Source organism: Pinus tabuliformis, chromosome 4_2 (genome assembly GCF_031772625.1).
Source record: "Pinus tabuliformis cultivar Carrire ecotype Pingquan chromosome 4_2, CPIR1, whole genome shotgun sequence".
Lineage (NCBI taxonomy): Eukaryota > Viridiplantae > Streptophyta > Pinopsida > Pinales > Pinaceae > Pinus > Pinus tabuliformis.
The window spans coordinates 612,329,428-612,401,516 of record NC_142304.1 but is presented as its reverse complement, the minus strand read 5'-3'; the positions used below and the strand labels follow the sequence as shown (position 1 = coordinate 612,401,516).

General features: G+C 37.2%; 1 pseudogene; it reads right to left on the bottom strand.

Moving 5' to 3' along the window:
• Positions 1 to 47,550: 47,550 nt before the first annotated feature.
• Positions 47,551 to 50,159, bottom strand: LOC149170794 (uncharacterized; annotated as a pseudogene).
• Between the last annotated feature and the right edge of the window lie 21,930 nt (positions 50,160 to 72,089).

Sequence of the window (72,089 nt, the reverse complement as noted above, 5' to 3'; positions counted from 1 at the left end):
ACAACAACAGAAATACAAACACAATCGGATGGCTTAACCTCCTACTTCAACAAAAGAAACAAATTTCACATCTTGTGAACACTTGCATGTCTTACATCTGCATACAAATGATGCACTAGATAGCAAACCCACAAAACATGCCTTTAAACAAATGACCCTTCAAGTCAAGCATGTAGAAAAAGACCTTTACGACTCTTTTCAAAAGATGAACCACTTCATCATCATCTCCATCTTGGAGACCAAGTTAACTTTTCCCAAGTCAACATTGCATCACATGCATGTCAAAGAAACAAACCCTACAAGTTAATTACACATACATGTTCAAATACAAGGAAATCATCAACATCCCTACGTTCATGCACATCATGCTCATGCATGCATTTCATATTTCAACTTTCGCTTAAGCACACTATAGTTTCGAAGCTGAAATGAAATATAATGTTGCAGCAACAAAGTGAGTCTCCTACTCAACTTCTCCATTCACCTTCTTGGTAAAATCCTACAAATTTAATTCCATTAACAAATAAATGCATCGATAGACATGTAATATTAATTGGATAAGAAATCTAACCATTTCTCACCAATCCCTTTCAAAGGTACTACCTTTGTTTGCACATAAGCATCAACATGTGAATCATCCTGAAACACATCAATCATGGAAACTTCCTTTCCATTTTTGCCATATTCTCTTTCCATGTTCTCCAGCTTTTGTGGAAGCATTGTTGCATTCAGAGTCCAACACCTTTCATCAAGATGCCCTTGCTTATGGCAATAAGTGCAACACATGTGTATCCTCTTGACAGCATGATTTGCCTTGTCTAATGGACCTTTGGCTTCTTTCTTCCTTTCCTTCAAAAGTTTCCTGCATGTGGCTATCCTCTTCCAACATCTAGAAACGTTATGGTTATCCAAACCACAAAAGGAACATGCAATTATTTTCCCATATGTATGTGGACATTTATCTTGCTTAACATGATCAAAAGAAATATGATAAGAACCATATTTATACCTTTCTCTTTCACCTTTATTTCCTTCATGAGGAGGTGAAGCAAATGAAGAAGTGGCTCCCTTTGGAACACAATCAATATCTTCAAGGCTGTTAGAGTTTCCACAACTCTCAGGTTCAAGTGTGTGCTTCTAAACACCTGCATCCTGCAAATGATTTTTCAATCTATTGCATTCCTCATGAATACAATCTTCACACTCTTGAGGTAGAGGACCTTAAATGAAACTCCTTCTTGGAACTATTTCAATGGCCTTCATGGTAGCTTTGGAACTTCCTCCATAAGACTGTCCATAGCCAAGACCCAAATACTTAGGCCTTTCCTCAACCATTATTGGTTCAGTAATACCTTGTGCATGTTTACCCAAGCCTTTTCCCTCATAACCCATCTTGGACATTAGCTTGGAACCTATGCCTCTGGTAAGCCTTTCAAAATAACTGATATAAGCATTCTTAGAAGAATTTGAAGACAAACAGGAATGGTTCACCTCTTCTTCAAGTTGATACTTGACTAAGGCTTCTTTGGCAACAAAGAGCTATGACTCCAATTCATGCATCCTTTTTAGGTTCATATTTGCAATATGAAGTTGCCTCTCCATTTGCTGCAATTTGTCAAAAATCAACTCCTTCTCTTCCTCCACGGAATTCAACTACTTTCTATGTATGGTTCTCTTCCTTCCATCCTCATACATTTCTCTCACCATATCTATCATGGTGGACAAGTCTTGATTCATGTCTTCATCAAAGACTCTTGTGAAGAAAGAAGAATTTGAGGACACACTTGTAGAAGTTGTCATTATTCCACTGAGCAAAATAACTTCAAACAAGATTAATAAAGAGCTTATTCAACAACCTTTTGCAACAAACCTCTTGTGCTTCAAGGATTGCCTTGAGGTCCCTTGGGATAGAAGAATTCCTTTAGCCATTCTTCCTTCTTGTCCTTCCTGGACTGAGGTATCAGTAGCTTTCCCTTCACCTCTGCAAACTCAAACAATAGTCAGTTTGCAAATAAGCATACAATTAATCATAAAATCAATCCTTGACCGCCCAAACACCTTTCAGACAAACAATATTCTCTCTGTCAATCAATCATTCTGATTTGATACCACTTGCTCTAGTATAACCAACTTTGATACCACCTTCCTAAAGGTGGCGTTAATTAATCTCAGGCTCCGATACCACCTAATCTAAAAATCGGGAACTAAAGGCTTCTTGTCGGGCTTACAAGAACCTCTCCCACTTCCAAAGCTTATATATTCCCAAGACCTTATGATTACTAATTGCGGAATTAAAAAATTCTTGAAAATTGGTGTATGTTTGTGTTTGTCATTAAACTGTTTATGTGCCTTAAGTTTATTTGCCTGAACTGATATAAAACATATAATAGAAAATAAAGCAGCAAATACAATGCAGCAACAAGCAATCACACATAATAGCAATATAATATGGAGTTCACCCAAAACTCTTGGGCTATGTCACCTTCAGCTCTAGTCAACTCGACTAGGCTCTCTATGATTATGGCAAAGTCCTTTTCCAAGCTCCATGCTCAACTCCACTGATTTACATTGAACACAATGGGCTTAGAACACCATCTTATCCCTGGCTCTAAAGCTCTCCAGATTTTTGGACCTGGTTCTCACTCTGGCTCTCGGCTCTCACTCTGGCTCTCGCTCTGGTTCTGGCTCACGACTCTGGCTCTGGCTCTGGGTCTAGCTCTAGCTCTGGCTCTTTGGCTCTAGCTTCTCTAAGCTCTCTCTCGGCCTCTCCTCGCCTCTGCAGTCCACCTGAACTCCAAGCAACTCTCAGCAACCTTCCAGTGACCTTTTTCAGTCCCTAAGCTCCCTCGATAACCTTCAACTACCTTTAGCACTTGTGCTCTCTGTGTTTTTATCATGCCTTGGTTACAGTCCTCCATCATTGAAGAACCCGACTGTTTCATCACAAGAATCTGTTTATAAATGGAAAAGAATAGGTGGGCAGGAAAACCCAGTCATTTTACCTTCCTCTGGCCATGTCAGCCAAATAACAGAAATACACAGGAAATGCATGCAAAACACATCATGGGCCTTTAGCCCGAGCTTCAAATATTATGGAATCGGCCCTATAAACCTATCGGGTCCATCCAAATATCACTTATCATTGTCGCTTAGGCGGAGGTATAAAAACCTCAATACACGGGAATACATAGAAATCATGAATTCCTAGATTTCAAAATATATGAAATCGGGTCTATAATCCCTTTCAAGTCCACCATCCATCGGAATATTGCAATCGCATCGTCGCATGGCCAAATGGCCAAAAACCTATTTACACAGGAAATACATTGAAAATTTGAATTTTTGGATTTCAATTATTATGGAATTAGGCTTATAATTCCCATTGGGTCCGGCCCTTAATCACTTATCACAATTGCAATCGTATTGGCTTTGGAATCGGGGATCATTGATCGTCGATTTTCGATTAAATCTGGACCGTCCATTCCTTTCTCGATCTTACGGCTGATATTGCACATCGCATATCGCTATCACATTGGCCGGGGGGTCTTCCCTTTGGTCATGCCGATCATCGATCCGCCGATTAGATCATGACTGTTGATCCACAGCCACTAATCCGATGGCTGACAGTCCATTTCGGGTGCATAACTTACACGAGGTTTAACCACCCAAAAGAGCGGTTTCCTCTCTCCTCTGTCGTGCCACACATTAGTTAATGTATGAAATCAAGCGGAGCCTATCCAATACCACTTATCATCTAAGGGCCGCACGAAATACTTCTTACTGTCCCTTCCTTTCGGAACTCAAAGGGTTTTTCTGTTTGGTTTATAAATCCGTCGGGTCCGCTGAAGGCCTTTGCGCTTGTCTTAAGTCCTTTCCCTTTGTTTATTATGATGTGATGGGTTCTAAAGGTTTTTCTATGTTAAAAAACACATTTTCCCTTAAGTCCCATTTATATAAGAATTTGCCTCCTTTTCAAAGGACAAAGACAAACTTCTTTTTGCGATAACTTCTTCATCTGAAGTCCATTTTAGCCCATTCAATTTGTAGTAGATTCAGAATGAAAAGATATATGCAATGGGTCTATTTCCAAGAGAATCCTTGGACTTTCATTTTCCTTTGTGAGGAACACTTTTAGACTTAGAAGTCTATTCAAGATCCATTTTGGACCAAACAATGAGAGCTACATTGCATCCATAAAGAAGGAATTGAGGAAAGGTTTTGAAATAACTAATTTGGGCTATGTTAATTACTATCTTGGTATTGAAGTAACTCAACATCCAAATTCCATATTCCTTTCTCAAAAGAAGTACATTGGAGCATCGTTGAACTGGTTTGGCATGGCTAAATGCAATCCTCTGACTACTCCAATGGAACAAAACTTAAAGCTCACATCCATTGAAGGAAAAGAATTTGAGGATGCAACAAAGTATAGACAACTTGTAGGAAGTCTCAACTACCTCACTACTACCAGACCATACATTTCCTTAACCATTGGAATCCTCTCCAGGTTTATGCAAAAGCCTTGTGAGGGACATTGGTCTACTGCAAAAAGAGTTATAAAGTACTTGAAGGGAACTCAATACTTTGGACTCAAATATGCACAAGTGAGTGACTTTAGCTTGATTGAATACTCTGATTTAGACTTCGATGGAGACAAAGAAACTGGGGTATCTACTTTTGGTTATGCTATGATTCTTGGATTAGGAGTTGTCTCCTGGAGATCACGCAGAAAATCAGTTCTAGCAGACTCCACAACAAAGGAAGAATATGTGGCAGCAACTGACGCAAAAAAAGAAATTGTGTGGCTCAGGAAAATTCTGGAAGATTTGCATGTAAAACAAGTACATTCTACTCCACTCATGATTGACAATACCTTGGTAATAAAGTTGGCCAAGAACCCAAAGTTCCATGATCAAACAAAGCACATCAATACAAAATATCATTTGATTCGACATCATGTTGAGGCCAAAACAATCCATCTACACCATTGTTCCACTAATGAGTAGATTGCAGACATCTTCACCAAAGCACTTGGAAGAGAAAGGCTTGAAATATTCAGAACGATACTTGGACTCACCAACATCCCTTCAGATTAAGGGGGGAATGTTGACACCTAATCATAGGGATTGGGTGAACAACTATAAATAGTGTAAATAAATAATAGAGAAAATGGAGAGTCATCGGGAGATGAAACTCAATAGTCACTCCCTCATGTATATAATAATGAACAACCTAAATGAATAACATAATCTCATTTGAGGAGTTACCTCCTAGACTGACAAAGGTTATAGAGAAAGAGCATCATTAGTGTTTGACATGAACTTCATTTAAAAGTATTTATAGGATTTGTTTATTTCTTTGATGTTAAAAGTAATTGTGATTCAATAAAACTTGAACTTATTTTTCATTAAAGTAAATAATGAATTTAGTTCAAAGTGGAGGATTTATTTTGTAAAATTTAAAAATATTTTGTAAAGGAATAAATAAGGACATTGGATTAAAAGAAGGAAAAGATGAAAATAATTTATATTTTCTAAAAGAAAGAAACCTTTAAATCCAAATTTAAAGGGGAACATGTTAATTAATTTATTCAAGGTAAGAATATTTTATACATTCCTATGATAAAATTGACAAAGGGAGAAGTTAATGGCATCCAAGTCCCAACATTAATTAGTATGAATTATGAGCTCTAGTTAATCAAAATGAAAAATTACTTGCGTTGTAAAGAATGTTGTGATATTGGAGTAAGTTGACTCATTAAAAAAAATCAAGAAACCTTATAGCAAATTTCTAATGCACAAAGGAAAGTTGTTTTTTGAAACTATGAGCACGATGCGAAGTTATTATGGCTTATCTAACAAGGGATAGAAGGTTCAATATTTCCTATAGTTGCAGTAGTTGATCATGCCAAGAAGGCATCAGATATTCTTAAGACATTCTATAAGGCACCAATAAAGTAATAAATGTTGAATTGCAAATAATTACGAAGAATTTTTAAACTCTCCATATGAATACTTTAGACTTTATAAATAATTTATTGTACTAGTCAACAACATTGTTAATTTGGTTTAAGTATATGGAGAAGACATTTTGAATCAAAAGGTTGATTGGAAAAGTACTTAGGGTATTCTTAACAATTTTTTTATCGTTGTAGTAGCTATAGCGAAGTATAAATATCTATCACAATTGTTTGTAAAATAAGTCATAGCGTCTTTATTGAGACGTGAGACAAAAATCAAGAGAAGTAGTGACACTTCGAAAGTTCATTTTATTCTTAGGCATTCATTACAAGAGGAAGAGGTCAAGGAAATAAAAGAAAAGGTAGATGAGAAAGGGTATATCTCAAGAAGGAGACAAGTGAACATAAGAACAAATGGGGCATTCACACAATTTCCCTCAAAACTAAAGAGGTAGAGGTAGAATGTACAATTAGGTAAAGAGGATTGAAAAGTAAAAAATCCAACGCTAGTATTGTAAGAGGTTTGGCATTATGAAAGCGAATAAAAGACATAGAAAATAGACTTAAAAAGAGATAGATGTAATGTAGCAAGCATTGATAAAGATGCATGTAAATACATGTTGTGTCAATATCAAGAAATTGAAGAATAAAATAATAATGAGCTATGGTTTATGGATAATAGATCCATCTTATAATATAACCCATATGGAGGAAATCATCCTTCGTATGATAGAAACTCTCAAAGGAACAAATATGGGGCATAGTCATTATCCCAAAACATGATAGGGTCATCACCTTCCTTCATTCCCATTATAGGGGACACTATGTTATCCCACTTGCCACATATGGCTCCACATGGTTCAATATTGATCCTCTCATATAGGGTCCCTTATATATAACCATGTATAATAATGATGAGATTTATACATCATACAATACCTATGGGAATACCCTAAACAACAAGTGGTGTTCAAATTTGGTCAACCTTTTCTCATGCAATAGCAATAGGTATTTGAGCAACTCAATATGATCAGTCATCCTTCCCAACATAAGAATGGGGGAAAGAAAAAGGGAAGAAAGGGATAAGGGGAAAACCACCAACACTAGAATTCAAAAGATGGGGCCAATACCCCTAATTAAAGCCAATCTCCAAATCCTAATAGAATTGATCCACCAAAATGAGGGAAAAACAACGAAATTCGTACAAAGTTCCCTTTTTCATTATGTGGAGAGAATGGACACTATGTTGTAAGATTGCAAACTTCATAATTTTTAATGGATCTAGCACACTTCAGTGTTCTAATAAAAAAACTTTTAGCAAGAAACAAGAACACGAATAAGATCTGGATATGCTACTTTTTATTTGCATTATTAACTGAAGAAAATAGTACATGCCCATACAATAATATTAGAGCCCTTGTAATGGCATGCATGATTACTCATCAAATGAGAAAAAATATAGATTGAAGCACAATCGTGGACCCCAAATGGACCCACAAAAGTATATTACACTCATGGGGTTTTCATCCTGGGGATCAAACTAGAACTCGCCTTGCCAAGTTCTCAACAAGATATATTAGGATACACAAACTCAATATGATCCAAATTCCTAGCTCCTATCCCCCTTTATAGGTTTGATGGACTCTCTAGAAACTTTATTTATTATTTTACCTCAAAAACTGAAGGCAAATACAATGGGAAGAGAGCATGGGAAAATAACATGGTAAATACCATGGGAAAATTCCATCCATTTTGACCATGTCATGAAAATGGAATATTACAAATCCCAGCACCCCAATATTGTGTGTCCTCAAGTAATCCACATCTATCCATATCAGACACATTTATATACTGATATGATGATCCCATACAAATCATTTTGCTACCCTATGCTTCCCTACTAAATGGACATGAATGGATCCTTTGATATTTGGATCCCAAACAATCCTCTAACAAATCCTGCCATCAATAGATCAATCTGGATCCCAATTACACCTAAGTCCTAGGACTTCTGGGTTATGATACAACCTTATCCCCCCATCACTGTCTCTATCTAAGGGCCCATGTTGTGATATACCCTAGGTTGAGTATCCTCCTAAGAATCATCCCATCAATAGAGTATCAACTCATAATCTCTCACCAATCCATATTGTGGGAAGGATGTGTTAGCGCTCAAAATTAACCTCAGGTTGAAGGGAGGCAATCCTAGGATAACCACAAACCAAGCTTAACTTGGTAGCTAGCCCTACGAGGTCTGGAGAGGGCTCTATCCTTGTCAATCTTAAATGATATGACTGAATCAAATATGGATTTTAGGCTAGGTATAGTATCTCTAGGGTTTTTGGTTAATTTTGAAGGTTTTGTTGCTGGATCAAATGGAGCAGGCAGCTTTGGGACCGAGAAATGATGTCAGGATGTAGGGTGTTCTATGGGGCAAGGTAAGTAAGTGTTTTGTCACTTGTAATTGATTGAAATGATAGTTCTAAGACTGATGAGGAGCTGAGGAGGGCATGCAGAGATCATGTATCCTCTTCAAACTATAGAAAACATCAAAAACTAAATGGATTCCCAAGGCAGAGCATTGTAACCAATGTATTCTACCTATCTATCTTGATTTCATTTAGTTTAGAAGAATGAATTAGATTTTGGCACACATACCACATGAAAAAAACTAATGACAAAAGGAGAAATTATGCAAAAACACATTACCACAAGAATCCCACAAAAATAGCTACAAATACTGGTTTATTTCCTTGCCAAACTGTTGTAGACTTGTAAAATGTAGCTCAGAGCATCCAATAGAGTCCAACCTTTTCTAATGATTGAAAAAATACATAATCTAGACATCAAATCCACCTATTCTAGCCATCAGGGGTCGAATCCAAGAGATAAGGGATTGTTTCAACCATATCTAAACTACGAACATGAATATAGGCAGTGGAACAGCTTGCCTCTAAAACCATGGAAACTGATTCGTTGACCCCCAAACCACCTCAAAATGATGATTCTACCCTCTAAGGTCATTTTACAATTACATTTACATACAATAGAATCATTTACAATCATAAATTCATCCAAGATGAGAGAAAAAGTCAACTTGCAGAAAAACTAGGCGAAATTTGGATTTTTAGGTAAATTGGCTCTATGCGTAGCGCCACTGGCCAGGTGCATAATGCCACTTATTAGCTGATTTTGGAGGCCTTACCCTTATCCAAATTGAGCCCAAGATAGCTCATTGGAAAGGTCTTCCTGTCTCGTTTCTTGAACATCTTGAATTTTTTCATCTAGATGTCATTTGCCCCCTCAAAAATGGAATCTCCCAAGGCTGCTTCTGTGTGTCCAAAAAGAGGCAAAGAGGTCATTTTTTTATGGTTGTTTTACCTTTAGGTGTCCAAGTTTTTCTCCAATATTGCTGAAAATTTTAGGGATTGATGCTATCATCATGCTGAATCCAAATATGCAAACCATTTCTCCAAAGACTCTCCCAGTCAAAAGTGTGCGCCAGTGGCATTATGCACCTAGGACAAATTTCTGTGTTGCAAAATTCCAAAAATTGAAAATGACCAAAATTTGTCAAAACTTGCCCAAATTTGGCACAAGGCTCCGTCATTAGTTGCTTTGATGGGCTAGTGAGGCTTCAGCCAAGATTTTTAGCTTTTCTTGCTCCTTTTTTCTCCTTAAGGCCTTCCTCAACCTTGCTTTAAGCTTCCTCGTCCTTATATTGCATATTTTGTTCTAGGTCATATATTGATAGGCCATGTGGCAAAGCATCTTCTTGTCTCTATTGGCCTTCTCAAGCAACCTTTCAAGGTTTATGTTGACCCTTTCAAGCCAAGTTTCCCAAACATTCTCAATCTCTTTCTCAATGGAGGTCAACTTGACCTTTGCCTTCTTAGCCTTTTTCCTGTTCTCCTTGATCATTTGAAACTCCATGAGGACTTCCTTGTCGGTCAATTGTTTGTTTTTTGCTCTAGATATTTGATGACCCATTTAGCTCTCTCTAAATTGTCTGACAAGGCTTGTATCTTAGCCTTTTGTTCCTTAATGGTCATGTCTTTGACAGTCCTAGGATCTTGAACATCCAAGTCAATGACATCCACCCTTGTGTCTCCTCATGATCAACAAGGTCAAAATCTCTCTCTTGCCCATCACTAGGATCCTTCTGATGCATCTTTTTCTTGCCTTTACCTTTTCCCTTATGTTGCTACCCAACCTGTACCTGTTTAGCTGAATAAGAAGGCAAAGCCCCTTCCACTCCTTGTGGAGATAGCATTTTCTTATGGCCTGAAGATGAAGGCGAGACCCCTTCCACACGTTGTGGAGATAATACTCACCTGGTATCTACAAAACGTTTCCTAGTGCCCCTCTCATATGTCACAAATACTAGCACTCCAACAGTTTCAGTCTCTTGGATCTTTACATGTCCTGAAGGTCCACCTTCATCATGTGGCACTGATGAAAAGACTTGAGGGCCTTTTAACATTTCATGAGAAATGAAATTTTCCCATGGTATGTCAAGAAGGTTCAGCTGATGCAAAGCAATGATTTTAATCAAAGAGTAGTGGTAGATGCTAGTTAACTACTGGGGGTATGATTCCTTCTTTACAATGACTGTCATCTTTTTAATGTTTCTAAACATGAAATAGGGGATATTCATCATTCTCACCCTAGTGAAATGCATCAACAGTCTAATGTGGTAGGCATACAAGTGGGAGAACCTACCTTCAAAAGTAAAGTACTTGATGATGATCTTCATCAATGGAGCAAACCTGTCCTCCAAGAATTTAAAGGGGAATACTCTCTTGAGTTTGTTATGATATTTAGCCTTGATGTAAGGCTCATAGTACTCCATGTCAATGTCCTGACCTTTTTTCCACTTCTCACTCACATTTGGAATACCTTTAGCTTCTGAAATGATAGCTGGTGACAAAGTGAATGTAACTCCAACAAGCTGTACCTAATTGCTATCCAAATGTGTCACAAACAACCTTGCTAATTCATGATGGGATCTAACCCTTTCAACAATTTCACAGAAATTGAAACATGATTGATGTATGAAACAAGAAATGGAAAATGGGCAAGCTTGCAGCTCCCCCAAAATGGTGGGCTCCTCTCTGATATGTTTTCCTCCCTTATGAGGCTTCCTACCTTGTGTGTCTCTCTCCCTGGAACTGTCACTAAGGGTTTCTTCCTCCAGTTCATACTCATTGACCCTCTCCATTGTTGTACAACTGTTTCTCTTGTGGTGAATGAAGTGTGGTGAATTGGTGAATGAAGGTACGATGAGTATGAAGAGATTTGAATAGGAAAATAGATAAGGGTGAACAAGAGTGGGAAAGGGATGTAGGGTGTGAGTAGGGTTAGTGAATAGTGTAGGGTTTGGGATGTATGTGTATAGGGTTTGGGGATTAGGGAAAAGTTTAGGGAATGATGTCTAGGGAATTATATATGGGAGGATGGGGTTTAGGGAAACAGTAAAAAGATGATATAGGAAAACAGTAATGAGTGAGCTTTTTACAATATATGAGGCAATTTAGTGACAATTAGGGTTTGATGTTTTTGAGAGACAAAACCACCAAAGACTGATGCAACAATTCTTTTCAGCAAGAATGGTGATGTTACTTACTTACAAAGAGGCAATGGAGAAGTTTTGAGGTGATTTGATGTAATTTGCAACAATCGGGAGCTCAACTGCCAAGTGTGTAGCACACTCTCCCAAGTGTGTAGCACCGGTTTGGTGCGTAGCGCCAGTTCAAAATTACACAGCAGAAAAACCCCAGTTGCGTAACACTGCTTCTATGCGTAGTGCTAGACTTTGGTTCATAGTGCCACTCAGTTTTTTCCACAAGCACGATGATTTCACTCCATTTGCTCAATAACACCTCAAAATCGTGTTTTTTCTCATGGACCTCAACACAAATTATGAAATAACTTAAGAGAGGGATGACGTTTATATGGCTTGGAAACTTTTGATTTTTCATTCTTCAAAACCCACTTTATAATGTATATTTTATTTTTCAAATACTCTATTTTTGGATGCTTCATTTTGCTTGAAATAGGTGAACTGATGCTTTGACTTCTTTGATTTTTGCAGTGGCATGTTCTTCGAAATATCAGCAGGTGACTAGGAGCAGCATGAAACTATTAATTACATATGAGAAATAATAAAATTACATGAAATTTACAAAGAAAATACCAATGCTCTATTTTCACCTCAAATTGGTTTTGAGGTGAAAAACTTATTAAGTTTACAAATTATGATTTCCTGATGATTATTGTCATCCTCATGTGTCTGTTGACCATTATTAGTCATACTGAAAATTTGACCATGGTAAAACCCTAATACCTAATGAGACTATAACCCTAAGACCTAAGACCTATCTGATGAAATAAACTAAAAATGAACCTGAACCTGAACCATTGACTGAATCCCACATGAAAATAGGTCAGCAAATATGTGTCATGAGGGAAAAATTGAAATGTACCCTACCATGAGTTGATCCATGACCTAATGGAATGAAACTCATTAGAATGGGACACTTAGTATGAAATGCTATGAAATGCAAAAGAGTGAATTTTGATCATTGATGGCAGTGTGAAGACACTGACACTAACAGGATGAATACTTGCACATGGAACAAATCTACTTTATTGATGTTTCATGATCCAGAACTCATGTTTCTCCACCAATTCACTCAACTTGATTCATTTGGAAAAGTTTTCCCTACTCTCCCCAATGTATAAAGGTAGGTTGGTAGTGCTGCAAGCCCTATCTATGTACTCCTATAGAGGTCTGCTATGGCACTCCCAATTGTACTCCTCTTACTTCCTTGTGAGGGACTTGAGTCGGTCCCCTACACTAGATAGTATCAATGTCAACTCGGAACAATCTCTTATGAGCTCCTCAATTTTCTTGTTATGCTGTAAGATAGTGCCTCAGACTGTCTAAATCCTCTGCTTCATCATCATAAGGGTTTTCTTGAAATTATTAATATTTTCTTGGCATTCCTCTCTTGGAAATTATAGTGCCCTACTAAACGTCTATCCATCTGTTTGCACAAATGCCCAACTATCACAACTTCAACTTGAGCCGTTAACCGAATCCCTTGAAATGACTCATCCTACACACTATTTTTTTCATGTTTCCCCTCATGATCATGCTCATCATGTCGGTTCACTACTACTGGCTCCTCATTTAAGTTTCCTTGAACATTTTCTCCTTAGCCTTGTCCACCTATGGGGAAACGTTTTTGTTCATCCTCTCTGGTTGGCAAACATGGATACATTGGTGGATTTCTATCCATACTTGATTGCTCATATTCTTCATGGATGTCCTCCTAGAGATCTATGGACTCAATTATAAAAGAATCTACCACATCGTTAGGAAGAATTTCTTCCTTCCTTCCCCATGTACTTATAAGTGCTTGTCAAGCTAGATTACTATCATCAGCCCTTCCTGCAAGTCTTTCATAATAACATTGTGTTGTTGGTTACCATATGTACTTCACTGCTTGGAACCTTCATGGATGCTCTCCTAAAAACCAATGAACTTGGCTATAGACGAATCCCCATGATTTGAAGGAATATCCAACTATTCTTCCCGTGTTTCCTCTTGCCTATCACCTGGGGATTAATGGTTAGGTGCCCAAGATCCATTGCAAATAAAGCACAATCCTCTCCTTCCTAGTTCATTCTTGTTGTAGTTTTTATTTCATTTGTTCTTTCTTCCTCCGTCAATCCTTTTCAACTCCTTCTTAATTAACACCCTTATGAGAAATTTTATGTTTTACATGACCGAATTTTCAACCAGATCATAGGCAGTTGATGATACAATTAGTTCCTTTCTCCAAATGGTCAACAGTTTGAATCTTTGGATTTGAAGATGCCAACATCTCCTTCTAAGAACAAGGACAAAATATTTTGCATGCTTATTTTGACACGGTCTAGATGAGCTGATGTAATTCCGGTGCAAAATTTCTAGAGAATTTGAAAGAGTAATTCATTAGATTACAGATGCAACAGGAAAGTTCCAAATATAAATGTTTCCATGGGTTCTAAAATGTTGTGCCTCTTCTAAAAGGTAGGAAGCATGATGTTGTTAAACCCTTGAAGGGTTTCTGCTATTAGCTATAATATTTCTCTCGTGATATCATTATTGTAAGGTGGTAGTGGAAATGTTAAAGCCATAATCCTACTAAAAAAAGAGGCAGTGATGAGCCTAACCTCTTCACAATGATGTTCCTAGAATTTGGGTCGTATTAGAGCAATCATCGATGGCTTGACAACCCAATTGAGATTCTTCCATTCTGGTTGCCCCACCTTGGATAAACATGTGTTTAATTCCTCTAACTTATGAATAACATCTCCTGATCTCATACACTACAACTAGAATCCAAGTACAAAGTGCCAATTCCCCACTTCTTCTTCCTTTTGTAAGTTTCTCGGTTGCTTGTGCTAAAAGATATCATTGACTCCTTTTGAGAAGGGTCTGATGTTCATTTTTCCTAAAATACCAAGGGAAAATTGTTGTTTCCATTTCTCCATGTCCATTAGGGCCTTCTCAAGATCAATATTTCCACATGCAATATTATGTGATATCGCTTAAGCAAAATACACTAGATTCTTTTCCCAAAGAATTAAAAGTGACCAACAATAAAATTTTCATCCAAAACATAATGATAAAAATATTCCCCACAAATAAAGTTCCCAACAAATATATATATATATATATATATATATATATATAACACCGTTCAAAGTAATTTAATCAAATACTCCTGAAAAATATGCAAATGTAGATACAACTTGTAATACAGTTGGCTTGACTCTGCCTTATAACAAGATGAACTCAGATCTCTGTGTGTGTGTATTGCCCTTTGTGCTCCCTAGCCTGCGTACATAAAGGATTGACTTCACACCTATTTCTCTAGCGTCACGACCTCAACAAGAATGTTGCTCTCGATCTGGCACACTACTTCACCAAAATTAATTTTATTTAACCACAACATCAAAACCCAAAACAATCACCAAGAAATTGAACATCTGCCTAATAGCCTTCGTCAAAACACTATTGTGGTGGTATATATTCGACTTGTCTCTCACCAATTAAGATAACCGTTTATTAACTTGGTATAATGAAAGAGCAACCACATTAAAATAGAGGATAATCAGAATCCCCAATTATATGGATTCAATGTTGCGCAATCAATATTGTATAGCCTTTCGGACTTTCAAATCCTTATGATAAGCTACCTACGTAATGGATGACTCTTATTAGATTTCGCACTCTTTATTCAGTAGAGTTTTATGCTTCTAAGAGAACAACCACCAAATAGAGCATTCTCTATTTATGTAATTACGGGTTATTCCCAAATGCATTACGAAGTATTTCATGTAAATTATGGGAGAGAATGACCCTTCCACTACCTCGTTTTCTCAAACTATCCCCTCGATGCTTGAAGAGACCCTTTAGCTTTATATTTTTCCTCCACGATACCCACGATGAGGCCTTATACCCTTAGACCATCTATGTTACTATCGTGAGGCTTCACAGCCTTTCTAACTTCACATAATGAATTTCAGCTATATATGTAGCGCTCAGCCCTTGATCACCTGTGAGGATCTTATCGCACCTCCCTGCTTCGTGCCCACTACTTTGATTTCAGTGCTTAATTTAGTATAATGCGCTTGATGGAAGATGGTCTTGATTTGATTCTGAATAACACTAAATATAATAAGGGAATAACACTAAATATACTTTGTGTGATAAATTATCTTGGTGTGGGTTTCAGATCTGATTCGACTCCTCTAGATTCAGAACTAACCCTACTAGTGCAATGGTGACATGTGTTCCTTGGGGTTCTAATGTGGTTCATGTTGGAAATAATAATCCCAACCACCACCTTAAAAAAACTGACAAACACCATGCTTGCCCAATCAACCACTGCACAGTTGTGATTTTGTTTGCAGATAGAAGTTCAGAGCGGACCATTCCACAACACATCATAAAATTTAAGGCATTTAATGAAGTTTATTAATTAGATATGGGAAAACATTCATTCCGCAACTATTGCTCACACTCTACAACACCTGCAAGTTCAAAAAACCATTTACTATGTAAAATCGCCCATGTTGCGTATTAAATATTTTCTTTTTCATGAAATTAATGTCAAATTTGTATGTTAAGATAAATATGCAAGTAAAAGTAATTTGTAAAATTGGGCATGTTGGACAAGTTAGAGAGTGGGACTCTGTGAGGTAGTGAGGAGAAAATTGTGGAGGAAATATTGGTGGGCATGTGAAAACCAGTACAGAAGTTTAATCGGCAACTCAGTAATGCGTAAATCGCAGTAAGTTTGTTGTGTTTTTCACTTGGAGCTACAACCTCCATTTATCACGCGAATGCAATTTTTTTATGTTTTGACATATAATATAAAGTGTGGTCATTTGCGTTATGGTTTTAATCTTACACAAGTAAATTTCCGCAACCTCTTTTATTTTACTCTATTTTGTCGTGAGTGAACTCTGTGTTTTAATTATGTCCCTGTGTGGTTGCAACATTCTTACCGCAACCTATGATTTACCTGTCCACAACTGAAGTTGACATTGCCTACTTTTCCACAAGTAATTTCTGAGCACCTCTACCAGTAAAATTTATTTTTTTTTAGCACCTCTACCCAGTAAAATTTATTTTCTAACTTGCTATTAGAGCCGGTTAAATATTGTTAGTGTAAAAACAAGTTTTTTTACTAATAGTTAAAGAAATTGTTTTGACGATATATTTTTTTTCCTTTGGAGTGAATTTACCAGAAGGTAGAAAGTTTTTTTTTCACACTCAGAAATGGCAACATCAACCACAAGCTTTACTAATGCTCACATACCTCAGTTTAATGGCAAAAATTACGATTATTGGGCTATTACAATGAAACTCAGAAATGGCAACATCAACCACAAGCTTTACTAATGCTCACATACCTCAGTTTAATGGCAAAAATTACGATTATTGGGCTATTACAATGAAGGCCTGTTTTCATCTCAAGACATTTGGGATTTAATGGAGAAGGGTTTTCAAGAACCAGCAGATGCAGCAATATACAATGTCTTGTCTCAAGCAGGAAGAGATTTGTTAAGGGACAACAGGAAGAAGGATTCAAAATCCTTGTTCTATATTTTCCAAGCCATTCATGAAATTATTTTCCCAAGGGTTGTAGCAGCAACGAAGTCCAAGCAAGCATGGAACACCCTCCAAATAGCCTACGAAGGCATGGAAAAAGTAAAGACAACAAACCTACAAATTCTAAGGAGAGATTTTGGAACACTTTGTATGAAAGAGTCTAAGAATGTAGACTCTTTTTTTACACATGTAATTGGGTTGGTTACTCAAATCAGGTCTCATGGTGAGACACTTGAATAAATAAGAATTGTTGAGAAAGTTTTGAGAAGTCTGCCATCAAGGTTTGATGCCATTGTTGTGGCCATAGAAGAGAAAAAGGATCTCTCATTGCTCTTAGTGGATGAGCTTCATGCATCATTGATTTCTCATGAACATAGACTAAATAGAGCAAAACGCTCCTCATTGGAGCATGCCTTCAAGACACAAGTTTCCTTTGGTTAAGGTCGAGGCAGAGCAAGATCATATGCTAGAGGAAGAGGAAGAAGCCCACACAGAGATGGAAGAAGCAGCCCTTCTAGCACAAGTGGAAGGGGCAGCAATCAAAATCCAAGTCAAGTCCCAAGACAAAATCAAACAAAGGTTAGAGGTATGATAAATCTCAAGTTAAATTTCATTACTGTAAGAAGTATGGTCATTGTGAAAATGAATGTAGGAAGAAGCAATATGACATTAGTAACAAACCAAGTGTGAATTTCACAAAACAAAATTAGAACCATGATAGAATGGTTTTATATTGTAATGTAGCACAAGGAAAACAAAGCTATATATGTTATCTAGATTTAGGATGTAGCAACCACATGTTAGGGAACATAGAAATGTTTTCCAATCTAGATGAAAGTGTGAAATCTGAAGTGACATTAGAGACTGATAGCAAAGTCTCTGTGATGGGAAAATGAAGAGTTAATATCCTAACAAAGAAGAGGGAGAAGAAGTACATCTTAGATGTTTACTTTGTCCCCAGTTTGAAGCATAACCTCATAAGCATTAGACAACTCATGCAAAAGGGCTACAATGTCTTCTTCAAAAATGATGTGTGCATAATTTTGGATAGGCCTCCAAGCAAACAGTTGATTGCAAAGGTTCAGATGACAAAAAATAGAATGTTTCCCCTAAATATAAGATTAAATTTGAAAGAAGGTGCACAAGCACAACTATCAATGAACTCACAAGACGATGGAAGAAAAGAGGCAGCTGTCACACGAGTGAACTATCAAGCAGAGGTTAAAGATGAAAACTAGTTATAGTATTTGAGATTTGGACATCTCAACTTTGGAGGTTTGAATTTGCTGCATAGGAAAGGCATGGTGAAGGGATTACCACTCATAGAAAAATCGGACAGCCTATGTGAAGGATGCATGCTGGGAAAGCAACATCGAGACACATTTCTAGCAGGAATGTTAGTAAGGGCAAAGGCACCTTTGGAGATTATCCACTCAGATTTATGTGGACCAATGCAGACACCATCAATTGGTGGAAACCAATATGTATTGAAATTCATAGATGACTACATAAGGAATACATGGGTCTATCTCCTAAAACAGAAAAGTGAAGTGTTTGAGCGCTTTCGCCAGTACAAGGCTCTTGTTGAGAAGCAAAGTGGGCACTACATCAAAGTCCTCAGGACTGACAAAGGCGGTGAATGCATCTCAAATGATTTCCTTCGATTTTGCAGGGAGCATGGAATTTACAAGCAATTTACAACAAGGTATACACCTCAGAAAAATGGCGTGGCAGAAAGGAAGAATAGGACCATTATGGAAATGGCGAGGAGTATGTTGAAGGAAAAGCATTTGCCAAATGATTATTGAGCTGAAGCTGTCACTTGTGCAGCATATATCTTGAATAAATTTCCAACCAATCGAGAATGTGGTTCCTAAAGAGGCATGGAGTGGAGGAAAGCATATTGTCACTCACATGAGAGTTTTTGTATGTGTGGCATATTCACATGTCCCAGATGAGTTGAAGAAGAAGTTGGACAACAAGGGGGAGAGATGTATATTTGTTGGATATAGTGATGAATCCAAAGCATACAAGCTCTACAATCCATCAACCAATAAAGTCATAATCAACAGAGATGTGAAGTTCATAGAAGAGAAAGCATGGGATGGAAGTTTAGAGAAGACAGTCAATGTGAAAGCACTTATACCACTTGAGGACAAAGAGCAATTAATAGCAGCAAGTAATTCCTCAACAGTGACTCCCTCTACACCTATTCAAGTGCAACAAAATAGGTAGCAAGGAACACCATCAACAAATAATAGGACAACGTCACGCTGTCAAGCAAGTGCTTCTCCAAGCATGCCACAAGGCGCAACACCAAGTGACATGTCAAGCCCATCTTCAGCAAGCACAAGAAGACCAAAATTAAGAAATTTAAATGAAATTTATGAGCAAGATGAGGTTGAAAAAAACCCTGGTCTGAATTCATTATTTTCTTTTTTTTGTCATGTAGATGACCCAATCCATTTTGAATATGCAGTCAAAGATGAAAAATGGGTTTCGATAATGGAGGAAGAAATAGAAGCAATAGAAAGGAACAACACATCAGAGTTAGTGAACCTTCTGCAAGGAAAAGAAGTAATTGGAGTGAATTGGGTCTATAAGACCAAGAGCAATGTCGATGGGAAGATTGAAAGGCACAAAGCAAGGCTAGTTGTCAAAGGATACAAGCAACAACATGGAAGAGATTATGAGGAGACTTTCACACTAGTTGCGAGGATGGAGATGGTGTGTACAGTTGAGGTGATTGTTGTGAAACATAAATGGAAAGTGTATCAAATGGATGTAATGTGAGTGTTCTTGAATGAAGTGCAAAAAGACGAAGTGTATGTTGCACAACCGCTTGGTTATGAGGTAGAAGGCAAAGAAGACAGTGTATCTGTTGAGGAAAGCTCTTTAAGGGATGAAGAAAGCACCGTGTGCATGGTACAGCAGGATAGATGCCTACTTGTTGGACAATGGTTTTGACAAGTGTGACGGAGAGCCTACCCTCTACATCAAAGAGAATGATGGTAAGATTCTCATTTCTGTCTTATATGTAGATTATTTAACTTTTACAGGTAGTGATGATTTCCTCATCACTGATTTCAAACAAGTCATGAAGAATGAATTTGAAATGACTGACTTGGGGCTATTAAGATATTTTTTGGGCATAGAAGTAAAGAAAACATAAAATGGCATTTATATCTCTCAAGCAAAGTATGTGGTGAACATTTTGGAGAGGTTTAATATGCAGAAAACCAATCCCGCACCAAATCCAACTGTCATGGGGTTGAGGTTGAGCAAAGAAGATTGCAGCAGCAATATCAATCCAACAATATACAATAGTATGATAGGTAGCTTGATGTTTTTTACCGCCACTAGGCTGGATGTAATGTATGTAGTGAGTTTGGTGTCAAGGTTTATGGAGACACCTAAAGAAATACATTGGCAAGCAACGAAAAGAATTATAATTTATGTCAATGGGACAAAACAGTATGGCGTTTTGTAGACCGCAACAAGTGATTTCAGGCTGGTTGGTTACACTGATAGTGATTTGGCATGAAGTTTCGATGACAGAAAGAGCATGTCAGGATATGTTTTCCATTTGTGTTTCGGAGCCATTTCATGGGCTTCCAAGAAGCAGTCGATAGTTTCATTGTCAACAACAGAAGCTAAATATGTCACCGCAACAGTAGCAGCGTGTCAAGCAGTTTGGATGAGAAGGATGTTGAGGGATCTTTGTCGTGACCAAGAGAGAGTGACAACTATTTTCTGCGACAACACCACAACAATTGCATTATCAAAGAACTCTGTTTTTCACAAAAGGACCAAGGATATTGATGCTAAATATCATTTTATTAGAGAGTTGATTAACAATGATGAAATTATGTTGCAGCACTACAGGTCACAAGAACAGTTTGCTAATATTTTCACAAAGCCATTGGCACATGAAAGTTTTGTTTATCTCAAAGATTGTTTGGGAAATGTCAATGGTGGCAGTTGTTATTAAGGGGGAGTGTTGGAAATAATAATCCCAACCACCGCCTTAAAAAACTGAAAAACACCATGCTTGCCCACTCAACCACTACACGGTTGCGATTTTGTTTGCAAACAGAAGTTCAAAGCGGACCATTCCGCAACACATCACAAAAGTTAAGGCATTTAATGAAATTTATTAACTAGATATGGGCAAACATTCATTCCACAATTGTTGCCCACACTCCACAACACCTGCAAGTTTAGGAAATCAATTGCTATGTAAAATCGCCCATGTTACGTATTAAATATTTTCTTTGTCATGTAATTAATGTCAATTTGTATGTTAAGATAAATATGCAAGTAGAAGTCATTTGTAAAGTTTGGCATATTGGGCAAGTTAGAGAGCAATAGTCTATGAGGTAGTGAGGGGAAAATCATGGAGTAAATATTGGTGGGTGCATGAAAACCAGTTTTATGGAGTTTTACAGAAGTTTACTCCGCAACGCAGTAGTGTGTAAATCGCAGTAAGTTTTTTATGTTCTTCACTTGGAGCTGCAGCCTCGATTTATCACGCGAATGTAATTTCTTTATGTTTTGACATATAATATAAAGTGTGGTCAGTTGTGTTATGGTTTTAATCTTACACAAGTAAATTTCCACAACCTCTTTTATTTTACTATGTTTTTCCGTGAGTGAACTCTGTGTTTTAATTATGTCCCTGTGTGGTTGCGATATTCTCGCCACAACCTAGGATTTACCTTTCCGCAACTGAAGTTTACATTTCCTACTTTCCTGCAACCGATTTCTGAGTTCCTTTACCCTCGTAAATTTTTCTAATAGTTCAACTTCCAAAATTCCACGGCCACACAATCACTCGACCTGAGATCAATACAATCGGCCCTCGACTTAGCTTTGTAATGATCTGTATGACCTCTCAACTCACGACCATCATCTTAGATGCCTTCTCCATGAGAAGAGATGATAAACATATTCGTGATGTGACATCGTATTTATCAATGTATATCGTATTTATCAATGTATATGAAGGAAGGCATGGGTAATGGTGGCTTAAACACCACTTAAGGTCTAGCCAAACCACTAGAAAAGGTAGTAGATTTATAAGATCCTTTCTCCCAACAAGGCATCATGTCTAACCAATATGCAATAAGTTCCTATAACCAACATCTAGGTCCTTTCGACCAACTCTCATTAGGACACCCAAGTGATCATGTCAATAAAGATATATACATTAATTTTAACACATTCACCTACATATTTGCAACTATCAATATGATATGATTCTGAAACTCAATCTAGCTTCATTAAATGCCACTGTGTGAGCATCCAATAGGCCATTGATGATTCCAAATCATAAAAGTGGCCTCATCCCAAAGATATCCAAGGGAACTCTAAGGCATAAAATATGAAACTCCCACATGAGGGTATCTCATGCTTATAAGATCATCGATTATTTGTCTTAATCAACCGTAATCATGTTTACATTGGAGCTCATACAAACTTGTCATACTTAAAGGAGGACATTTCTCTCTACATTGGGGGATGTTGACCTATCTGAATCTCATCTCATCACTTTTGAGTTTACAAATTTAGATTTGTGGATACCATTATTAGTCACTTTCCAAATCTTCATAACTATTTGTAATGTTTTTTATTTGGAAGGAAATATCCAAGTAGATCCACTGGAAGGGATCACATCTTGCGGGGTTATCTTAACCCCAAGGGCATCAAGGAGAATTGACCCCATGACTTCCCATTAGTGAGGTTCTTTAGAAACTTGACCAAATTAGCTAACCCTTAGAGCTTTAACTATTTGTAATGTTACCATTCATTGTTGCATCATTAATGAAGGTGCACCACACATGCATCTTGTATAAATGTGTATTGTTGAAATTGGGCTCCTCCAAACTCATAATATCTTCCATCACTCTTCAAACATATGCTGTTCTTCGTTCACAACCCATTGGCCTCTAGAAAAGGATACAATTTTGAACATGTTTATGGAAATTTGTCCTAAAAAAATTTAGCTCATTAATGGTTCCCTAGAATATGACACCTCATTTTCCAAAAGTTACATGTATTCTATGAAGGCAATAACTTCCTCTATATTCTATATAGTGAACTTTCATCATAATGAGAATATGGTCATCATTGACTTGCTAATGAATTATTAAGCTAGGACATCACCTACAATAGACAACTTGTTTGTACTCATTAGATGTTAATATTATCTCATCCTTTCCTTCATAGAAGTTGGTCAATGAATTTTCAAGAAATTCTCTCATCTTAGGTAGGAGATCCACCACTCACAGTGACCATTGTCTCAAATCCTTTCTACATGGTGCCCATCACTCTAATAGAACCATCCACCAAACCCCTTATCCCTGAGTTAGAGTTAGATATTTCTTCTTCCATGGGTGGTCCCAACATTCCTTAATCAACCACTGAGACTCCATTTATGTACCCCACCACCTAGATTTGAACCACACTGAGTGATGGTCATTTTTCCCTCCAAAATATGGTACTTGTAGTTACTATCTAATATTTGGCCCTCCTATGGATTCTCTCATTCCAATTACAATACCCAATTAATATGCACAATCAATTCGACCCCATTCCAGTGAAACCTTAGTTAATTCTAGTGGCATAGATAGGGTAACCAACAAAAAGGAATTAGACACAAGAAACCTACAAGAGGAAATCATAAGAAGAAATTTGAATCGGTTCAGCTAGACATTTTTCCAATGTACTTTTTTAGTACATAAGCGGCTCAACCAGTCTATGCCTAGATATCCCTTGGTTTTCCCAAATCTCGCCTTGTTGAACGATCTTCTCCATGCTTTGTAGAAACCACCACTACTACCCACTCCTCCTACCAATGGAGCTATAGCATAAAGTTGGATAATATTTGTATAATATTTATATATTTTATATAAATATTGACCAACATTCCCACCATAAATTGAATAACATTTTCAAAATTAAAAACTATAAAGAATATGAAACTAAACTTAACATAACATTTGATAAAATTAAAGAATCCAACACATTAAGATAATGATGAAGGAATAACCTTCGAACCAATAACTAACAAGACTAATAATAAAACACTTTTACACTAGGGCGTTTGTAATTTAATTCCTAAAAGAAGCTTCCTTCTACTTTGATGGGCTACCACCCCATCTCCCTTTGCAAGTCTATCTACAAAAATATTTGTATGTTAATTGCTTGCGAACTTAAAATCTTCCTAATAGAATACATTTCGCCAAACAAATTTTGTTTTTTGGAGGGGAGACAGATACAAGACGCTATGTCCATTGTGAAAGAATGTCTACATTCCATTAAGTTTAGAAATCTAAAAGCTTGTTTAATGCAGATTGATGTGAACAAATATTTTGACAACCTTGAATAGGAATTCTTGGGATTGATTTTACACAAGATCAATCTCTCACTACTGAACATCAACTAGACTATGGCATGTGTGACATCTACCAATTTTGCAATAATTATTAATGGGCTTCTAAAATTTATTTTCAAGTCTTCCAGAGGTTTGCAACAATGATGTTATTTGTCACTTTGCTTTTTCTCCTCATCATAGATGGCCTAAGTAGAAATATATAGTATTTTAGGGAACGTGGATTGATCAAGGTTTTCAATATCACTTGATGCATCAACGCCTCTCACTTGATGTTTTTTGATGACCGCATTTTTAGTAGTGAATGACCTATTCCCGAGCGGAATAATTTACATTCCATTCTTACATCCTTTGGATATCCCTCAGGCCTTGATATGAACAAGGGGAAATTAGAATTGATCACTGCACAATTGGGGGAATTGTGACGTTTTTGGGATCCCAACTCTGTGTTTGGATTCTATATTCATTTATTTAGGCTTTAAATTAAAGCCTAATAATTATATGAATTCAAATTGAGGTTGCACAATTGAGAAATTTGAGCATAAATTGAAGAATTGTTCATTCAGGTGGCTTTCTGTCGGAGGAAAACTTATTTCAATAATGTTTTTCCTAAAGTCTATTTCGATCTATTGGATACATTTATATATGATTCCAATGGAAATCATACATAAGATATACATTATTTCGGCTATATTTTTGTGGACTGGTACCAGTATTTTAAGTAAAATTCATATGGTGTTCTTTCCACTCATTACCAAAGCTATTGATGGGGGGGCTTAGGGGATTATGGATAATCTCTCTTTCAATAGGGCACTAATCTAAAATAGTCTTTAGAGAGGACTCACTAGTAGGGGCATCTGATCACAAATCATTAGAGGTAAGTACATGGACTATAATGATTTTGATGTGTGGATCAAAGATGGCACAAGAGATAAACAAAATACCTCCTTCATTTGCATAATATGATGAAGAACATAAATTGGTTGTTTGGGGGCCTCTATTGGGAGGTTTGGAATGGCACACAAGTTGAAGTTGCCTTGGATGCCGTCTAGGGCATACAGGGAAATCACACAATTTATGCTTCAATTCTCCAACATCTCCACAATAGAGGTAATTTCTTCTTCTCACATATCGCTACTTTTCAGGATTTTTCTAACATTTTTCAGTCCTAGATTAAGGTAGAAGACATAGGACTAATCAGTATCATGGCTATAGAATGGGAAAAATACTGTTTACATACTAGTGTTGTAGGGATTTCTATTTCAAAATAGCTAGACATGATGAACTAGGTTGGACAAGCACATAAGGGTTAGATTGTAGTAAGAGAGCTATACAAACATATTTCCAAATCAAAACCTACTACTGAGGATAACATTTGGTTTCAAAAGTATTGTACTTGGGAGTTTCCTCAGAAACTCAAATGTTTTGGTTGATTTTCCTTACACAACAAAATTCTCACCTAGGAGAATCTTGCATGTAGAGTTTTTATTGGTCTGAACATATGTCCCCTTTGCATGCAGAACATGGAGGATGTTCATCATATATTTTTGAGATGCTCATTTTCTACGGAGGTTTGGATGACAGTCCTTTATACCTTATAGATTGTTGTAGTCTAAATTTCCAACTCATTACAGGCATGCTTTAGACGTTGGTTTGATTTCTACACTTTTCCTTTATAAATCATCTAAATCACTTGGTGTTGTAGGAACAAAAGGATTTTCAAAAACTTAGAGGTGGATGTGAGGAAAATTGTGTTAGGCATTGTGGCTTATTTCTCAGAAATTGGGTTGAGGAAAAAATAACAAGATATGAGAAGGGTCAAAAAATAGGATGGGTGGAATAAGTTTCCAGTTGGTTTTTTTATGGTGCCTGCACAAATAGACAATGCGGTTGTGGTGCTTTCATCGTCATTGAGCCTGATAGATATTATAATTTCTATTGGGAGGGAGGTATGGGGAACCAACAATGGGGCAACAAGGATAGCCCTATGGAGTGTCCTCATCTGTGAAAAATGGCTTAATATCAACGATCTATAGGTTTTCAGGAATTCTAAAGGCATCATCGACTGGGTGAAAGGACACTCACAATTACATCCTCCTCTGCTAACAAACTGGATGAATCAAATTTATACAATGGAGAGATTCTTCTAACATATCACTTATAGGCACATATACAAGAAGAAAAACCATATAACATATATGCTATCTAAAAGAGAAGTTGCTAAAGATCCAAGTGTCATCTACTATGCTTCTTTCAATCATGATATTAGGATTGATGTAGGAAATATAAATATTCTATATAAACTACTAAATATACTATTAAGCTTCTACATATATTGTTTTAACTTTGGGATATTGCTTACAAATAAATTTCCTTTTCTGTTGAAGGATTAAGAAAAAATTGTAGTTTATATAATTTGAATTCGCATGAACCGTGAGATTTTGGATGTGATAACTAAGACAAAATTATGTAAATTTTCTATGGAACATAGGACAACAAACACAAATAACTAGCTACAGAGCATAAGCACAAATAAAAAACAATTATATATTTTGTAAGTTTTTATTATTATATAAAACATAGCGTGTTTTTTTTTTATACTAAGGAAAAAAAAAATTACATTTTTTAGTTGCTTTGCGGCCATCAAATAGACCATTAAAAATAATTTGGTCATTGTTTAGTTCCTTGCAGCTATTTGTTGTACAAATAAAATATTTCATTTTGAAACCATTTGGAATAAAACCATAAAAGAATTTAAGATATTAAGCCATGTCACTTTATGACTAGGTATTCTCGCTTTATCACAAATCGCGTGATCAAAAGTAACAAAGGTTTGTCGTGAGGCAAAGTCTTGGAAACGCGATAAAAGACCCCCCCTTAAAAGACCGAAGGCAACATTGAACTTTTTATAAAACTTAAGTCTTAATATATCCCTTAAAGTATTTATCAATTGCATTGCGGATTTTACAAGGGCACAAACATGCAAACCATAAGAAACTATGAATTGCAATGTGGTCCAGACCCGATGGAATAATAAAATTGTTATAAACTTCAAAGAGGTCAAACATATCATAAATATTTGTTTTAATGGAATAATCCTCTCCATAAAGGAAACACGCTCAAAAAAGTAAAAGGTACCCCACTCATCGGAAATCGAAAAACACCAAAGCAACATAGAATTGCTCTATTCACAATCATCGATATTGTGATATTGCGATTTGCGATATTACGATTTGTGATATTGCGATATTGTGATTTGTCGCAATCGCATGATCGACATTGCACATAACATACACTAATTTGAAATATCATTTAGAAACTTGTGATGTGATGTTTTGGTGAGTCATAAATGAAATCACACATATGCGTTAAAGAGTAATTAATAAAGTTTAATTGCATTTACTCTTTTCATGGCTTGAGAAGATTTATATCTTTTTACCCGTATTTGAAATAAAAATTTCATCCTTACATTCTTTCAGAATTTATTGTGTTATTGTGTTTCCACTTTCATTATCGCTCTGATTTTTATCCTATTTTCTCCATTGCCCAAATTTCAAGAAAATTCCGAAGAAGATAGTGCTTGGAAGAATGGTTAAGGAAGGAAATAAGACTGCAGAGGCTACTGCGTCTGACGATTCAGACATGCTTCCACTCTTCTCTGATACCATATGTAATAAGGATGGTGGTACTACATCATGGGAGGTAATGTATAATTTACTGGAGGAAGAAAACCCAAAGGTCCTGGAAACTAACGTAAGAGCAGATGCTGAGGACTCATCTGAAGCTTCTTATTTTAAAGAAGCATGTTCTTTCCTACACAAAATAGCTGCTAGACCTAAAATCTTTCCATACACTAATATGGTAAATTGGATTATTGACAATGTGGATATTTTAAATAGAACATTTAGGAATTCCAGGCATGAAGTCATGGGGTTATTTAAACTAGACAATTACGCTGAATTTACCATCTGTCAGAACCACAAAAGCTCTATGATAAAGCCTTTATCGAGCATTTTGCGAAACAAAATGAAGACCCAATGGATGTCATGCAGAATTGGAGGTCTGGCTCCAAAAAATTCAGGTGGGGGAAAAATGGTATGTACCTAATTGCACCTCTGTCAGCCCCACATAATTTTGTAGCTGCAGCATTGTGTAGGCTATTTGGAAAGGCTGACACTACCAGGTTTTATATTGAATGGGTTCCATTGATTGATGCAATTGTTAATGCTATAATTATGAACTGGAGAAATATTTTGTCAAACGATTTGGTTATCGCCATTAGAGAATACAGGCACAATAGAATTATCTCCTCTCGGGTTATCCCTCCCTTTTACATGAGTGCATATGTTATGGATGCTATATGTTTTTGTTCACATTTTCTAAATATGGGCCTGAAATGGACTCTACAGGACCCTACTCCTATCCATATTTGTCATAAGGTTTTGTGGGAATCACAGTTTAGCTCCCACTTTTACAAAATTTGTCCTGATGTTATGTTGCCAATTTACTAAGCCATTTTTGATAAGAAAGACCCCGGGCTATTAGAGGAAGCTAAAACAGACATCTTTCCGGCGGCAATATGGTTTGGTGAGGAATTATTTACTTATATCAGAGTTTTTGGGAGTATTACAACTCTGCATGTTCTTCCATTTTATGTTCCTGATAAATTATTGGCAAGAGATATTGCCTATCAAACAGTGGTGGGTGGTATTACCAAAACCCTAAAAGAACAAAATAAATCCATCTGATCGACCTTCCTGGTACAATGTGGTGCTTTAGCATTAAATAATTTTGGGTACAGGAAAAATAGATACAGAACATCACATCCCTGAATCTGGCTATTGTCCCATATAGAGAGAATGACCCTAACAAGGTCACCTAAAACTTCACTACTATGGTCAAAATCAGATAATTTATTCATGAGAATGATGAGTTTGATGATCTCTTTGAGGAAGCTAAGACATTTTCACAGGTCTTACATTTAGCATCAATAAAATTAAGACCACTGGACCTCAACCGCTTCCACATATATAAGAATAAAATACTGGCAAAGGTCCCTTTGGACCTATTGCAGATTGAAGAAATAAGAGAACCCACTGCCAGCGTAAGCCTGGAGAAAATTTTCGAACATAATTCTGATGAGGAATCTCAAGAGAAGTCAATTCAAGGTTCAAAACATTATGAACGCCAATCTTAGAATGACAAATAAATCCCCGAGAAAGACCCTAAGAAGGAAACAGAGAAAACTGTTGAAGAAATGGCTATAAAGGCCTTTGATGAGGAACACGTAGAGACTGGCTCCACACAGGTTCAAACAGAAAAGATCAAATTCATTGATCTGGATCGGCAATGGGAGAAATTTAATAAAAAGCTCCAAACGTAGCAAAAAGAGACCAGTTTGGAAGGAACATCTAGATTTCAAACTCCTAAACAGACTCGGTAGGTTGTAAACCTACTCAATATATCGAAATCATCCTAGACTACCCAACTTCAGAAATTATTTTAAAGATTGAAGAAATACCCCCAGTGGACATATTCTATAGCCCAACACATAACGTTGTAGTAAAGAGGCAAAGGAAGAAAAGGAAATTAGATGCATCATTTGAAACAACTCTTGGAAGTGAATCAATGGAGGTAATATGGAAAGACACCCCCATTGATCCATCAGAAAATATTACAAAGCTATCACAACTTGTAGGCACCTATGCAACTGCAACAATTGATAAGGCAACAAAAGTTCTACTTTTTCTTAAATAAAAGGAAGAAAGAGTTCTATTTTTATAACAACAACTTGAACAAGAGAGACAGAGCACCAAAAGGAAAGAAGAGATGCAAATGTTACAACTTCGGAAATAATTTGAACAAATGCGATTACAACATCAGACAGACATTGCAGAAAAGGATTCACAGATTCAAAAAATGTAGGCTATAATAGATAAACTCAAAGACAACCCTCAAACATAGGAATTCATTAAAGATGCACTTGAACTAAACTCTCTGTTGTCACAACAAGAGGAATTATTCTGCAAAAAAATCTCATTGATCATTCCATATTGTGAAACAAGTGATATAATAACCAATTAAGTGGTTGATGAGAGATTAGAATATGAATAGATCAATAAGAGAATTTCAAAACTTATTTCTTGGCAGGAATATGAATAAGGTAGAAAAGATGATCTTCCAAAGATCGAGGAGTGCCACAAGGATATTTTGTTCACAAATTGGGACATACAGTTGAAGTAAGCAGAAAGGGCAACAATAAGAGCAGCTAGTACAACAAACAACATAATTCAAGCTATGAACAAAAACCTTCATACCGTCAATTTCCTCAAATAATTCAGGCCGGAAGCTCTCCCGAACATCAAATAGTTAAAGAAACATTATGTATGCACAACGGAAAATATCAACACATAATCATGTGTGGTAGGGGAAACTACCATATATTAGAGTCTGCTCATTATCGATATATAAAAGTGTGTAATTCAATCGTACATAAATACAATATACATGTGTTGTTGGCAATGCCTCGGCCTGCACTTCTCATTTTACAAATTTTGCCTACAAAATCACCAAAGTTGTGCCTTCATTCACCTTCACCGGGATTTTTGAACCACTTGGCACTGTCATACCCAACCCGTTTAGTTGTCTACAACCTCACTGTGCCCTCAGCCCTCTTATCACACCTTTGCACGCCTCTACCTTTCACCCGAACTAACCATTCACTCGAACCAATCATGCGGTGGTGTGGCACTGCCCGCCTGCAGGTCCATCGTAGCAGCCTCAAGTTGCACCCTACTCGTGCCCACACACAACAATGTAACTCGCTCTTGGGTCCATGCCTTCATCCAATGGCTTGACCTTCCTACCCAAGGGTCTCCACATCTCCGCGTGGCCTTTGGTTCACCCGAAATTCACTCCCATTTCTTTGAACCAGTTCACTGTAATATGTTGTGGCAGCTTGCCCACCTTTAATACAAATGTAGTGCAACCCACCTGTGGTATGCCCTTCACTTGACCTGACCCAAGAAACCCCGAACTTGCCCACACTAACTTCTACCCTGCTCAAATGTGCACTCCATCTGTAGCTTCATATCCTTCGCTCTCTTTGTTTCTATTTTCATTATATGCTATTCGATGGTTCGATGATTCCCTAATTCTCCTAACCCATCTCCAATATATATGCACCATTCAACAATGGTGACCTCCCAAACAGTGCGTCCTTTGGCTTGGCCAAAGGTTGATCCATCCTCCATTAACATGTAAACCTACACATAACACTTATATTGCCCCTCTCAATAATAACCATGTCACTACCCTCCATTTCACTGTCACCCAGTTCACCTTATGCCACCCATCCATTCAGCTCGTTGGTTTGCATGCCCTTCCATCGGTCGCTCGACCCACTGGTCACCGGCACCAAGTGTAGGCATACCCAACCATGTTTCTCGTGTCGTCTTCACTCATGGGTGCCTCGCCGAGGCGAGCGCCTACCCCAACACCCAACTCAGGTCATCTGTCGTGCCTACCTGTCGCATACTCCCATCACACATCGATCGCACTCTCATCACACGTCTCGTCATAAAGGTGGGTGCTTGCCCAACATGGCACGCTCGTCGTCGCATATAACCAAACATCCACCTCTGAGTTTCCTTCAACCAAACGTACTAAACCAATTCACCTTTAACCGAACGTGGGTGCCCGTTACAGTTTCGTTGTGACCACACTCATTTAACCACAATTGTCAATTTTTCGACTTTATCGGGTGCTTGCAAACTCGAGGCCCTGACATCCTCCACCACTATGAAATTTTTTTTTCCCTTGATAACACCATCTCTGAAACCTCCATCACTAAGACAGATCCATATATGTGAGCACCAAGATAGTTCCACCCATGACCCGCTCCATGCTCAAATCTCATCAAACTCTTTAAGAAAATCATGTGCTAGATCCCCCTGTGATAGTGATTAGTTGGGTAGCTAATCCAAATGTAACATTGCCTCAACAAGAACACATTCTCCTCACATCATCATTACTGTCTTCACATCCTATTGTCAATCGTGTCCATCTATCCCGAGTACCTGCTCATAAAGTCATAGAGAGGACTCACTTCCATGAGCAGAAGACAATGAGCCTTATCCCCATATCATTTTAGAGATATGGAGGGGATGGGAAATATGATGTCTCTCTGTCCTCATTCTCTAATAGCTCAATCCATCTATCCAAATCTTCCTCTTCCAGCCTTTGCATGTATGCTTCCCTGCTCTCTTACTAAGTCTCTAGTCTAGCATCCCTATTTCCTTCCACTGCTTTTAGCTTGCCTATCAAATCCAAGATACTATTAGACAATGCCCTAATAACATGTTATTTATCCATAATTTGTTTCTCTGCAGTTATTCATCACACTTGATGCCCTCCACATTCATTGTTGTCAATTTACACCCAACTGCCACGGTAGGTACCCCCAAAGGTTCTTCATCATGTCTGCCATAAATGTACAAGTTCTTCATATGTGGCACCATCATAGCCTCATACTGCTTCAAAATTTCCATACCCAATACCACTTCAGAGTTATCCATCCACACGATCATTAAATCGATCTTCCAAGACCACTCACCAATGTTCATATCCACATTCTTTGACATGTCCATGACTCTATCTGGTGGAGTGTTCATTGCTTTAAGACGAGCTTGGGTTGCTAAGAACTTCAACCCAACTTTACTCCTAGCTTCCTCTCTAATGAAGTTATGATTTGCACCAGTGTCCACCATAGTGAGTAAAGTGCCTTTCCCAACCTTCATGTTAACATACTCCAATTTATTCCTCTGAAGATGGTGTCTTGGGACAGTCATTGTTGCTGCTACAACTCCTAAAATCTACATCATCCTAAATGTTGGTTCCTCCTTTTTATTCTTCGCATCGGTTTGTGCTACCGCTACCGCCATAGGTCTAGAAGGACAATTCTTCACCGTGTGGTCTTCTTTGCACAACCAACATTTCATAGGCTTCTTCATTTTTATCTTATCACTCGATCTCGAATGCTCCTATTTTGTAGTCTTTTGCTTCACTTTATCGGACTTATTTCTCTCTTCATTCCCTTCATCGTAGTGTTTTACCAGCCTATCAACCACAAAAAATGTTTCTTCTACAGTTTTGTTCTTCTACTTATTCACCTCATTGTGCGCCCAAGGTTTCAATCCTATAATGAAGTTGAAGACCTTGTCTTGCTCTGCCATATCAGGTAATTCCAAGATCGCACTTGAAAAGTCTCGTTGATATGCCTATGGAATCCCTATCTTCTTAATATACTTAATATTCGTCCTCTCATCCCAAGTCTCATTTTGTGGGCTAAAATGAGTCTAAAAGGCTTTCTTCATGCCATCCCAAGTATATATGTCATCAACATGACGACTTGCAATCTAATCCAACTTCCATCTCCACCACATTTTTAACATCCTTAGTAAGGAATTGAGCAGCTACCTTGAACTTGGCTTCATCATCACGAATCCCCAAGTGCTCTGAGTATTTCTCCATATCCTATAAGAAATTTCCAAGTCCTTTAGCACTCCTCATCCCATCATAAGAATTAGGTTCCTTGAATTTGACATGAGCAGTTCTTCCTATTGGTCCCTGCCGAACTACTTTTTTCAAAACAACTATCTCATTCCGAGCATCATCAAGACTTTTTTACAACTTCAAGGTTTCATCCAAGCCTTGATCTCTTGCAGCTCCAATGTTCTTGAATTCCTTCTCTATGTGTGCATACTGCTATTCAGTATACTCATACCGTACCTTGAGGTTATCATTTGCTTCTTCCAACTTCATGAACCCTTCTTAAACTTAAGCATTCGCATCTTTCAGTGAAGTCATCTCTGCAAAAAATTCCTCCATATGGTCCAATAACATGTTCATGAAAATTGTTTCGTGATTAACATTGGAATCCCCTGTTACTTGAGGTTGTTCCATGTTCTACGCCATTAGTTTTTCTTGTGATCTTGTTAAGACTATGCACTAACTTGTTCAACTTTGAACATATAACTTGTCCCTATCGAACTTTCAAAACCAAGATTCAATACCAACCTGCAACACTTCTTGTTGTATCTTTGCTTCACAACTTCAATAAAAGCCCTTTGAAAAGTGGGCTCTGTTATCAACTACTCAGAAAGTGGCAGTTGTTCCTTTACTTCAATCAGCTCGACTAACCCTGAATCAAGCTCTGATACCAACTGTCACAACCCTATCTCTGTGGTACTCTTTCAACCGCATATAGCAAGTGTGACAACACTATACATTTTCTTTTAACCAATGCTTAAGTATATTGACTACACCTCAACCAAACACTTAGCCAATATTATCTTCAAGTGTTATTATCATAGCAGAAATAAAATTCTTCAATTAAGCATATAAACACTATGTATGCACAACGAAAAATATTAACACAATCATATGTGGGAGAGGAAACTCCCATATATTAGAGTCTACCCAATATCAATATATAAAATTATGATTCAATTGTACATAAACACAATATACATGTGTTGTTGGCAATGCATCGGCCTGCACTTCTTATTTTACAAACCGTGCCTACAAAATTGCCAAAGTTGTGCATTTAGTTATTTTCACCGGGACTACCAAACCACTTAGCATTGTCATACCCAACCCGTTCACTTATCCGTGACCTCACTATGCCCTCGTCCCTCCTATCGTAACTCTGCACACCTCTACCATTCACCCTAACCAACTGTTCACCCGAATGCATCGTGTAGTGGTGTGGGCACTTACCGCCCACTTGTTCGTCGTAGTGACCTCGGGTTGCAGCCTACCCGTGCCCACACACAACCATGTAACTCGCCCTCGAGTCCACGCCTTCATGCAGCTACCCGACCTACCTACCCGCGGGTCTACAGACATGTGTGATGCCTCTCGTTCACCCAAAAGTCACTCTCGTTTCTTCGACTCGGTTCGTTGTAGCGTGTTGTGGAAGCTCACCCACCTGCGATACAAATGCAGTGCAACCCACTTGTCGTACACCCTTCGCTTGACCCGACCCAAGAAATCCTAAAATTGCCTGTGTTAACTTCGGCCCTACTCAAATGCACACTCTGCCTCTAGCTTTAGCTCCTTCACTCTCCTTGTTACTATTTTCGTAGTATGTTATTTAATGGTTCGATGATGCCCCAATGCTCTACATCCATCTAAAATTTATATGTACCATTGAACAATGGTGATATTCCAAACAACCCATCCTTTGGCTTGGCCAAATGTCAGCCCATCTTCCATTAACATGTTGGCCTGCCCATAACACTTATGTCAACCTTCTTAATAATAACCATGTCGTTGTCCTTCGTTGCACTGTCACCAGGATTAGCTTATTCCACCCACCCATTCAACTCGTCGATCCTCACATCCTTCCATTGGTCGCACGGTCCACCGATCACCTGCGGCCTTCCTACACTATTTGTAGGCGTGCCCAACCATGTTGCATGTGTCACCCTCGCCTAGGCACGCACCTACTCAAATTCCCAACTCAGGTCAGCCAATGCCCCCGCCCATCGCACATTTACAACACTCTCATCGCATGACTTGCCGTAAAGGTGGGTGCCCACCCAACACGACGCGCTCGTCACCGCACATAATTGAACATCCACCTCTGAGTCGCCTTTAATCGAATGTACTAACCTAAGTCACCTTTAAATGAACGCAGGTGCCCATCGTACTCCCATCGCAACCACATGCCTTTAACTGTGATCGTCGGTTTTTCGACTCTCTCGGATGTAACCAACTCGAGCCCCTGACAGGAACGGTAGTTGAGTTTGTTGACGACAGGCATTTCTCCACTCGTTCGACAAATTTTTTCTTTTTCTTTATATGCTTTCCATTCATCAACCAAATAAAATAAAAACATTTATCAATTATTATTAAAAGAGGGTAAGTATTTAATTTCTATAGAATATTCTTTATTATGGTTAATAGTATTGAAAAATTGAAATTTGAAATTTCTGTAAAAAATTGTTAAACTTACTCATAGGGCATAGAATAAACTATAATGGAGTATATTATTAAGTTACTTTGCGATGCGAAGGTCACCGATTCGAAACTCCATGGGCAAAAATCCAAGTATGTTAAACGCTGGCGTGGATTAGGTCGAATGCAATCCCAAGTGATTTTGACAGCTTAGATACCTTTGAATTGTTGCTTTTTAAGCCACAGATCAAGCTTGATGTAATCTATGAAAACTCAAACAAATTGACAAAAAAAATTATTATAACTTTTATTTACTTCTAATTAAATTAATTAATTAAAAAAAATGTCATATAAACAAGTGTCATATAAAATGAATTATATTTTCTTACATATATGGTATTGATAAACCATGATTATTACTAAAATACTACTATAATATCAAAATCGTTACTCTAATTATTACTAAAATATTTTTTAGAATTAAATTCATACCATTAAATAACTTGAAGTTATTGATAATTACATTAATTTTTTTTTGGAAAATCCTATTGCAAACGAATTGACGTGAGACGTAAGGAATGGTGAAATTGATGGAAGCTGTAAGAATATGATGTATAATAAAGATTTTAAAGTCAACACACTACGGAGGAATATCGCGTGGCAACGACAATTGAAGAATGGAATGGTATGGGAATTTGGAGGCAGCAGGGTTGCGTCAGGGAAGTTTGTTAATAAATTCTATTTAATGAAATTGTTGTAAATTTTTTATATTTTATTAGCATGCTTATTTAAAAATGTACCACTCTATTAAGCGAAAGATTGCGAGAGAGTTGCCATGAATTCAATATGGGGTGCACTGCAATACTATAATTTTATTATCGCAATGGTTTTTGTTACGGAAGGAAAAAACGCTTTCTTTTCATTACTAAAAACTAAAAGAGAGTACATAATTTATGAGATATTCTACATTTTTATCAGTTCACTTATATTTTATATTTTATATATATATATATATATATTTTATTTCTATAATTATTGTTTTATTATTTTTATGGTAAGTGTTATTATATTTTTATAAAAAATCTTTTCCAAACAAAAATAAAGTATTTTTATACCAATAACATTGGTAAGCAGCAAAAGTAAATTAAGATAAAGTTTTCACATAAGATCAATAGTCTCTTTCTTCCAATTGTTCATAGGAATGGAAGAAGAATCTAGCATCAGTCAATACACCTTGTTCATAAGCAGTGAATTGGATCTTACTAGGATCCTTTGTGATTCCTCTTTTTGAGAGGAGCTCAACGATCTGATTTGGCTCTCTCTATATGTAACCAAAAGTAATGTGATGAAATGAGCTTACTAGTAACTAAATTCTCCTCATCTAGTTAGCTAAGATAGGAGGATTAAAAAGTGTGTAGTCCTTAACCCAGTCAATGATGCCCTTCGCATCCCCATAGATCATAATATCTTCAAGTCCCAATCATTTTGCACCTATGAGAACTCCCCAGAGGGAAATGATTTCAGCCCTACTATTCGTCCCTTGTCCCCCCTCCCACCAGAAATGGAAATATTTTCCTAGTTCCATGACAATGACCGCCGCACACCTACATTTCTTGTTCTGGAAAGCCCCATCGAAATAGCCCACAGGAAAGACTTGTCCAATGTCTCCAAGTTTGATCTTTCAAAGCGACTTCTTTTTTACTGTCATCCCTGATTCCGAGAAGAGGGCCACATGAATTGATGAAAACATCCCTTAGAACAACAATTTTATGGTCGAAAATAAGAGCATTATGGCATCTCTAGATGGACTAAATGATGAATAAGTGTAAGGATCAATGTTTTGACCAAGAGTTGATCCAGTAGGATAAGCATGCTTTTTGCGTGAGAGGAGTCAAATAACGTGCAACGTCAATTTCATCCATTGCACCATCCGAGACTGCAACAACAAATGGACATATAAGAAACAAGTAATCCACATCTTCCTATACATGATTGCACAAAAATCATGTACCAAGTCCAATATAGTCCCTTTTTAGTAACTTATTCCAAGTAAGGATGTGGTCATGAATCGCCAATCAGTCGAAGCATTTAATTGTCTCAGAAATCCTCCATTTCCAAGATTCCTGAAGCCAGAGATAATAATCAAAATCTTTCTCATTCCATGGAATTTTGAGATAAATATCCTTTATCATCAGTTGTCCCTTCCCTTTTTCCCTAACCCAAATCAATTTTCCTGTCTAAGTACTGAGATAGATGCCCAAAGCACTTATTTGAGCAATGTAATTGTCCCACTCAATGGCCAGATCCACCTGAATACCAATCTCATCCGCCTTCTTCCAAGTCTATCCCAAATTGTTTATGAGTTGATTTTGATGGATCTGTTGTAAATAGAAGATGCCAATTTCATGAGGAGTTGTGATCAAAGGGGTTGAAAGATTATGATTCCCATAAAAAACCTAAAGTGCACCCAACTCGATCTCAATGGTGGAGCCATTCCAAACTTCCCATCGAAGAAAGGTCAGCGACCATTGAAGATTATTTCACATAGATCTCCATATGAATGATGAGAAAGTTCTAGTCCTTTCTCCACCTCTAATCCACAAATTAAAATGTAAATTGAACATATATTACTTCCTAACGATATGTGACCAAATGATATCATCTGTCATATCCCTACAACATTTTTAGTGATCAAAGCAAGATTGAAATTGTGAGTATCAAGGATGCCCCATCCACCGTCCTTAATCAGCCTGGTGAGAGCTTTCCATCGAACAAGGTGGATTTTTTCCTTTTTCATAATTCCAGACCACATGAACCTGGCCATTATTGACTCTATCTTGCAAATGATCACCATAGGTAATTACAAAAGGTATATCTAATATACAACAAGGTTTTGGAACACGAATTTAATCAAATTAAGTCAACCTCCCATTGATAACCATTGATGCTCCCACCCTCTTATTATTTTTTCAAATATGTCAATAAGCCAATCCCAATCCTATGCATGATAATTGTTTGGTTTAATTCTAAATCCATTATATACAAAGCCATGTACAAGGTCTGAGGAACCAAACTATGGCGAAGAGGTTGCTAAACTCCCAGATTACTGTCTCATCACAATCTCCATGAATAAGGAAGGATTGTATTTATTCATGACAAGACCGGAGGCCACATTAAAGGTTATCATAATGCTATGAATGTGGGTCCATTCTTCCAGATTAGATGCTCCTCTAAATAAAATATCATCCATAAACATTAATTGAGTGATTGGGTTGTGGCTAGTTATGTTGATTCCCAAAAAACGGCCCATGTCCCTAACGTCCTCCATCATATGACAAACAATCCATGATGAGGAGGAAAAGTAGAGGGGATAGAGCACATCCTTGACATAACCCTCTAAAGGCCCTGAAGAACATAGATGGAAAACCATTGATGATTACTGAAAAATTTGCAGCGTTGATGCATGCCATAATCCACCTATTGTTTTGAGGCTTAACCCCAATTTTGAGTAACACTAGCCTAAGAAATCTGAGTCAACACAATCAAAATCCTTGTGTAGATCAAATTTTAGCAAACAAACCTTCAATTTTTGAGTCTTGATTGAATGCATGAGCTCCTGTGTGATGCCAATGACATCCTGAATCTGGCAGCCCTCAAGAAAACTGAATTATTTGGGAGAGATGTGCTTGGTGATAAACCATTTAATCTTGCAAGCAATTAGTCTGAAAATCATAATTCTTATAAATAGGATTACATAAAAAAATAGGGCAATAGTCATCAAAAGTTATAAGATGCATTTTCTTCGAGATGGAGGGCAATGAACATAGGATTTAAGACCCCTACGATGAATCCTAGAGTCCTCAACTCCTTTCATATCGCTAATAGATCCGACGACAACAATTCATAGAAGTGTATGAATAACTCCACCCCACATCCATCAGACCCTGCCCTATTATCTTTAAGACTTTCATTCAAAACCTCCAAAAGTTCCTCCTTTATAATTTGACGACCCAAAATTTCATTATCCTCCCCCTAGAACAAAGTTGGTAAATGTTCCAATGGTTACTATGGCAATAGTTATAAATACAAAAACTATAGGAGATTTTCCTGAATTTAAGAATCCAATGAATGAAGAGAATCAAATGGGATTTACAAGAAATGAAATTGAAGAATTTTTAACCATATCTCTTTACAAATTGTATAAAGACAACTGGTAAAATTATAAATCAAACTCTCCATGCTGAGAAATATCCATTCATCCAACTATAAAGTTATAAACAAGCGAGTTCCATGTCCTTCGAAGTCTAAGCTTTAGGCAATGTGAAGTCACCAAGATAAGAAACTCATTCACTCTCTTTAAGTGTATTCTATAGATTTAAATTTTAAACATGTCGTTTGTGCCCGTGGGTCCCTGACGCAAGACCATATTTGGCTTGAGACAACACTCTAGGGATTATATCTTTGTGAGTTCGTGTGCCTTACAAAGATAGTGACGATTGAAAAGTGGTATGCCAAAAGGAACAAGAATTGAATTTGAATAGTTGAAGAAGTTGAACCATTAGATTGTCCAAGTCTCCATCACCCAATCATATAAGAAACATGACAACATTTAACAGAAATGTTCAGAGAAACATAAGCCAAAAGTATTTTTGGGGTCCAGTTGGAAGGGGGGAAATTTAGCCTAATTTATAATTCTATACACTAAAATATTAAATTACAAAGAAACATAGATATTACCTAGACATTTTGTCATCGAGGAGCCATTGTGGACACATAATGGAGAAAAACAAATTGTAGGATGGTTTGAAAAAATTGAAAACTCAAATAGTGAGCATGGTACGAAAGGATGGTAAGCAAGAGAAGAATAGACGTCAGGGAGCTTGCATGTGGTCAGAGTGGCACCAGTGCTTGAGAGCTCTCCCGCACTTTAGATTGTAAAAATGAAAATTAATGTCAAGAGAGTGTTTTTTATTTCACCCTCCTCTTGTGAATTTTCCAAACAACTGGTGTGGGATATATCCAAAAGTACCATTTTTTTAATTCAAAAATATCACATTGCTTTTCTTGAGATGCCTAGGGGCGTTTTATTACAGGTATTGCACCATTGCAGTATTTTACTATAGCACCGCCATATGTTTAGAATTTAAAAACCGCTTAGCAGTGCTATTTAGAAGAAGGAATGAGGCATTTTATTAAGTGTACCACATCACAACTTTGTTGGAAAATAGCACCACAATTCTTTGAAATTTGAAATTATAGTGGTTCCCCTTACTGATATGCATTGCGACATTTTACTATGTGAAGGGTACAGTGCTATTGACTATTAAAGAACCAATGCCTTATGTTATGTTGTGCACCATGTTTATTTATTTTATAAAAGTAATCGTTTTACAACGCACCATGTAGAAATCATCTAAGTCTGTCATCCAAATTTAAAATAAAGGCTCTAAAATAATCAGACAATTCCCCTGCAACTAGACATGTTGGATTCTTCAAGGCGTACAATAACACACATCAAATGTTATACTGGAAAGGAATGAGTGAGAATATTCAAAAATATATCACCAAATGCAAAATATCTCAAAGTAATAAAAGAGAAAATGCCTCAACTCTTGGTTTGCTACACCCCTTACATATCCCAAATCAGGAATGGGAAGAAATCTAAATGGATTTCATCGACGATTTACCCATGCCTGACGGTAAGGAAAATATATTTGTTGTAGTTGATAGACTCACTAAATATTCACATTTCATGGCAGTCAAGAAAACAGACTCAACCAAACAAATTGTAGAAGTCTTTTGTAAAACCATCTACAAGCTACATGGTCTACCAAATATTTAAGGGGAATTTCTAGAAATAATTTTGCAAACATGCTCAAATGAACCTTAACATGATTTCATCCTATCACCCACAAATAGATGGTCAAATAGAAATATTAAATACGTGTTTAGAAACATGTCTTCGATGCTTCATATATGATAATCAAAGCAAATGGCCTCTGCAATTGCACCTAGCAGAATGGTGGTACAATACCACCTATCATACCTTAATTAAAATGACCCTATTCCAAGCCTTGTATGGTTATGAACCCCTAAAATTGAAGGATTTTTCATTAAATGACTCTAAATTTCAAGCAATGAAGTATCATTTGGAAGAAAGTCAAAGGATTATTAAGATATTAAAAGAAAACTTTGCAACCGCTAGAAACTGAATGAAAAAAAAAGCTGACCAACACTGTTCAGAAAGAGAATTCAAAGAAGGTGGTTGGTTCTTCATAAGACTACAACCCTACACGCAATTATCCTTAAAACAACAAGGGAAAAACGAGTTGGCTCTAAAATTCTATAGCCCTTTCCAACTAATCAAGAAGATCAATGACATTCCTTATGGATTAAAACTACCAAATAGTTGCCGAATCCACAATGTATTCCATGTTTCATGTCTCAAAAAGGTGGTAGGGCCAAACCAATTAGCTCATACCAAGATACCAGAAGTCAATGAAGAAGGAAATATCGTCTTAGAACCCAAAGGCATCCTCACAACTGGAGAAAAGGTATTACGTTCCAAAAATGATTAGAGAATACGTGATTGAGTGGAAAAAGCTTCCAGAAGAAGATTCCTCATGGGAAACAAAGTATTTCTTACAAAAATACCCCAGATTACCTCTGCTTCGAGGCCAAAGCAATTTTCAATGGAGGGGAAATGTTATGAATAAATAATTCATAAAGAAATAATAATTAAATGAAAATTATATATATATATATATATATATATATATATATATATATATATATATATATATGTATGTATGTATGTATGTATGTATGTATGTATGTATGTATATGTATATGTATATATATATATATATATATATGTATGTATGTATATATGTATGTATATATATGTATATATATATAATCATTTAATTGCTAATTAGTTATATTAGTTATGGAAGGTTATGGTCCAAATCATGTCCATTCACCTTTGTTGCTAGTCAATGCCTATATAGGCACACCACCATGAAGGATTATATTCATCATTCAAGTATTCAATAACTAAATAAATATTTATTACACAACTTCATGTCGTTTCTTTGGAGTTTGTTGTTTCAATGTTTTGTTAATGAGGAGGAAAATTTATAGCTGATGGAAGAAGTTTCAGACTCTGAGCTTCAAGAAGTGTTGCATGGCTTCCAAAAGGGAAAATGCCGAGGTCTAGATGGATGGATTATAGAATTTTTATAGGTCTATATGAACTGCTTGGGAATGATCTTCCCAAGGTTGTGGATACATTTAGGTAAATTGGGAAATTCCTCACCTCTTTTAACTCCAAATTCAATGCTTTGATTCCTAGTATGGACAATCCAAACACATTTGTTGACTTTAGACCTATTTCCATTCGCAATTACATCTACAAAATTATTGCAACACTTAGTACTTGGAGACTCAATCCAATAATATCCAAAGCCATCTCCTATTAATATTTTGGCTTCCTAGAAGGTTACCAAATCCATGAAGTTGTTGGAGTCTCCTAAGAAGGTACTCATAGTTTTTAAACTAAGAAACTTAAAGGAGTAGTCCTAAAAATTGATTTATCTAAGGCTTTTGAATAGATAGGCTGACTCTACATATATCTCCTTCTCACTCATTTGGCTTGCAAAGTACATTTCATTCAACGGGCTATGAGTTTTCATACTTTGGTTTCCTTAACGATCTTAATCAATGATGTTCCTTCTCAGGTAGGGTTATTCACTGTCATCATTTCTATTCATATTAGAGGTGAAAGACTTAAGCAGAATATTTTTCAATGCTAAATATGGATGGCGTTCAAAGTTATGACTATCATAGAAAATTTTTCTTTACCACATTTGTTGTTTGTTGATGATATTTTTATTTTTTTCAATGGCTTGCATAGAGACGAAAATTTTCTACAATATGGTTTGGGTCTCTTAGAGGCCTCCATGGGCATGGAAGCTAATGTATCCAAGTTATCCATCTCATTGCTCTCACTTGATTCTTAGGAAGCTCTCCATATTTTGGGGATTTTTCCCTACACCTAGCAGGTTGCGAAATTGGAGAAAAGACAAAATCTGGAGTGTGCGTTGGTTGTCCAGAGTTGGGTGGCTTATTGAAGTGAGATTCATCCTCAAATCCATTCTCATCTATTGGACAATGCTCACATGGATCCTGAAAGGGATTATGGAAGAGGTTCGCAAAGTCTATCGAATATTCTTGTGGGCAAGTTCCAAGGATCAATTTGTCATGTCATTGATAAAGTGGGACAAAATCATTCTCCCAAAGCCTTTGGGCGATGAGGGGTTAAAGAATCTCCCTCTCTTTGCAAAAGTGCTTCCTGTTAAGGTAAGATGGAGTCTTATTTCTTTTAAAATCCTATGGATAGAAGTGATCCATAGGAAAGATGTACACCCTAGGACTCTAGAAGAGTGGATAAGGAAACCTAACAAAGCTCAAACTAAGATCTTAGTATTATGGAAGGAATTCATTGACTATTTCCCTTTGATTAAAGAAGGTATTGCATGAAATTTGGTAATGGATAGAAATTAAGAGTAGGTATTACCCTTGGTTTGGGTGTGGGGAAGGCTTCCATCTTCCTCAAGACTTGGTAGACCACCTCAACAAAACTGTCATCCATACTTTAAATCAACTGGTGGACATGGCCACTATTGATATTTAGGGACAAGGATGGTAGTTGGTTGAAAATTTAGGAATTCTAGATGCAAATGGTGATGCTTCGATGGGCTTAATTTCAAAGATTTTTTCCTCTCGCATAAGGCTATTTAACAAGGAGGATGAGTTGCACCGATCACATTCACCCTTTGGATATTATACTCCAAAGTTGGGTTACATTTAGCTTATTACTCATAGATTAAAAGGGGAACATGTATGTTGGTGGAAACACTTGTTAAAATTAAAATGTGCGGCAGAATCCTGCCTCTTCATGTGGTGTTTACTTGAAAACAAGGTTCCTACTTGGGACAATTTACAAAAAATGACATTTGGAAGGACTGAGTTGGTGTGCCCTTCGCAAGGTTGGAGAATAATTTGTTCAACACCTCATCTTTAATTGTCCCTTCAAAAAATAGACTTTTTCCCTCTACCATTCAAACCTTAATATTGGAAAGGAGTTGGCTAGTGGTAGTTTTTTGGAGGCTTGGAAAAATTGGTTTGATGATTGAGCAATTAAAAAAATCATAACCATCCCTTTGATCATCTCCTAGGGAATTTGGCTAGCCAAAAAAAGGTCATCTTCCACAATGTCCTTTTTTGTCCAAACAAAATGATAGCACAGAGCTCTACTAGCTTTTGTGGTCCTCCCAAAAAAGACCAACCTTCAAACACTAGGTTCCCTTTCCTTGAAGAGTTAGACAATTCCAAACCATGGGATTTCTTTGATGGAGCTTCTTACGATGGTGGGTGATCTTGTGATGGAGGACCTAAACTCTACTTTTTTGAAAATAATTTGTTTACCTTAGAGATGGTTCTTAGTGTGAATACAAACAATTATGCTCACCTCATGGCTTTAATAAAACTCCTTCTCCTTGTCGAAGAAAAATGATGTAAGACCCTACAAGTCTTTGGAGAGTCCATGGTAGTTATCACCCCGGTTAAAGGAATTCATGGATGTCACAACCAACAATTATTACGAGATTTGGAGGAGATTTGTAATGTGAGAGATACTTTTGGTTTATTCTTTTGTAGCTATGTTTTCAGGGAACCTAATTGGATGGGAGATTGGCCCTCTAAAGTGGGTATTAAGAAGGCTTATGGGAGTTCGATGATCGTCGAAAATAAAGAAGCAAAACATTATGAATTTTAATAATTTTATTGAATAAGGACAACATCTTAGCAAAGTTCTCATTTTGAAATGTAAATATTTTCTTGTATGAAGTGTTGATTAAAATAATAACAAGATAATTATATTTTTGAATAATTATTATTATGAGAAATTTCACAAAATATAATACAGTTTTATCAAAATACACCAAATATATTTGCAAAATGCAATTTTATATCCTATTCATAAAATAAGATTAAGAGAATATATATATATATATATATATATATATATATATATATATATATATATATAACCTTAAATCAAATTAAAGAATGGAACACATTATACATTATTAATGTATTATAAGGTGAAGCAACAACTTTGACTATGGACGGCCAACTGAAGGGACGAGTAATGAAACCTTTTTACGCTGGGATGTGTGTCAATTTATGAGTGAGTGCACCTTTAGCTGCCTTGCGTTATCACATGGACATTAAAAATAATTTAGCTATTAATTAAGATAAGACAAGATTTGGTGGATTGGTGTGCATTTAACCTAAAGAGGTTGAGGCCACCGCCCATGTCAGCGGCTCCTGCGAATGGGAATTCAAAACTCAAAAGTTATTCTAACGGAACAATTTTTGTTTTTGACCTCTTTAACTTTATTGTGCTTATATGATATTCCATAAATATTGCCATTAATGGAACAGTTGATCCAATAAAATCGTTGCAATGGGGATGACAAAACCTGCAAAACCTTTAACAAAGCTAAATTCGGATCATACGAATAAAGTACCCTCCACATATTTTGTCTTTAAATTGGAAAGATAACTTCTGAGGATTTGTTCTATTACATTAATATCAAAGCTCCTAAACTTCAAATACCAAATTTAAAACAATGCTAAACGATATGCGTCGGATAATTTGCCAAACTATTCCAGAAATCAACTTTTGTGATGGTTAAAATGTTGTAGTACGTCTTGTCTCGACGAGATTGAAACACCAGCCTTACATATATAAAGAAAGCTTGCTTTATTCCACTGGCTTCGGCCATTTTTTGCTGGCTTCGGTCTAAATCTCTGCTGGCTTCGGTCCTATTGATTATAAATATTTGTAGGCTTCGGCAATATGAAGATTTCTCTCTAAATCTCTGCTGGCTTCGGTCATATTGATTATAAATATTTGTAGGCTTCGGCAATATGAAGATTTCTCTCTGAAAAAAGAAATATAAAAAAAACATGCAATTATTACCTGCGATGGGCAGATTACAGTCTCCATACGGCAGAATATTGTCCATCGAATAGCATGGGCTCGCTGAGGAAACTTCTGTTCATATAATCCTCAAGCTGAACAGCATCCCAGGCTGCATCTTCGTAGAATGCAAACTGTTGATAGTTTTCAAAGTCGTTCTCCAAGTACCAGTTTTCACCAAGGTTCTCTCGCAAACTCTCGGATGTTTCCTTCGAAGATGACATAAAGCTTCCATGTCCAGAACGGGGCTTGGGGGAATGCCAAGCTCGTCGTCTGAAGCCTCTAGGAGATGACACAGATCGACCCCCAAGTCCGAATCTGGGGTTTGACCTTCATGACCGCTGTAAATATCAGAGCCTGCAGAATTATCCCCAGAGTTGGAGGAAGGGTACGAAGTGGGACATGTCGCTACCATCTCTTTCTCCAGGCCTCTCATGACTCCGTTCACGAGTTCCTCATTGGGGACAAATTCTTTTTTTCTGTCGTCATCTGCGAAGAATTGATCTAGTTGCAGTAGATGAAGAAACGGTTCTGTCTCTTCTCCGTGGAAGCGTTTCGGGTCCAGGACATCAATGGAATCTAACAGAGGCTAGGCCTCACGGTCGAGTTTTCTTGGCGGCACCTCAGTCATGATGGAGAGACGGGTGAAGCATCTGAACTGAGATCAAAACGGTGTTGCAAATACGAGAGGAGGATGATGGTTTGTCTGCGGCCAAGAAGAATTACTCTTTGCTGATATGATAGCAGCGGATAGCTGGATTCTCTTTTGGTGCCGTGAAAACGTATGGCCCGACGCGACGAAATAATTTGGTCCATTGCTTGTGACGTGCCTTCTGAATTGCGCGCGGGCCGTTTGGCAAATCTTGTTGTCATGTTATGGCTCACGGCATTGACATTTTAAATACAAATTTCAATTATTGTAACAAAATGAAAGCATGCAAATTAACTTATTACAGGAGGTACGTTTCGAATCTTGTTGAGTAATTCGATAATGGTTTATTTAATGAAATTGTTATAAATGGTATATATTTTATTAACAAGTTTTATTTGGAATTTATTTATTATATATTTGCGAGTTTTTGGAATTTCTCTACAAATTTGTAAAAATTGGTTGGAATTATAATTTTGAAATGTGAACTCTTTACAATTTTAGTGTTCAAAACATTTTCAAGGTAATGAATTTGTAGTCAAAAATATATTTTAAGTAACAAAATATTATGATTTGACAAAAAAATTTATATTGTTCAATTTTAACTAAAACTCCAAAACATATAAAAAATAAATAGACCACACTTTTAAAATGATTGGAAATTTATTAATAAATTTTGTTTAATAAATTACTATCATTTTTTTATATTTTATTAACATGCTTATATTTAAAAATAGATAAATTTGATTTTAATTGGTTGAGTTGTTAAAATAATTTCTCAATCCCCATAAAAATATATATTTCCAACCAATCTCCACAAAAATATATATTTCCTTTGTGTGTGCATATCTTTGTTTTCCTACTTGGTATTAGAGTTGGTAGTTCTAGGTTGACTCCTTTCAAGAGACCCTGTCACGCCCCCAATTCTTTTTTCGTTTAATTGAGCGGGTGCGGCACCGCCTAAGTTATTAAGATGTTCCATCGTTAATAAACTTTGCGAACTACGCCTTAACAATTCATAACCATCATGAATTCATATTATTAATGTGCGGAAACCATTAACAATATACAATAATAAAACCAACACGACAATATAATAATAATCTCTTTTATTATATTTGTAAAGTTTACAAATCGGGAGGGCGCCCGCCCGTGCACGACCGCACGGCGGTCTTGCCAAAACTCCACCGAAACCAAGTTACAATATATAATACAAACGCCCTTCGTGTCGTCGGGCGGGCGGGCGTGCCCGTGCACGAACCCACCGCCAACACACAACAAGACAATAACCGAACCACACCAACTCGGCGTTGGGCGGGCGGGCTCACCGTGCACGACCCTTGCCCGGCCACAACCCGGTCTTAATGCGATACAAGCGTGGGCGCCCGTGCGCACCACCGAAAAACCTCAACTCGACCTCGACTCGTCCTTCGCCCGGCTCGGCGGGCTCATCCACCGAACTGCGGTTAGCTGCGCCTTTCTCCAAGTGCGCACTACTCCTTAGTGCGATGTGAGAGCGATGTGAGTTGCCTGTCAAATGAACCGCAGGTCGCCCAAGTTTATACGCCTCTCAACTGTGCGTATCTCTCCTGGCCGACGCTACAATGTACAACGATGAACGCCCCTTGCCTATGTTTCATACGTCGGCTTGGTTAAGTCCATCGCTTAACCTTCCATCGCATATATATACACTTCGCACGCCCATAACTTGTATTATTCCGCGCGCCTTATGCGATGGTCATGACTAACACTTAGTCATTTTTGCGAGTTGGAGGAGCGCGCGCCCGGGCAGAACCTCAGGGCGTTACATCCTCCCCCACCAGAAGTCATTATCGTCCCGATAATTCCTGCTCTTCTCTTCAACTTCCTGTCATACTTCGCGATCTTGTCCTTCCATCTCCAAAGTGAATCCTCCGTCTCCCAGCTCTCCTCCTCCGGTGCATCCTTCCATCTGCAAAGAAATTCCCGTCGCATGTGGCAGCCAACTCCTGTAGTTCTGAGACTCAAAATCTTCTCCAACTCTAGTCCTGGTCTGTCCACAATCCCGGTTGGTCCCCTCGTCGGCTCAACCCTCTCTGGATGGTCTGAATCAAGTCTACATCTCTTTAACTGACTCACATGAAAAACTGGGTGTTTCATGTTCATATGGCGTGGAAGCTCCAGCTCGTAAGCAACTTCCCCCACTCTCTTCTTCACTCGGAATGGTCCCTCATATTTCCGTGTCAGTTTGCTCGTCGTCCCCTTGGCTGGCTGAAACTGCTCCCCGGTAATCCTGAGAAACACCATATCTCCCACACCGAAGTGTGCCTCCCGTCTTCCATGATCAACATACTTTTTTATCCCCCTTGCAGCATCGTGCAAGCGTAACCGTGCTAACTCCAAGGTCTCCTCCCAAGCCTTCATGAACTTCTTCGCATGAGGACTTCTCAAGAAGCCTCTCGTCACTACGGTATGCGGTGCAACTGACATATGTCCATTTACCAACTCAAATGGACTATACCCTGTCGCGGAACTCTTTTGAATATTGTAGCTAAACTGAGCAATATCCAAGAGTTCGGGCCAATTCTTCTGATCAGCCGTCACATAATGTCGCAAGTAGTCCTCCAGCAATGTGTTGATCCTCTCGGTCTGCCCATCTGCCTGCGGATGGTAACTCGAACTCATCAACAACTCTGTCCCGACCAACTTGAACAATGTGGTCCAAAATCTCCCTGTAAATCGCGGATCTCTATCCGACACAATACTCAACGGCATCCCCCAATACTTCACTATGTTCTTAAAGAAAAACTCTGCTATTCGCTCGGCTCCACAAGGTATCTTTGTAGGAACAGAGACAGCATACTTGGAAAAACGATCAACCACGACCATAATCCCGTTATACCCCTGAACCTGTGGTAACTGAGTGATGAAGTCCATCGAGACACTCATCCATGGCCTCTTTGGAATCGGTAAAGGCTGCAACAGTCCTCCTTGTCTCTGAGTATCCGATTTGTCCTGCTGACAAATGATGCACGTTTGTACATACTCCTCCACATCCTCTCTCATCTTCTCCCAAAAGAATCCTCTCTCCAACAATGCCAAAGAATGACGCTGCCCTGGGTGGCCAGCCCACGGAGAATCGTGGCACTCCTTCAAAAGGTGTCTCCTGAGTCCGGATGACTTTGGAACATAGAGTCGGTTTCCAAAGAACAAGAATCCGTCTCGTAGAAAGAACTTTCGTGTCTTCCCCTCCTTTATTTGCTTCACTATATTCTGCGCCAAAGTATCGGTTTCAACACTTTCCTTGATCTTATTCTACATCTCTTTTGACATCTGAACTTGACTCCTACTCCTTGCTGCCCGGTCTTCTTCCTCCTCCAATGCTGCAAGTTGTCCCTTCCTGCTAAGGGCATCTACTACCGCATTGTGTCTACCTGGTCTATACTCGATAGTCATGTCGAATTCTGCCAGGAAGTCCTGCCAACGAGCTTGCTTCGCAGAAAGCTTCGGTTGTGATGCAAAATAACTTGCTGCAACGTTGTCAGTCTTGACAACAAACGACTTCCCAATCAGGTAATGCCTCCACACATGAAGACAGTGAATGATCGCAGTCATCTCCTTCTCATGAACCGGATACCTTCATTCTCTATCCTGCAACTTCCGACTCTCGTACGCCACCGGATGCCCATCCTGCATAAGAACTCCTCCTATGGCAAAATTTGAAGCATCAGTGTGTACCTCAAACGGTCTCTCGAAGCCAGGCAACTTCAGTATCGGTGCTGTAACCATCCTCTTCTTCAAGTCATCAAATGCCTCTTGACATTTGTTCGTCCAACTCCATCTCTTGTCTTTCTTCAATAAGTCTGTCAGTGCCGATGTCACCTTGGAGTACCCCACTACAAACTTCCGTTGGTAGTTGGTCATGCCCAAAAACACCCTCACCTCATGGACATTCTTCGGTTCAACCCAGTCCTCGATCGCCTTCACCCTGCTCGGCTCCATCCGTATGTACCATTGACCAACAATATGCCCAAGGAACGAAATCTCGGTCTGAGCGAACACACACTTAGACTTCTTCAAGAACAACTGATTTGTCCTCAGTGCCTCGAATACCATCGCCAAGTGCTTCTTATGATCCTCCATGTTGTCGTTGAACACCACTATATCGTCCAAGTATACCACTACGAACGAATCCAAGTATGGTCGTAGAACATCGTTCATCAAAGTGCAAAACGTAGCAGGAGCATTGCACAACCCGAATGGCATAACAAGGAACTCAAAGCTACCATACCTTGTTACTATCGCGGTCTTCTTCTCGTCTCCTTCAGCTATCCGCACCTGATAATACCCATGCCTCAAGTCCAGCTTGGAAAACACTCGGGCTTTCGCAAGCTTGTCAAAACAATCAGCAGCCAATGGCAAAGGATACATGTTCCTTACCGTCTGCTTGTTCAATGCACGGTAATCACAGCACATCCGTAGCTCATTCGAATCCTTCTTCCGCTGGAACAATACCGGAGCTCCATAAGGGGACCTTGAAGGTCTAATGAAACCTGCCTCAGTTAACTCCTTTAACTGGCATTTCAATTCCTCCAATTCAGGCCCTGACAATCGATAAGGTGCTTTAGCCAGGGGTTGCTTTCCTGGCTCAAGCTCAATGCTATGGTCCACTGCACGCCTTGGTGGAAGTTTCTTCGGAAGCTCATCAGGCATCAAATCCGCATACTTGGTAAGCACATCAGATATCTCAGCTGGAACAGGCGTCCCCACTCCATCACCTTCAACATCCTTGAACATCACCGCATATGTCTCCATATTTGAATCCTTCATAGCCTTCTCCAAACTCAGTGCCAAAACATGCTGCACCTTGACTTCCCTCCTTTGTCTATGAGTGGGCAAAGTCCAAGTTTGTGACTGTCCAACCAGCACCACCTCATCACAGAAGGGGACAAAAATAGCCTTGTTGCCCTTCAAGAAATCCTGTCTGAGTATCATATCAAAGTCGTTCATCTCCATCACCGTGAAGTCCAACTGACCCTTCCAGTCTTTTATCTGCACAGGTACATCGTGTACCAAACCTACCACCTTATCTCTAGAGTTCACTACCTTGACCTCCATATTCGATGGGGTGATCGTCAGCCCAGCCTCTTTTGCTAACCGTGTCGTCATAAAGTTATGTGTGGCCCCCGTGTCCACCAGAGCTTGAACGGTCTTGCCATGAACCATCAAGTCCACGAAACCCAGACTGTTCATCCATGATTTCTCCATAACCTTATCAGCTTCACCTGTCATGAGCAACCCTGCTCTATTAGGCTTCACCATATCACCTTCGCTTCGTTCAGCAGCTTCAACATTCGGATCAGCTGCTCTAATACCAACTGTCAAGGTTGGTATCAGCTTTTCGTCAAGCTTCTTCAACCCTGAATCTGCTCCGATACCAACTGTCACGCCCCCAATTCTTTTTTCGTTTAATTGAGCGGGTGCGGCACCGCCTAAGTTATTAAGATGTTCCATCGTTAATAAACTTTGCGAACTACGTCTTAACAATTCACAACCATCATGAATTCATATTATTAATGTGCGGAAACCATTAACAATATACAATATTAAAATCAACACGACAATATAATAATAATCTCTTTTATTATATTTGTAAAGTTTACAAATTGGGAGGGCGCCCGCCCGTTCACGACCGCACGGTGGTCTTGCCAAAACTCCACCGAAACCAAGTTACAATATATAATACAAACACCCTTCGTGTCGTCGGGCGGGCTAGCGTGCCCGTGCACGAACCCACCGCCAACACACAACAAGACAATAACCGAACCACACCAACTCGGCGTTGGGCGGGCGGGCTCACCGTGCACGACCCTTGCCCGACCACAACCCGGTCTTAATGCGATACAAGCGTGGGTGCCCGTGCGAACACCGAAAAACCTCAACTGGACCTCGACTCGTCCTTCACCCAGCTCGGCAGGCTCATCCACCGAACTGCGGTTAGTTACGCCTTTCTCCAAGTGCGCACTACTCCTTAGTGCGATGTGAGTTGCCTATCAAATGAACCGCAGGTCGCACCAATATATACGCCTCTCAACTCTGCGTATCTCTCCTGGCCGATGCTACAATGTACAACAATGAACGCCCCTTGCCTATGTTTCATGCGTCGGCTTGGTTAAGTCCATCGTTTAACCTTCCATTGCATATATATACACTTCGCACGCCCATAACTTGTATTATTCGCGCGCCTTATGCGATGGTCATGACTAACACTTAGTCATTTTTGCGAGTTGGAGGAGCGCGCGCCCGGGCAAAACCTCAGGGCGTTACAGACCCAGTGTAAGGTCCTTGGGTAGTCGGGCGCGGTTGGGCGAAGCGGGCGCTGTTGGGCGCGGCGAGCCGGGCCGCACGACGGACAAGAAATGCGGGCGCGATGAACGAACGCGGGCACGAGTGAATGGACACGGGCGCGGGTGAACGGGCGTGGGCACGGTGAACGGAAGCAGGCGCGGGTGAACGAACGCGGGCGTGGGTGAACGGGTGCGGTGCACGGGCGGGTGCGCTGCACAACAGAAATGCGACGAAGGTTGTGACGTTATGTGACGACACTTGGTGAGCAACTAAGTGTTGTGCGTTGGTTATACCCATACTTGGAGCGCATTATGGTGGAGGGTTGGCCGACCAACATTGGTGGTGAGGCCGACTTGAAGAACGCCCCAAAGTGTGCGATGGAAGGGTGTCTGGGTGGTCGGCTGGGCAGCCCCACCCACACTTACATAGCATATATATTATGGAATGCGTTGAGCATCAAACATTCAATTCGAACAACACATCTTCACTCTTGTGGAGAAGAAAAGTGCGCAGTTCAAGAGGGGAGTTGAGCGCATAGCTCATGCGCTCTCCTTAGTAGCTCGCACTTATTGAAGCTGCTCACGGTGGAAGGTGAAGGTGTTGGGCAAGGTGTGCCCAAGGTTGGAGTTCGGTTGTGACTTTGTGCCGGGTCTTGACAAGGGTGTCTTGGTGGCTCAGGTGAGCACCCACTCTTTGTGCAAGGTGTGCACATGTATTGTAAAAAGCTGTTTTTCCTATGTTGTAAAAGTGACTAAGTATAGACTTGGATCTTGCCAAGTATACTTGTATTATTGAAGAAAGATTGATTATAATATATTATTGGGCAGACTCATTGTTCAGGGAGTTGCCCCTCCCTTTATACTGTGCAATTGTTGTTCTTGTTATAATTGCTATTGATAATGAATGAGTATGGGTGTTCATTGGTATAAAGGATAAACATAATTTTACTTGGTTGCGAAACACAAACTAAGTAAGGACAAGTGAATTAGGCGTAGTCTATGAATGTTAGTATTGGTGAAAAGAAAGCATTCGGTGGTGCCACACCTCGCTATAAGCGGTTTGAAGACTACCGCAGGTGTAGGGGCGTGACACCCAAGGAAATGCGAGAGGACTGAATTTGAATTTGATATCGAACTGATGAGCTTGCCACCAAACCGGCAGCAGATGGACTGCCTTAATTAATCAAGAAGAGACTCATACATCTCATTTCCTCCATGCTTAAGGGCGGCTTTGTTGTGAGTAAAAACATGGAGGAGAGCTCTGCGCATATGGAGCTGAGCGTTGTAGTTGTCGCGATATGATAGTTCACTGTATGAGATCCGGTATACGGAATTTGTGCCAAGACGCAGTGAATCTCAAAAAACTGACTTTACTTGGCACAGTGGAATCCGTGGTGGTGTAGCATTCTGCGGAGCTGCGTATGAACTAGAAAGAAAAATCTGTGTGGATCCTGTATGTGGTGATTTCAATGATTGACCTATAGAAGTTGTCCGCTATTAAATGCTACTAAGGAAGGAGATCTAGCATTGGTATTGAAACCAACCAACAGGAAAATTGTGAAGCAGCAGGAGCCGAGGGCCCAACCATTTTTTCGCCTTGTTCTTTGAGTAGGCCAATTGGTGTAGATTAGAGGCATGAAACTTACAGCATGGAGATTCAACACCAGAGGATAATCGTATTGCTTCGAGAATTAAGGAGATTATTTGGGTACATCGCATGTTGTAAATGCATACCCAACCAGTGAAGTGTTGCGTGTGCGAAGGAGACAGTCTCAGGGAATCTACAACGTTGCCTATTACTATTGCTACATATTTGTGAGGTATCCATCATAAAGTAGTTTTTTATTTAAACATGGAACAAATAGTTTTTGAAAAAATTAATGGATTGAACTTCCACATCTAGAAAGGTAAAAGTTCAAGTCGAAATGCATTTAATGCATAAAAATTTATGGGGTTTAGTTAAAGAAACTCAATCAACACTTTAAGACCCTAAATTATTAGTTGATTGGTTGAAAAGGGAAGAGAAAGTGAAGTCTATTATAGGTGTCATGTTGTAAGATTCACAACTTCATCTCATAGACTTAGAAAAATCTTCTACACAAATATGAGAACAATTAAGCAAAATATTTGAGGAAAAGGTTATGAATGCAAAATTCTCCTTCAAATTATAGCTATTCAAACTTAAGATGCATGAGGGGGTATCATTTTTTACACATAAATGATTTAAAATCTCTTATAAAGAAGTTGGTGCAAAATAGGGTAAAAATAGAAGATGAAGATGCTAAGGCTATCTTGCAAAACAATTTATCTTCCAATTATCATAATGCTATTTTCACCTTAAGTCAATTTTCTTCTAAATCACTAGATGAAATGATAGAAGCTCTCTTAGCAGAAGAAAAGAGAATGAAAATATATGATGGAGAGGACAACTCAGATGACATTATTCTCTAGGGGCAAGGTCAATAAAAACATGAACTTAGTCAAATGTTTTTATTACCCAAAACATGGACACACAACATTTAATTGTAAAATGTGTGCCAAAGATCTTTTAAATGGAAAATTAAAAGGATCTGCTGACATAGCTACTTTTGAAGACTCACTAAAAGACAACTTTGAGGACTTCTTAGATTATGATAATAATGACGAGTCCTCTCAAACTCTTTTAAGCTATCAGTGATGTATGTTGTATCCAAGTCATGTATAATTTTTGGTTTGTAAAAGGTGCATAACCAAATATTGATCAATGTTGCATAATTCAAATTAGTGGTTCTTGGTGCTCGGACACCCTTGAACACATCAATAGTTGGATTGTGTTTAAACTATTACGGTTTGTTGTTCTTGGCACTCGGAAACCATAAACAATGACTACATGTTATGATTTGAGATTCTTGTGTGTTATACATGTCAAGTTTTTAGATCAACTTTTGAACACATTTAGTATTTAGACCTCCATCCTAGGAACTGACTGATAACCGAAAGTGAAATATCAGACAGATGGTGGAAGGTCCATAGAGTCATGCATTACTTGATAATTGTTGTCGTGGAAGCCCCGACAAGCAGAGTTGTCTATATCGTTGATCTTGCAAAGGTCATCAATTATTGTCAGAAGCAAGCATGTTTTAAATGGAGCTCAAGTAATATCTCAAAGAAGTGGTGATGAAGAAAGAGCAGTGTTTGCGAGATTCTAAAGTGGACGTGAGTGTTGATGAAGAACATTGAGACAGAGACCAATTATATTTTTGTACTATGTCTTCTCTATTTTGTAATTATTTATTTATGTAATAGTGTAAGTGTTAAAGGGGGAATTGGGATATAATGCATACTATAGCATGTAAATTTGGTGTTAATTGGTTGAGTTGTTGAGATAATTTCTCAACAATTCTCCTTCTTTTGGAATGAGTCGTATCTCACAAGCACCATAAATATCTGATGTATTTTGTGTGATTTGTAGTGTTTATTAGAAATTTTTCCTTTGTGTCTGCATATCTTTGTTTTCCTACTAACAACGCCTTTAAAATGATTAGAAATTTATTAATAAATTTTGTTAAATGAAATTGTTGTCATTTTTTTAATATTTCATTAGCGTGCTTTATTTAAAAATATACCACACTCTAGTAAGTCAATATTAAGCGAAAGATTGCTAGAGAGTTGCCGTGAATTCAATATAGGGTCAATTACAATATGTTAATTTTATTGTCACCATGGTTATAGAGGGAAAGATTATTCAAGATTTTCTTGAATTTAGGAATCCATAGTAAGTAGAAAATAAAATGTGATTTACAAGAAATGAAATTGAAGAATATTTAATCATATCTCTTTACAAATTGTAGAAACACATTTGGTAAAAATACAAATCAAGCTCTCCATGCTGAGACGTATGCATTCATCTATCTATAAAAAAGAAGATCCCATGTCCTTTGAAGTCTAAGTTTAGGGAATGTGAGGTCAACCAAGATAAGAAACACTAATGGAAACTAAAATGCCTAGTAAAATCATGCCTATTCATGTGGTGTCTAGTTGAAAGCAAGATTCCTACTTGGGAAAATTTACAAAAATGACATTTGGAAGGACCAAGTTGGTGTGCCGTCGACAAGGCTGAGGAATAATCTATTTAGAACCTCCTCATCAATTGTCCCTTCGCAAAATACATTTTTCCCTTTTCCATTCCACCCTTAATATTGTGAAAGAATGAACCAGTATCAGTTTTTTGGATGCTTAGAAAGATTGGTTTGATGATCGAGCAGTTAAAAAATTCATAACAATCCCTTTAATCAAATGCTAGGGAATTTTTCTAGCAAGAAATAAGGTCATCTTCTAGGATGCCCTTTATTCTCCAAATAGAATGATGATGAAAAGCCTTGCTACTTTCTGTAGCCTTCCCCAGAAAGAATGACGCCGAAACACTAGAGATGTTTTACCAGAAGAGGTGGACAATTCTATACTGTGGGATTTCTTTAATGGAGCTTCTCAGGACGATGGGCAATCTTGTGGTGGAGGACCTAAACTCTGCTTTTGTGAAAATCACTTCTTTACCATAGAGATGGGTAATAGTGCAGATACAAAAGACTATACAGAGCTCATGGCTTTAAAACTCCTTCTCTTATTTGCCACAGAAAAAGGATGTAAGACCCTACAAGTCTTTGGAGACTCCATGCCAATTATCAATTGGATTAAAGGAATTCAGAGATGTCACAACCAACAATTATTACAACTTATGGAGGAAATTTTGTTGAATTTTGTAGTTGTGTTCGATATTCATAATTAATATCTTAGTTATTCATGTATTTGTAAGGGCATGTTCTTCATGATATTGTCAAAAGATATATTCTAATGTATGTTCTTCATGTCCTTTTAAAAGAGAAAAAATTGAAATTTAAAAAATTATGTTTTCAACTCTAAAGAATCCAAGTTGGCCCTTCTCCTAGTCAAGTTGGCCCCAGTGAAGGGGAACCCATTTGGCTAACATGATCAACATATATATGTTCCATTCGACCACCTCATCAAGGATACAACTTAGATGACGTATGAGGTAAAGTTTGCATTATGTAAAGGACAAGTCTGACGTCAAGCCAAAGATAGAAAATAAGATTAATTGTGGCATAATTTATTTTGGGGAAGAAGAAAATATCTCTGATAAAGAAGGATGAGTTACAGGAACGAGACTTTGGGTGCAAGGACATGTTGCAAGATCGCGATTTTGGGCGCAAAAGCACAAGCTTGAGGACCAAACTTCTGAGTTGTGGGACTATGACTCTAAATGTAGAAGGAGGCCAAAATTCGACTCTCGGAGGCAGACCAAAATAAATTTCTTGGAGCAGATGGTTGACTTGACAAGGAAAGAGTTTACCAAGTTTGTCTCTTGTTGAACTAAAGATTTTTCTAAGGAAAAGGTTGTTGGGTTTTTCTCCCATGTGGGTTTCCCTAGTATAATAGTTCGGGTTCTTGTTTTGGTTGTCTCTTTATGATTATGTTGTCTATTGTTGAAGATATTCTGTGTAATTGCTTAATGATTATTGAAAGTATGAAAGAAGTTAAAATGAATATCATTAGAAGTAATCACTAGTAGAAAACCTATGAAAAATAAACATGGCATTAGAACAATGGTATAAGATCAACCTTGAAGAAGAAGAAGAGCAATTATGGTATAAGCTACCTAGTCCTAGAAGTCAAGACAAGCATCACAAAGAAATTCAAGATATACCTTATTTACTCTTTTTTAGTCTTTTGAGTCAAAGTCAATAATAAAATCTGATTCAACAAAGTATATTCTAGAGATGTGTCCATGAACCTAGTCAAGATTATGTAGAAGTCTAAAATTATATACATTTATCTTACTATAGGTACAATAAAGTTTCATATTTTACTGATATTCTTATAAGAAAGGATTTTGATCCATCCTTAATCATGATATAATGGAAAAACATACTTGTGAGAAGATAAAAGTCTTAGTGAAATAAACATCATTTCATTTTAGTGGTTTGAGAAGGCCTTAGAGCATATTGCATAAGGTCGAAGCTCAAAACCTCAAGTTGAAGTTTCCTCAAAAATTTATAGAAGTTTGAGAGCCTCAGTAAGTTGTAAAAGGAGTATCACACAAGTACTGTAAAAGGCTAAGCTTACCTCGTTCTTGTTGCAAGAATTCCAAAAATGTCAAGATTAATGATAAAAGGTTGAGGGATCTCATAAAGGACCTTAGAAAATCCAAAATGAGTAAATTAATTTACTTTGGTTTCCTTTTTAATGTATAATCAGGTCAGATATTTGAGTAATCCCTGAGCTTGAACATGTAATGAAATATGTTGATGTAATCATGAGTATATTAAGCCTCAGTAACTAAGACAAATGAATCTTAGGAAGCAGTCAAAGGAAGGTTGAAAATATCTTTGTCTGGGGATTACAATGATTTCCAAAAATGAGTATGAGGACTAGGAAGTCATATATGCAAAGAAAAAAAAGGTAATAAAATTTGTGGTTTGATTCTTGAATGAAAAATCCATATTAGTAAAAGAAATAAATTTTTCCATATGTCGTTACATGTGAGGATTATTCAAAGAATGATTGGAGATCAAGTTGTGGGTTGTGCAAATGGCACCCCATAACTTGGTTTGATTATATTCCTTTGAAATGTTATAAATGACTTGTGAGTCTAGTTAACCATGTTGTCATGTAATTCAAAAGAAGAATTCTATATTGAAGATTTGTTATGGATAATATAAAGAACTTTGTTTCCATGTGAAACATATCATGTATTGGTTCCAGGGAAAGCACATTGCTTTCAAGCAAAGCAATGATATGTTGTTCAAAATGAATGTGAGGTTTTGGAAAAAGGCCAACAAAAGTATGCCAAAGTCTGAAGTTTGACGCTTGGAATATATGGTCTTGCATCAAAGTTGTGATGAAAGGTCTGAGGAAACTATCAAGTGAATTCTTAAAGAGGTCAAGAACCTCTATTTCAAAAGAAAGTCTAAGCCCTATGTTTTGAAGGACACAAGCCATTTATTAAAGATTCGAAATATCTTAGTTTACTGAAAGGTTGCATACCAATTGGCATTGGAATTCTAAGGAGTATTCTTATTATACAATTCTTTGTTCATATGTCACAAAATCCAATGTGCAATCATAGTGCCAAGTGTTGGGTGTGGAGCCTCATTATCTTCTTTATTCAGAGGTATCGTTGTGTTGGACCCCAGTTCCTAACTAGGCGATGACGCTACCCATTTAATTGTCGTGTTAGACCCCAATTCCTAACTGGGCGATGACACTACCCATTTAATCATCGTCATGGTCTTTAAAATATTGTAATTTCGTAGTCAATCTGGGTTGTTCAATTAGGCGAATGAAATGAAGTTAGAATTTATGTTAATTTAGGGTTTTTTTTCCCTAGAAGGCAACCCTCAGTTTATATGAAGGAATTGTATTGTGACTATGTATGTGTATTCTGAGAAAGAAAGAGAGAGGAGACTATGTGACAACGAAGAGGAAATTACAGTGGATCTGTTGTAGGTTGTATCGCTTCATTTTTCTTGATAATATAAAAGAAATGACTTCTTGTTTCTCCATGGACATATAAAAAACTGGGTGAACCACATATATCTGTGTCTCTCTAGTTTTATGCATTTTTTGTGTTTTTGTTTCTGCAATATTTTATGTGTACAATTGCTCTGTAATATATAATTTTCTAACAACTGGTATCATAGCTGAAGGTCTATTTGGCTGATAAAATCATACGATTGAAGGGTTCTCATAGGAGAGAAGGATTCATGGTTTGAGTGGGTAGTCGAGAAATTTAACTGCCAAAACTACTAGTTATGGAAGATGCAGATGGAAAATTATTTGTATCAGAAATATATGTACCTACCATTGAGTGGAAAGGCAAAGAAGATGACGAGTATGATAGATGCAAAATGGGAGCTTCTTGACAGAAAGGCACTTGGAACCATATGGGTTTGTTTGGCAGTGTCAATGGCATTCAATATTTCAAAGGAAATGATAACAGAGGCTTTAATGATGGCATTGGCCAAACTATATGAAAAACCCTCAACCTCAAACAAGGTATTTCTTATGAAGGGTTTATTTAATATCAATACGTTAGAAGGTGGATGTTTTGTTGGTCATTTAAATGAATTTAATACGGTTACCAGTCAGTTAAGTTCTGTAGGGGTAAATTTTGATAATGAAGTTAGGGCTCTATTATTTTTGTGTTCATTGCCAGAATGTTGGAGTGGTTTAGTCATGGCCATTAGTAACTCTATCTCTGAATATAGTACTTTGAGGTTTGATGATGTTGTCAGTGCCATCCTTAACGAGGAAATGCAATGGAAAATCTTCGGTGGGACATCACGTAATGCTTTGACTACAGAGGCTAGGGGAAGAAAAGCGGAAAGAGGAAAGAGCCTAGGATATCGCAGTAAGTCAAGGAAAGAGAGATCCGAGTCTGGATCGAGGATAGTGAGATAGAAATATGAGAAGTAAGGACACCTGAAGAAAGACTCTAAGTCTCGGAAGGGAAAAGAAGGAGATGTAGAACAAGATAATAATCATGAAGTGAATGTGACAGGTGATGTCTTGCACGATGCTTTGATTATTTCATTAGAAAATATTATTGATGCCTAGGTGGTAGATTCAGGGGCCTCATTGCATGCCACACCTGGTAGGAAACATTTTCATGATTATGTTCAACGAGACTTTGGACAGGTTCGTCTAGGTGATGATAAACCCTGTAAAATTGTTGGAATGAGTAACATTTTATAAAACAACATAATGGAAACGAATGGCTATTAGAGGTAAGAAATGTTCCATATCTGAATAAAATCCTAATTTCAACGGGGTAGTTGGGACATGAAAGTTGTGTAACTAATTTTCATATAAAATGTGGAAGGTCACTAAAGGAGATCTCATAATAGAAAAAGGAGAAAAGGTTGGTACATTTTATTTATGTAATGGTATTTCTAATTTTGTTAATTGTTTAACCTCTATAGGATCAGATACAACATTCTGTCATCATAGATTCGGGCACATGAGTGAGAAGGGAATACAAATTCTTCACTCAAGAAATTTGTTATCATGTTTGAAGCATGCTGATTTCGATTTTTGTGAGAATTATGTTTATGGAAAACAAAAGAGAGTGAGATTTCCCAGAGTTGGTAAAGAAAAGAAGAGATAAAAATTAGAGCTTGTGAATACATATGTATGGAGACTTTCTCAGGTATCATCTCTCAGTGGCTCTCACTATTATGTTACTTTTATTGATGACGCAACCAGGAAAACTTGGATTTATTGTATTCAAAATAAATTTGATGTATTTGATACTTTCAATAAATGGAAAGCTTTAGTTGAGAATGAGACAGGAAAAAGGTTGAAGTGTCTAAGATCAGACAATGGAGGTGAATATTGTAGCAAAGGGTTTGATAAGTATTATTGAGAGCATGGAATTCAGGGAGAGTATGCAGTTTTAGGAACACCACAGGGAAATTATGTGCTAGAAAGGATGAACAAGACAATCATGGAGCGTGCAAGGCATGAGACTGCATGCAGGATTGCCTTTACAATTTTGTGCAGATTTTGTATATACTATTGTTTATCTAATAAATATAGGGCCTTCAAGTTTCTTAGATGGTGGTATTCCAGAGGAGGCATGTACAGGAAAAATTGTAAACTACTCATTTTTAAAGACTTTCGTTTGTGAAGCCTTTGTCCACATTAATAAAGAAAACATAACAAAGCTTGAGGAAAAATCAAAGAAATGTTCCTTTATTGCTTATGGTGTTAATGACTTTTGTTATAACTTATATGATTATGAAAATCACAAAATCATTAGGAGCAGAGATGTCAGATTCAATGAGAAGGTATTGTATAAGGATCAGATGCAGGAAAATAAATAGGAAAAAGAAAATATAGAATACACAACGCTTGATGAGATCACAGAAAAGTAAAGGTGCTTGAAAATCATAATGATCAATAGCCACAACAGCAACAACAACAACATGCACCTCAAACATCTGAAAGTGGTTTTAGAAGATCTACGAGGATAAGTAGACCTTTGAACGATACTCTCCTTCATTATATTATGTGTTGTTGACTGATTTTGGTCAAATAGAATGTTATGAAGAAGAAATGGAAGTAGAAACCATGAAGAAGTGGGAGTTATCCATGAAAGAAGAGATGGACTCCTTGGTACATAACCAAACTCTGGAATTAGTTAGGTTTCTTGCAGGTAAAACAACATTGTAGAATAAATGGGTTTACAGGTTGAAGGAAGAAGATGGAGGTAGAAGAGGGGTATAGAGATATACTTGTGGTAAATGGGTTTGCACAGAAGAAAGCTATAGACTTTAATGAAATATTTTCTCTAGATGTTAAAATAAATTCAGTCAGAACTATTTTAATTCTAGTAGCAGCAAAAGATTTGCATCTTGAACAATTAAATTTAAAGACATCTTTTCTCCATGGGGATTTGGAGGAAGAGATCTATATGAAGAAGTCATAAGGATATGAGGTCAAAGGGAAGGAGAAACTAGTGTGTAAGTTGAAGAAAATATTGTATGACTTAAAATAGGCTTCAAGGTAGTGGTATCTAAAATTTGACAAGTTTATGTTTAAAAAACGTTATACTAGATGTCACTCTGATCATTGTGTTTATCTCAAAAGGAAAAATGATGGCAATTATATTATATTGTTATTACGTGTAGATGAAATGCTTGTTGCAGGGTCTAACATGCAGAAAATAAATGTGCTAAAAGGAAAATTGGAAAATTCATTTGCAATGAAGGACTTGGGTGTCGTAAAACAAATCCTTGGTATGAGAATAACTAGAGATAGGAAACATCACAAATTAACATTTTCTTAGAGTGAGTACATACAAAATGTGTTGGAAAGATTTAATATGCAAAATGAAAAACTAGTTAGTACACCTTTGGATAGTCATTTCAAAATAAATAAATAGATGTGCCCTAAGACTCAGGAAGAGATGGATTATATGTCTAAAGTTCCATATGCATCGGCAGTTGGAAGTTTAATGTAAGCAATGGTTTGCACAAGGCGTAATATTGTACATGCAGTGGGAGTTGTAAGTAGGTACATGAACAATCTAGGAAAAAAACATTAGATGGAAGTTAGGTTGATTCTCAGGGGTTTAAGAGGTACCACAAATCAAGCATTATGCTTTGCTGGTTCAAACATTGCTCTATAGGGATATGTTGATGCAGATATGGTAGTTGATAGAGATAACAAAAGGAACACCACAAGGTATGTGTTTACTGTAGGTGGAATAATTTTCAGTTGAGTTTCAAAAATGCAAAGTGTTGTTTCAATTTAAACAATGAAGCAGAGTATGTTGCTGCTACAAAGGCTAGTAAAGAAATTATTTGGTTGCAAAGGTTTATGGATGAATTGGGTAAGAAGTAGGAGATGGATAGGTTATACAGTGACAACCAAAGTTCCATTCATATTGCAAAGAACTCAAGAATTCATTCCAAGGCTAAACATATACAACTCAAGTACCATTTCATATGTTCAGTGTTGGAAGATGGACAATTAAAGCTGGAAAAGATACACACTAGCCATAATCCTGCAGATATGTTAACAAAAGTTGTAACTAAGGAGAAACTGAGATTCTACTTGGTTTCAATTTCTCTCCAGGTATGATGATGAAAATGAGAAATAACTAGGTCCAAAGTGGAAACCTGTCCAGCAAATGAAGCAACGATGGAGTTTCTATAATCAGTCTCAAAGTGGGAGATTGTTGGGTGTGGAGTCTTATTATCTTGTTTATTCAGAGGTATCGTTGCATTGGACCACAATTCCTAATTGGGTGGAAATGCCACCTATTTAATCGTTGTCAAGGCCTTTAAAATATTGTAATTTCATATTCAATCTTGGTCGTTCATTAGGGAGATGATCTAATGGTAGAATTTATGTTAACTTAGGGTTTTCTTTCCTAGAAGGCAACCCTCAGTTTATATGAGGTTATTGTATTATGGTTGTGTATGTGTATTCGAGCGAGAAAGAGAGAGGATATTGTGTGAGAGTGAAGAGGAAATTACAAAAGATGTGTTGTAGGTTGTATCTCTTCATTTTGCTGGATAATATAAAAATAAGGACTATTTATTTTTCGATGGACGTAACCCAAACTAGGTGAACCATGTATATTTGTGTCTCTCTTGTTTTATGTGTTTTCTGTGTTTGTGTTTCTGCAATATTTTATTTGTACCATTTCTCTGTAATATATAATTTTCTTACACCAAGTGTGCTATGTACATAGATGCTCATGTTGAATAAAGAGAAGAAGTTACAAACCAATATGGTTTCTGGAACCATGGCAATTTCATAGTTCAATGAAGTAAGAATTTATTTGTTGATATATGAGATACAAGGAAAAGATGGTTCAAAAGTACGAATGGACAATCTCTTGAATACATTGATATATTGACAAATCGTGTATGTCCAAATTATAAATATGCAGATGTTGCTACAGTATGTTGGTGTTTGATGAATATACTATTGTTTGATAGTCAGAGGTGTGTTGTAGTAAAAGGGTACACTTGGGATTCAATATGGTTTGATGTAAAGTTGTTATTAAAAGATATTAATACTAAAAGACTAACGGCGTCGTAGTTTGCATGATTAGAAAAATTATTATTGAAGCTTGCGTACATATGCCATTAGGGTTTTGGAAACATTTTTGAACTAGGAGATTGGTCTGTATAGATCAAGAAGGTTTCTCATATTACCTCTCTAGATGAAGTTAACTTATTGGAAGAGCTTTGACTAACATCAAGATGAAATATGTCTAATTCTGAGCATGAAGACTCTATATATGTTACTTGGACATTTCAAAAATAGAATTTTCAGAGTCTCATGGACCTTGAAAAAGGTGTAAAATAAATATTGAAAAATTAGGGTTTGTAAACTCTAGATTAATTTGTAAGGATAATGAAGCTATAGGGTTTGTAGATAAAATTCTAGCTAGATGTTCACACTAAAAGGATGAAACCTTAGATCATGCTAGGAAGGAATGACATTATGCTGATGATGAAGGCAAGGATGTTAAATATGCATGATGGGTGCAAAGAGGCTAAGATTAAGAGGGAGCTGACATTTCCTGTAATCCTCAAAAGATAAGTATTTTATATATCTCTTCTTCGATTTTTCTTTTTTTTACTATTAGTTAGTCTATTGTCTTTGTATCATTTTCTCTATTGTAATTATTCATCTATGATATCTTAGTGAGGATTAAAAGTGTATAGTAAAATTTTCCTAAGTTCTCGAAGGCAAATGGAAGTAATGGAAGAACATGTTGAGAAATATTGTTCTAGATGGGAGCCGAGCTAAGAGGGAGCAAGCATATCAGTAAGTTTGTAATATACTTTAAATTGTGTTAAAGAGAAGTCAACGATGACTTCCAAATAGACCTGTAGGATATGCATCAATTAACAGTATATAAAAGTACATAGCGGGAGTTTAGAATAGAAGGTTCTTCCAAAAAGAGGGAGAGAATCATGACAAGGCATTCACTTCAGTTTTCTGGTACAATTATGTTAGAATTATTTAAATTACACTCGAAAGTGGATGTAGAGATCGTTCAATGGAGTAATTGAAGAAGTAAGCGTACATAAAGTTACCTCGGGGATTTGAGGAACATAAGAAGAAGTCTCATGATTAAATAAGACTTTATATGATCAAAAGAAGACACATTGAGCTTGATTAATCCCATTTGATTTATCTCTAATGGAAGTAGAAGGACTCGTGTGTTAGAGGGAGTAGTTTTGGCGAAATGAATTGCTTTTTTAACAGAAGGAGTAATCAGATGGCCTTGTTTCAACCTTAGAGGGAGTTGACCTTTGAGTTTGAGATAATGGTCTATCAAAATAAGGGTCACCTAGTAAGGATGACAGGAAAGTAGTAGTGGTGTTGGATTCAATGAAGGAAGCATATTAGTTTATGGTTGAGATAAGGCATGTTGCTCAACATGTGTTGGAGTAGTAAACAAATACATTTGGTCATGGAAAGACTAGTTATGGGTTGAGATATGTATCAAATAGTGAAGTACAATTGTAGATTAAAATTAGGAAGAGAGCACTGAATAAAGTAATAGTTTATCAAGGTAATTCTTTAGTTTGGGCTCCGTTATAATAATTTGAATGAGTAGGAAGCAGAAATATGTTTAATTCAAGTATTACAAAGGTTTAGTATATTATAGCTAGATTGGAAAGATGAGAAGCAATATGGCTTTAGAGGTTGCTTGTAATATTTTGTTAATCCGGTACAAGTGATGGTCATGATGACAGGTTGAATGACACTGAGATATAGCAACATGATCTGGTATAAAAGGAAGCAGTATGGCTACAATATTATTCTATAGCCAAGAATATTGTAAATGAAGACTTTGTCCTAGGATGAAGCCTGTATACTTCGAGGAAAAGCTTGAAGTGACTGAGTGTGTCTGCCTTAGTGAGAGTGAGTGTCGATGAGATAACATCATAGACTGACATTCTCCCTGTGTCAACTATATTGACTTGAATTAGGGAGAATGATTCAACAAGGGATAGTCATTCTTCCTATGTCAAGTATGTTGACCAGAATTAGGAAGAATGGTCCTAGAGCATGAGTCTCATTCAGCATCAGGCTCTGAATTACTCAGATAAAGTATGGCCTTTGGAGATTCACCATGTGTAAAAGATATTGACCTGAATGATGGTGAACAAAGACTTGTATGTATACCATGTGTTAGATAGACCTGAATTATGGTGATTAGTTGATGCTAAATGATGTACCATATGTCTGAAATACCGAACAAGATTATGTTGAGGATACACCATAGGTCAGAGGTATCGAACATAATTATGGTAACTTGTTGAAGTTGTTGGTTTACCATGAGTCACAGTTGTCACCCAAATTATGGTAGCCTGTTGATGCTATTGATTTACCATGTGTCACTATTATTGACCAAATTAAGGTTGATTTATAATGCGTGACAATTGTCGACCAGATTATGGTAACTAGATTTTCTATAAATTTTTCTTAGATAATTTTGTCAACTTGAATGCACCTAGGTAGCCATTATGAATACCTCCCTAGCTAAGAGCAAGTGTTGAATTTTGTAGCTATGGTCGTTCTTCATTATTAATATATTAGTCATTGGTGTATTTGTAAATCATGTTCTTCATGTCATTATCAAAAGATAAATTCTAAGGCATGTTCTTCATGTCTTTTTAAAGGAAAAAAATATTTTTCAAGTCCACCCTCCTCCTAGTCAAGTCGTCCCCATTGAAGAGCCACACATTCGGTTAAAATGATAACTATATGTGTACCATTCGACCTCCTAATCAAGGATACAATTCGAATCACTTCTAAGGAAGAGTTTTCACTATCTCAAGGACAAAACGAAGTTACCAATCCAACAGGAACTATGACCCCAAAATAAGAACTCTAGCGAGAAATGGCAGTAAAAGCCATTTTTTTTGCTCAAAAAACATGAAAAAATAAAAAGTGTTGATGTTGGCATCAATTTTTTTTTGTCTAAAATTCAAACATCTTTTAGCAATGGCATTAAAAATAAAATACCATTACTCCAAAAATCATTAAAATTCCAATAGTGTTTGACAATATGTTGAAGATAAAATATCATGACTCCAAATAACCTATAATTTCCAACAACTTTCAACCATGGCATTAAAGATAAAACACAACAAATCCAAAAACCTTAGCATTTCAACACTTTTCAGCGATGGAATAAAAAAAAATTATCATGACTATAATAAACCTTAGATTTTCAACATATTTCAAAATCACATATCATGACTAAATTAAACCTTAAAAATAAATACCTAAATAAAAAATTCATTATACCGTATAATAAAAATATAGTTCTTTTAAAATAGTAGCCTAAGACAATTAGGACATTGCAACAAAAACATAAAAATCAACCATCAAATTGACACATAGTGGGGGCATGCTTGACCCTTTGCAATTGAAACTTAAAAAATCCACTATCAAATTAACATACAATAGAGGCGAACTGAATTCATTATAATGAAAACTAAAAAATCAACTATCAAATAGACACATATTGGGTTGGGTTGCTAATTGATAATCAACACAATCCCTACAATAAAAAATCAATAAATTTAAAACTTAAATAAAATTAATTAATTAATTAACTCATGACAAAAAAACAAAAAAATTGAAAATTATAATAATAAATAAAATAAAATTAATTTAAAATAAAAAATTATAATAAAAAAAAACAAATATACCCAAAAATATATATAGATAGAAAAAACTTTAAAAAAGCAATAAAAACAATAAAAATTCAAACATTATATATATAACCAACAAAATTAAAAAAACGAATTAAATTAAAATAACTAAAAACATATATATTAAAAAAATAAAAATTTAAAAACAAAAAAAACATTTATAATATAAAAAAAGTTTAAATAGAAGTTTTAAATATTTAAAAACATAAAAAAAAATTCAATATAGCCCCCCTCTCACAGCCCCTTATTCGTGGGAGCTCGCACAACCTTGAATGCCGTAAACCGCGGCCCCTTCGCAGTTGGGTCGCGCTCGCAGGCCAAGTCCCTATATCGACCTACCCCGCCTCGCAACCCGTCCCTCACCCGACCCCCCGGCTGCTAGGCGAAGGCGTCATTTTTTTTTTTTCCGAAGGTGGTAAAACCTATCAACTCAGGTGTCAAACCAACAGTGAGGACAGCCATCTCTGGCTGCTATCCGCGAATGCTGGGTTTGACTCATCACTGTTAAATAGGAAAACCACGCCACCTGGCATAACCCTGCTGGTGGTCCGTAATCGGGAGCAGGCTCTCACTCCTGCCAGATGCCTCTGGGTCTTGGGCCGTTAACCTGTTTCCTTACGTCCGAGGAAGACGAGCTCTTAGCCAAGCAGAAGCAGTTTTACGGCATACTCCAGGCCGATAGGCGAAGGCGTCATTATTCATTTTTTTAAATATTTAATTAATTAATTAATTTATTTATTAATTATTATTATTTTTATTATAATGATGACGATCATTGTCTACTAAGACCAATATAGTTTATAGGCCTTAAGAAAAAAGTGGTTAATTAATATTATTTAAGATTTTATTTTTGTGATAAAAAATAAGGAAAATAAGCATTCCGATGTCAATGTAGTTTCCTTCACTGAACAAGTCAAGGTAATTTGTAGGGCAAATGTTATGGAAATGAGAATGGATGCAAATAAAGTTGGATAATCCAAGATAAAGTATATTTCATCTTCGACTCTCTCAGTATCACAAAGGAAGCATATTATTTCGTTCCAAAGTATCTTGGGAATAGACTCATTAGAATTAGTTCTAATCCTTGCAATATTCATTGGCTTCTTAGCACTGGTGAATACAGAGAAATAATTTTAGTTAGCAAACGTAAGACTAAGATATATAAATATATAGTTTAGAAAAAAAAATTGATATATATATATATATATATATATGGTTTTTAATTTAATATCCTTTTTAATATATTTATGTTTTTTATATATATACTTTTTTATTTTTATTATTTTTCTGCAGTTTATTAATTTTTTAATTTTAATATTTTT